Here is a 72089-nt window from a genome sequence, read left to right as displayed (position 1 = left end):
GTAGTTATCCTAGCCCAAGTATTTTTGTTATCCTAGCCCAAGTATGTGTAGTTATCATAGCCCTAGTATCTGTTATCTTAGCCAAAGTATATGTTGTTATCCTAGCCCAAGTCTCTGTTGTTATCCAAGCCCTAGTATCTGTTATCCTAACCCAAGTATCTGTAGTTATCCTAGTCCTAGTATCTGTAGTTATCCTAGTCCTAGTATCTGTAGTTATCCTAGTCCTAGTATCTGTTGTTATCCTATCCCAGGTATCTGTTGTTATACTAGCCCTAGTATCTGTTATCCTAGCCCAAGTATCTGTAGTTATCCTAGTCCTAGTATCTGTAGTTATCCTAACCCAGGTATCGGTTGTTATCCTAGCCCTAATATCTCTTATCCTAGCTCTAGAATCTGTAGTTATCCTAGCCCAAGTATCTGTAGTTATCCTAGCCCTAGTATATGTTGTTATCCGAACCCTAGTATCTGTAGTTATCCTAGCCCTAGTATCTGTTGTTGTCCGAACCCTAGTATCTGTAGTTATCCGAACCCTAGTATCTGTAGTTATCCTAGCCCTAGTATCTGTTATCCTAGCCCTAATATCTGTAGTTATCATAGCCCTAATATCTGTAGTTATCCTAGGCCTAGTATCTGTAGTTATCCTGGCCCTAATGTCTGTTGTTATCCTAGCCCAAGTATCTGTAGTTATCCTAGCCCTAGAATCTGTTATCCTAGCCCTAATATCTGTAGTTATCCTAGCCCTAGTATCTGTAGTTATCATAGCCCTAGTATCTGTTGTTATCCTAGCCCTAGTATCTGTTGTTATCCTAGCCCTAGTATCTGTTGTTATCCTGGCCCAACTATCTGTTGTTATCCTCGCCCAAGTGTCTGTTATCCGAGCCCAAGTGTCTGTTGTTATCCTAACCCTAGTATCTGTTATCCTAGTCCTAGTATCTGTTGTTATCTTAGCCCAATATCTGTAGTTATCCTAGCCCTAGTATCTGTTGTTATCCTAGCCCAAGTATCTGTTGTTATCTTAGCCCAAGTATCTGTAGTTATCCTAGCCCAAGTATCTGTTGTTATCCAAACCCTAGTATCTGCAGTTATCCTAGCCCTAGTATCTGTTATCCTAGCCCTAATATCTGTAGTTATCCTAGCCCTAGTATCTGTAGTTATCCTAGCCCAAGTATCTGTTGTTATCTTAGCCCAACTATCTGTTTTTATCCTAGCCCAAGCATCTGTTGTTATCCTAGCTCAACTATCTGTTGTTATACTAGCCCTAGTATCTGTTGTTATCCTAGCCCAACTATCTTATCCTAGCCCAAGTGTCTTATTATCCTAGCCCAACTATCTGTTATCCTAACCCAAGTATCTGTTATCCTAGCCCAACTAAATGTTGTTATCCTAGCCCAAGTATCTGTAGTTATCCTCGCCCTAGTATCTGTTATCCTAGCCCTAATATCTGTAGTTATCCTAGCCCTAGTATCTGTAGTTATCCTAGCCCTAGTATCTGTAGTTATCCTAGCCCAACTATCTGTAGTCATCCTAGCTCAAGTATCTGTAGTTATCCTCGCTAAAGTATCCGTTGTTATCCTGGCCCTAGTATCTGTTATCCTCGCCCTAGTATCTGTTATCCTAGCCTTAGTATCTGTTGTTATCCTAGCCCAAGTATCTGTTGTTATCCTAGCCTTAGTATCTGTTGTTATCCTAGCCCTAGTAACTTTTGTTATCCTAGCCCTAGTATCTGTAGTTATCCTCGCTAAAGTATTTGTTGTTATCCTGGCCCTAGTATCTGTTATCCTAGACCAAGTATCTCTTGTTATCCAAGCCCTAGTATCTGTTGTTATCCTAGCCCAAGTCTCTGTTGTTATCCTAGCCCTAGTACCTGTTGTTATCCTAGCCCTAGTACCTGTTGTTATCCTAGCCATAGTATCTGTTGTTATCCTAGCCCAAGTATCTGTTGTTATCCTAGCCCAAGTCTCTCTTGTTATCCTAGCCCTAGTACCTGTTGTTATCCTAGCCCTAGTATCTGTTATCCTAGCCCTAGTATCTGTTGTTATCCTAACCCAAGTATCTGTAGTTATCCTAGCCCAAGTGTTTTTTGTTATCCTAGCCCAAGTATCTGTAGTTATCCTAGCCCTAGTATCTGTTATCTTAGCCAAAGTACATGTTGTTATCCTAGCCCAAGACTCTGTTGTTATCCAAGCCCTAGTATCTGTTATCCTAACCCAAGTATCTGTAGTTATGCTAGTCCTAGTATCTGTAGTTATCCTAGTCCTAGTATCTGTAGTTATCCTAGTCCTAGTATCTGTTGTTATCCTAACCCAGGTATCTGTTGTTATCCTAGCCCTAGTATCTGTTATCCTAGCCCAAGTATCTGTAGTTATCCTAGTCCTAGTATCTGTAGTTATCCTAACCCAGGTATCTGTTGTTATCCTAGCCCTAATATCTGTTATCCTAGCTCTAGTATCTGTAGTTATCCTAGCCCAAGTATCTGTAGTTATCCTAGCCCTAGTATATGTTGTTATCCGAACCCTAGTATCTGTAGTTATCCTAGCCCTAGTATCTGTTGTTGTCCGAACCCTAGTATCTGTAGTTATCCGAAACCTAGTATCTGTAGTTATCCTAGCCCTAGTATCTGTTATTCTAGCCCTAATATCTGTAGTTATCATAGCCCTAATATCTGTAGTTATCCTAGGCCTAGTATCTGTAGTTATCCTAGCCCTAATGTCTGTTGTTATCCTAGCCCAAGTATCTGTAGTTATCCTAGCCCTAGTATCTGTTATCCTAGCCCTAATATCTGTAGTTATCCTAGCCCTAGTATCTGTAGTTATCATAGCCCTAGCATCTGTTGTTATCCTAGCCCTAGTATCTGTTGTTATCCTAGCCCTAGTATCTGTTGTTATCCTGGCCCAACTATCTGTTGTTATCCTAGCCCAAGTGTCTGTTATCCGAGCCCAAGTGTCTGTTGTTATCCTAACCCTAGTATCTGTTATCCTAGTCCTAGTATCTGTTGTTATCTTAGCCCAAGTATCTGTAGTTATCCTAGCCCTAGTATCTGTTGTTATCCTAGCCCAAGTATCTATTGTTATCTTAGCCCAAGTATCTGTAGTTATCCTAGCCCAAGTATATGTTGTTATCCGAACCCTAGTATCTGCAGTTATCCTAGCCATAGTATCTGTTATCCTAGCCCTAATATCTGTAGTTATCCTAGCCCTAGTATCTGTTGTTATCCTAGCCCAAGTATCTATTGTTATCTTAGCCCAAGTATCTGTAGTTATCCTAGCCCTAGTATCTGTTGTTATCCTAGCCCAAGTATCTATTGTTATCTTAGCCCAAGTATCTGTAGTTATCCTAGCCCAAGTATATGTTGTTATCCGAACCCTAGTATCTGCAGTTATCCTAGCCATAGTATCTGTTATCCTAGCCCTAATATCTGTAGTTATCCTAGCCCTAGTATCTGTAGTTATCCTAGCCCAAGTATCTGTTGTTATCCTAGCCCAACTATCTGTTTTTATCCGAGCCCAAGTATCTGTTGTTATCCTAGCTCAACTATCTGTAGTTATCCTCGCCCTAGTATCTGTTATCCTAGCCCTAATATCTGTAGTTATCCTAGCCCTAGTATCTGTAGTTATCCTAGCCCTAGTATCTGTAGTTATCCTAGCCCAACTATCTGTAGTTATCCTAGCTCAAGTATCTGTAGTTATCCTAGCCCTAGTATGTGTTTTCCTAGCCCTAATATCTGTAGTTATCCTAGCCCTAGTATCTGTTCTTATCCTATCCCTAGTATCTGTAGTTATCCTAGCCCTAGTATCTGTTGTTATCCTAATCCAAGTATCTGTTGTTATCCTATCCCAAGTATCTGTAGATATCCTAGCCCAAGTATCTGTTGTTATCCTAACCCTAGTATATGTTATCCTAGCCCTAGTATCTGTAGTTATTCTAGCCCTAGTATCTGTTATCCTAGCCCTAGTATCTGTTGTTATCCTAACCCAAGTATCTGTAGTTATCCTAGCCCAAGTATTTTTGTTATCCTAGCCCAAGTATGTGTAGTTATCATAGCCCTAGTATCTGTTATCTTAGCCAAAGTATATGTTGTTATCCTAGCCCAAGTCTCTGTTGTTATCCAAGCCCTAGTATCTGTTATCCTAACCCAAGTATCTGTAGTTATCCTAGTCCTAGTATCTGTAGTTATCCTAGTCCTAGTATCTGTAGTTATCCCAGTCCTAGTATCTGTTGTTATCCTATCCCAGGTATCTGTTGTTATACTAGCCCTAGTATCTGTTATCCTAGCCCAAGTATCTGTAGTTATCCTAGTCCTAGTATCTGTAGTTATCCTAACCCAGGTATCGGTTGTTATCCTAGCCCTAATATCTCTTATCCTAGCTCTAGAATCTGTAGTTATCCTAGCCCAAGTATCTGTAGTTATCCTAGCCCTAGTATATGTTGTTATCCGAACCCTAGTATCTGTAGTTATCCTAGCCCTAGTATCTGTTGTTGTCCGAACCCTAGTATCTGTAGTTATCCGAACCCTAGTATCTGTAGTTATCCTAGCCCTAGTATCTGTTATCCTAGCCCTAATATCTGTAGTTATCATAGCCCTAATATCTGTAGTTATCCTAGGCCTAGTATCTGTAGTTATCCTGGCCCTAATGTCTGTTGTTATCCTAGCCCAAGTATCTGTAGTTATCCTAGCCCTAGAATCTGTTATCCTAGCCCTAATATCTGTAGTTATCCTAGCCCTAGTATCTGTAGTTATCATAGCCCTAGTATCTGTTGTTATCCTAGCCCTAGTATCTGTTGTTATCCTAGCCCTAGTATCTGTTGTTATCCTGGCCCAACTATCTGTTGTTATCCTCGCCCAAGTGTCTGTTATCCGAGCCCAAGTGTCTGTTGTTATCCTAACCCTAGTATCTGTTATCCTAGTCCTAGTATCTGTTGTTATCTTAGCCCAATATCTGTAGTTATCCTAGCCCTAGTATCTGTTGTTATCCTAGCCCAAGTATCTGTTGTTATCTTAGCCCAAGTATCTGTAGTTATCCTAGCCCAAGTATCTGTTGTTATCCAAACCCTAGTATCTGCAGTTATCCTAGCCCTAGTATCTGTTATCCTAGCCCTAATATCTGTAGTTATCCTAGCCCTAGTATCTGTAGTTATCCTAGCCCAAGTATCTGTTGTTATCTTAGCCCAACTATCTGTTTTTATCCTAGCCCAAGCATCTGTTGTTATCCTAGCTCAACTATCTGTTGTTATACTAGCCCTAGTATCTGTTGTTATCCTAGCCCAACTATCTTATCCTAGCCCAAGTGTCTTATTATCCTAGCCCAACTATCTGTTATCCTAACCCAAGTATCTGTTATCCTAGCCCAACTAAATGTTGTTATCCTAGCCCAAGTATCTGTAGTTATCCTCGCCCTAGTATCTGTTATCCTAGCCCTAATATCTGTAGTTATCCTAGCCCTAGTATCTGTAGTTATCCTAGCCCTAGTATCTGTAGTTATCCTAGCCCAACTATCTGTAGTCATCCTAGCTCAAGTATCTGTAGTTATCCTCGCTAAAGTATCCGTTGTTATCCTGGCCCTAGTATCTGTTATCCTCGCCCTAGTATCTGTTATCCTAGCCTTAGTATCTGTTGTTATCCTAGCCCAAGTATCTGTTGTTATCCTAGCCTTAGTATCTGTTGTTATCCTAGCCCTAGTAACTTTTGTTATCCTAGCCCTAGTATCTGTAGTTATCCTCGCTAAAGTATTTGTTGTTATCCTGGCCCTAGTATCTGTTATCCTAGACCAAGTATCTCTTGTTATCCAAGCCCTAGTATCTGTTGTTATCCTAGCCCAAGTAACTGTTGTTATCCTAGCTCAAGTATCTGTAGTTATCCTAGCCCTGGTATCTGTTGTTATCCTAGCCCAAGTATTTGTTATCCTAACCCAAGTATCTGTAGTTATACTAGCCCTAGTATCTGTTGTTATCGTAGCCCAAGTGTCTGTTGTTATCCTAGCCCAAGTGTCTCTTGGTATCCTAGCCCTAGTATCTGTTGTTATCGTAGCCCAACTATCTGTAATCCTAGCCCTAGTATCTGTTATCCTATCCCTAGTATCTGTAGTTATCCTAGCGTAAGTGTCTGTTGTTATCCTAACCCAGGTATCTCTTATCCTAGCCCAAGTATCTGTAGTTATCCTAGCCCTAGTATCTGTTATCCTAGCCCAAGTATCTGTGGTTATCCTAGCCCAAGTATCTGTTATCCCAACCCAACTATCTGTAGTTATCCTAGCCCAACTATCTGTTATCCCAACCCAAGTATCTGTTGTTATCCTAGCCCAAGTATCTGTAGTTATCTTAGCCCAAGTATCTGTGGTTATCCTAGCCCAAGTATCTTTTATCCTAGCCCTAGTATCTGTTGTTATCCTAGCCCAAGTATCTGTTGTTATGCTAGCCCTAGTATCTGTTATCCTAGTTCAAGTATCTGTTGTTATCCTAGCCCTAGTATCTGTTGTTATCCTAGCCCAATTATCTATTGTTATCCTAGCCCTAGTATCTGTTGTTATCCTAGCCAAAGTATATGTTGTTATCCTAGCCCTAGTATCTCTTGTTATCCTAGCCCTAGTATCTGTTGTTATCCTAGCCCTAGTATCTGTTGTTATCCTAGCCCAAGTGTCTGTTGTTATCCTAGCCCAAGTGTCTCTTGGTATCCTAGCCCTAGTATCTGTTGTTATCGTAGCCCAACTATCTGTAATCCTAGCCCTAGTATCTGTTATCCTATCCCTAGTATCTGTAGTTATCCTAGCGTAAGTGTCTGTTGTTATCTTAACCCAGGTATCTCTTATCCTAGCCCAAGTATCTGTAGTTATCCTAGCCCTAGTATCTGTTATCCTAGCCCAAGTATCTGTGGTTATCCTAGCCCAAGTATCTGTTATCCCAACCCAACTATCTGTAGTTATCCTAGCCCAACTATCTGTTATCCCAACCCAAGTATCTGTTGTTATCCTAGCCCAAGTATCTGTAGTTATCTTAGCCCAAGTATCTGTGGTTATCCTAGCCCAAGTATCTTTTATCCTAGCCCTAGTATCTGTTGTTATCCTAGCCCAAGTATCTGTTGTTATGCTAGCCCTAGTATCTGTTATCCTAGTTCAAGTATCTGTTGTTATCCTAGCCCTAGTATCTGTTGTTATCCTAGCCCAATTATCTATTGTTATCCTAGCCCTAGTATCTGTTGTTATCCTAGCCAAAGTATATGTTGTTATCCTAGCCCTAGTATCTCTTGTTATCCTAGCCCTAGTATCTGTTGTTATCCTAGCCCTAGTATCTGTTGTTATCCTAGCCCAAGTGTCTGTTGTTATCCTAGCCCAAGCATCTGTTGTTATCCTAGCCCAAGTATCTGTTGTTATCCTAGCCCTAGTATCTGTAGTTATCCTAGCCCAAGTATCTGTTATCCTAGCCCAAGTATTTGTAGTTATCCTAGCCCTAGTATCTGTTGTTATCCTAGCCCAAGTATCTGTTGTTATCCTAGCCCAAGTATCTGTTATCCTAGTCCAAGTATCTGTAGTTATCTTAGCCCTGGTATCTGTTGTTATCCTAGCCCAAGAATCTGTTGTTATCCTAGCCCAAGTGTCTGTTGTTATCCTAGCCCAAGGATCTGTTGTTATCCTAGCCCAAGTATCTGTTGTTATCCTAGCCCTGGTATCTGTTGTTATCCTGGCCCAAGTATCTGTTGTTATCCTAGCCCAAGTGTCTGTTGTTATCCTAGACCAAGGATCTTTTGTTGTCCTAGCCCAAGTATCTGTAGTTATCCTAGCACTAGTATCTGTTGTTATCCTAGCCCAAGTATCTGTTGTTATCCTAGCCCTAGTATCTGTTGTTATTCTAGCCCTAGTATCTGTTGTTATCCTAGCTCAAGTATCTGTAGTTATCCTAGCCCTCGTATCTGTAGTTATCCTAGCCCAAGTATCTGTTGTTATCCTAGCCCAAGTATCTGTTGTTATCCTAGCCCAACTATCTGTTGTTATCCTAGCCCTAGTATCTGTTATCCTAGCCCTAGTATCTGTTGTTATCCTAGCCCTAGTATCTGTTGTTATCCTAGCCCTAGTATCTGTTGTTATCCTAGCCCTAGTATCTGTTGTTATCCTAGCCCAAGTCTCTGTTGTTATCCTAGCCCTAGTACCTGTTGTTATCCTAGCCATAGTATCTGTTGTTATCCTAGCCCAAGTATCTGTTGTTATCCTAGCCCAAGTCTCTCTTGTTATCCTAGCCCTAGTACCTGTTGTTATCCTAGCCCTAGTATCTGTTATCCTAGCCCTAGTATCTGTTGTTATCCTAACCCAAGTATCTGTAGTTATCCTAGCCCAAGTATTTTTTGTTATCCTAGCCCAAGTATCTGTAGTTATCCTAGCCCTAGTATCTGTTATCTTAGCCAAAGTATATGTTGTTATCCTAGCCCAAGTCTCTGTTGTTATCCAAGCCCTAGTATCTGTTATCCTAACCCAAGTATCTGTAGTTATGCTAGTCCTAGTATCTGTAGTTATCCTAGTCCTAGTATCTGTAGTTATCCTAGTCCTAGTATCTGTTGTTATCCTAACCCAGGTATCTGTTGTTATCCTAGCCCTAATATCTGTTATCCTAGCTCTAGTATCTGTGGTTATCCTAGCCCAAGTATCTGTAGTTATCCTAGCCCTAGTATATGTTGTTATCCGAACCCTAGTATCTGTAGTTATCCTAGCCCTAGTATCTGTTGTTGTCCGAACCCTAGTATCTGTAGTTATCCGAACCCTAGTATCTGTAGTTATCCTAGCCCTAGTATCTGTTATCCTAGCCCTAATATCTGTAGTTATCATAGCCCTAATATCTGTAGTTATCCTAGGCCTAGTATCTGTAGTTATCCTAGCCCTAATGTCTGTTCTTATCCTAGCCCAAGTATCTGTAGTTATCCTAGCCCTAGTATCTGTTATCCTAGCCCTAATATCTGTAGTTATCCTAGCCCTAGTATCTGTAGTTATCATAGCACTAGTATCTGTTGTTATCCTAGCCCTAGTATCTGTTGTTATCCTAGCCCTAGTATCTGTTGTTATCCTGGCCCAACTATCTGTTGTTATCCTAGTCCAAGTGTCTGTTATCCGAGCCCAAGTGTCTGTTGTTATCCTAACCCTAGTATCTGTTATCCTAGTCCTAGTATCTGTTGTTATCTTAGCCCAAGTATCTGTAGTTATCCTAGCCCTAGTATCTGTTGTTTTCCTAGCCCAAGTATCTGTTGTTATCCTAGCTCAACTATCTGTTGTTATCCTAGCCCTAGTATCTCTTGTTATCCTAGCCCAACTATCTTATCCTAGCCCAAGTGTCTTATTATCCTAGCCCAACTATCTGTTATCCTAACCCAAGTATCTGTTATCCTAGCCCAACTAAATGTTGTTATCCTAGCCCAAGTATCTGTAGTTATCCTCGCCCTAGTATCTGTTATCCTAGCACTAATATCTGTAGTTATCCTAGCCCTAGTATCTGTAGTTATCCTAGCCCTAGTATCTGTAGTTATCCTAGCCCAACTATCTGTAGTTATCATAGCTCAAGTATCTGTAGTTATCCTAGCCCTAGTATCTGTTTTCCTAGCCCTAATATCTGTAGTTATCCTAGCCCTAGTATCTGTTCTTATCCTATCCCTAGTATCTGTAGTTATCCTAGCCCTAGTATCTGTTGTTATCCTAATCCAAGTATCTGTTGTTATCCTTTCCCAAGTATCTGTAGTTATCCTAGCCCAAGTATCTGTTGTTATCCTAACCCTAGTATATGTTATCCTAGCCCTAGTATCTGTAGTTATCCTAGCCCTAGTATCTGTTATCCTAGCCCTAGTATCTGTTGTTATCCTAACCCAAGTATCTGTAGTTATCCTAGCCCAAGTATTTTTGTTATCCTAGCCCAAGTATGTGTAGTTATCATAGCCCTAGTATCTGTTATCTTAGCCAAAGTATATGTTGTTATCCTAGTCCTAGTATCTGTAGTTATCCTAGTCCTAGTATCTGTAGTTATCCTAGTCCTAGTATCTGTTGTTATCCTATCCCAGGTATCTGTTGTTATACTAGCCCTAGTATCTGTTATCCTAGCCCAAGTATCTGTAGTTATCCTAGTCCTAGTATCTGTAGTTATCTTAACCCAGGTATCTGTTGTTATCCTAGCCCTAATATCTGTTATCCTAGCTCTAGTATCTGTAGTTATCCTAGCCCAAGTATCTGTAGTTATCCTAGCCCTAGTATATGTTGTTATCCGAACCCTAGTTACTTTAGTTATCCTAGCCTAGTATCTGTTGTTATCCGAACCCTAGTATCTGTAGTTATCCGAACCCTAGTATCTGTAGTTATCCTAGCCCTAGTATCTGTTATCCTAGCCCTAATATCTGTAGTTATCATAGCCCTAATATCTGTAGTTATCCTAGCCCTAGTATCTGTAGTTATCCTAGCCCTAATGTTTGTTGTTATCCTAGCCCAAGTATCTGTAGTTATCCTAGCCCTAGTATCTGTTATCCTAGTCCTAATATCTGTAGTTATCCTAGCCCTAGTATTTGTAGTTATCATAGCCCTAGCATCTGTTGTTATCCTAGCCCGAGTATCTGTTGTTATCCCAGCCCTAGTATCTGTTGTTATCCTGGCCCAACTATCTGTTGTTATCCTAGCCCAAGTGTCTGTTATCCTAGCCCAAGTGTCTGTTGTTATCCTAACCCTAGTATCTGTTATCCTAGTCCTAGTATCTGTTGTTATCTTAGCCCAAGTATCTGTAGTTATCCTAGCCCTAGTATCTGTTGTTATCCTAGCCCAAGTATCTGTAGTTATCCTAGCCCAAGTATCTGTTGTTATCCGAACCCTAGTATCTGCAGTTATCCGAACCCTAGTATCTGTTATCCTAGCCCTAATATCTGTAGTTATCCTAGCCCTAGTATCTGTAGTTATCCTAGCCCAAGTATCTGTTGTTATCCTAGCCCAACTATCTGTTGTTACCCTAGCCCAAGCATCTGTTGTTATCCTAGCTCAACTATCTGTTGTTATCCTAGCCCTAGTATCTGTTGTTATCCTAGCCCAACTATCTTATCCTAGCCCTAGTGTCTTATTATCCTAGCCCAACTATCTGTTATCCTAACCCAAGTATCTGTTATCCTAGCCCAACTAAATGTTGTTATCCTAGCCCAAGTATCTGTAGTTATCCTAGCCCAACTATCTGTAGTTATCCTAGCTCAAGTATCTGTAGTTATCCTAGCCCTGGTATCTGTTATCCTAGCCCTAATATCTGTAGTTATCCTAGCCCTAGTATCTGTAGTTATCCTAGCCCAACTATCTGTAGTTATCCTAGCTCAAGTATCTGTAGTTATCCTAGCCCTAGTATCTGTTATCCTAGCCCTAATATCTGTAGTTATCCTAGCCCTAGTATCTGTTCTTATCCTATCCCTAGTATCTGTAGTTATCCTAGCCAAAGTATCTGTTGTTATCCTAGCTCAAGTATCTGTAGTTATCCTAATCCAAGTATCTGTTGTTATCCTAGCCCAAGTATCTGTATTTTATCCCAGCCCAAGTATCTGTAGGATACGAGACCACATTATCTGTGCGACGCGCCTTAATAAATAAATAACGAGCACAAAAAGTTGCCTGAGAGTCATTACACTTCCAATGCTGTGGAACCCGTCCAGTGGCCCAGACTGTTATCATGATGTAGGGCAGCCCGTGTACAAACGCCACTCTCCCTCACCATTTTGCTTGGGAGATAATCTCTGCCCAGAGCTTTTCCTGGTCGCCTTCAGTACTTCCTCAATAGATGTCACCTCAGCCAGCCACTTACAGGGGGTGATTACTTCCAATATTTGAGGCATGGCAGGGTCAATCCCCACTTCGCCCCATGATGGTTCTGGACTGAGGCATTTCTCAAATGTTCAGAAAACCAGCAAAACCTTTCTTTGTGGTCAGAGATTGGATAACCTTTCCTTTCCTTAACGATGGTAATTGATAGGTGTGGCACTGCAAGTTACTGTTTTGATGGCGTTAAAGAGCGATTTGTGATTGCAGGCCACCGAGGCAGACTCCATATCCTCAGCAATCCACCTCCCATCCTTGCGGCGCCTCACGGCTCTCCGAACCTCCGAGCGAAGGCTGCGGTAAGCCTCCTCATTCTCTGACGTGGGATGCTGTAGACGGTGGGAGCGGGCCTGTCCCTTTTGATCAGCCTACCGGAACACCTCCTCTGTCAGCCAGGGTCTCTGGGGAGGTCTGGACTGCATACCCAAAGGAGCTTCATGAGCCACAGTCATAAACCTTGGTCATTCCCCTCCGCATCAGGAGGGGGGACGATGCCAATCCCAGCCGCAAGCGATGATGAAGTTCTCGCTTGCAACTTTCATTAGCTAGCTGAGACCAGGCCACTGTGGATTTGAATTGGGTCCTGGGTGCACACCCACCACCGGAGTGGAAGAATGGCAGGCGCATCTGACAGATGGTCAGTGGGAAGTTCAGCTACCATGGTAGGTCCTGGTGTCACGGACATGGGCCCGCATCTGTCGCTCAGTCACTGTATTGTCCAGCAAATGTTCATGCTTGGACCTGGCATGCATCCATGATGTTGTGTGCATGCACCAATGCCAGAACAGCGTGTTGGCAATTACAATTTAGCAGCTTCCTGCCGTTGTTATTGAGCTGATCTGGCCCATGCCTACCAATCACTTCAGCCCAGGTGCCAGTATCATGACCAACTCGGGCATTGAAGTCACCCAACATGATGACTCTATCCCGAGGGACTGCTTTAGCTCATACCTGTGACAGGTCATAGAAGGCATCTGACTCATCAGCCTTGTCCGCATCCCTCCACTGATGTTCATCTTCGGTGGGGGCATAAGTAACCACGACCATCACCACCATTCATCGCCTCCGGTTGATGGGAAGGTGAGCTCGCAGAAGTCTGGGGCTTACAGCTTCCCACACCTCACCGCCACGCTCCCACGCCCCTTTCATTCTTTTGTTCAAAAGAAGAGCCACACCCTGTTGTTTGGCAGTCTGCTGCCCCGAGTAGAGGACTGTCCACCCCTCATGGTGGCAGGAGCCAGAGCCGGACCACCGGAACCTCCTGAATGCCACAGAGATCCAGGCGGTACCGGTCCAGCTCCCGACAGAGGAGTGGCAGCCTCTCATCTACACACACACACACGCCAGAACCAGTCTTATCGGACATCCCGGATACCACAGAGATCCAGGCGGTACCGGTCCAGCTCCCGACAGAGGAGTGGCAGCCTCTCCTCCGCAGTGAGCGTTCGAACATTCCACGTGGCCACACGAAGTGGCTTTCTGCAGATTCTGGAGGAACCCGGAGGGTAGAGATTCAGTCTCCTGGCTCTGACAAACAGAGTTTGGCCAGGAGACGTCACAGACGCCCGTCCCCCCAAGACACAGAGACACACACAGATACAAAGATCCCCCATATAGCCTTAACAGACTGTAGGTGCAAGTGCTGTTAACGAGCACCTATGAAGGCCGGAACGGTACACGAGGGGGTGGGTGGCCAGCACCACACCCGACCGCCTTTGTCTCCCCAGTGGCGATGTTTACACACCACACCAGGTACTCATTTGAGGCTGAGTCGACCTAGAGGAGGCCCGGGACCGGTTCAGATAATCGTCACCGGTGTTGGCCGTGAGCGGGAATCGAACCCGGTTCGCCGTGTTCATAGCGCAGCGTAGCGCTAACCACTACTACACTACCGCTACACACACACATATACACACATACACACATACACACACATATACATACACACACATATACATACACACACATATACATACACACACATATACATACACACACATATACATACACACATACATACACACACACATAAGAGATCCCCGGTATAGTCTCAACAGACTATAGGTGCAAGTGCTGTTAGCGAGCACCTATGAAGGCCGGAACGGTACACGAGGGGGTGGGTGGCCAGCTACACACACACACACAGAGACACCTACAACAACAACAACCGCCATTCGCCACTAAGTGGCGGTGACGTCACCACGACGCTTGTGCCAGGCTATGTGCACCCTGAGGCCACGTGAAGTGTCGAACGCCCGCTGGCAGGAGGTCACGGGGCAGACCCAGGTGCCACGGGTCGACTGACTGAGATGACTGGCTGATGCACCACCTGTGCCCCCTACTGTGCCAACCTGCTGTGCTTTAGCCACCCGGCGCTCCGCTCGCTGTTGTGAGCGTCGCTCCTCCGCCCTCCGTTGTTGTTGGAGGGCGACTGCCTCCAACTGCCCAGTAGCATCCTTCACGAGCCTCCTCCACAGAGGCCGATCTTGACACCGCTGGTACCAGTCATCGGCAAGTCCACTCAGCTCCACGTCCTCCTGTACCACACAACTCCATCTCTTCTCTAGCCCGTGCCGCGTCCGCTTAGCCCCCTCAATCCGGCCAAACAAAAGCTGTTTCGGCATGCGGTGGCTGGGCATGCGGGCTACATGACCCAGCCATCGCAGCCTTGCCTGCCGGAGGAGCTCACCGATGGGACCCTGCCCAGATCTTTCAAGGATTTGTGAGCTCCTCACACAATCCAGTCTGGTTAAACCCAGGATGGATCGTAGGCAGGCCAGCCTAAATGTTTCTAACCGGCGAAGATGTTCCATTAGGGGGGTCCACGTTTCGCAAGCGTAGAGAAGGGAGGGAATGACCGTGGCCGAAAAGACCTGAAGCTTAGTGCGGAGCGACAGACCAGGTAGCTTCCACACAGCGTTACGCAACCGATGAAAAGATATTGCCGCTCGACTGATTCGGAGTGAGACCTCTGCTGTTAAACTGGAGCCAGTCATAAGCACACTGCTCAGGTATGGGAAACTCTCCACTCTCTCCACAATTGCCCCATCACCGATTGGGAGTTGTGGGGGTGGAGTGTCCGATGGTACAAAATACCCAGGCAGGTGCTTAGTTTTGGCGGGGCTGATGGTAAGGCCCCACACACATACACACACACACATATACATACACACATACATACACACATACATACATACACACACGTGTACACACACATACATACACACATATACATACACACACATATACATACACACATACATACACACACGTGTACACACACACATATACATACACACACATATACATACACACATACATACACACACGTGTACACACACACATACACACACGTGTACACACACACGTGTACACACACACGTGTACACACACACACACGTGTACACACACACAGACACACACAGTCACGAGTGTGCCACTCGTATTGGTATAACTTTATTGGTCATCAACATCAAACGTGGAAGACAACCACCACCACCGCCACTACTACAACCACCACCACCGCTACTACTACCACCAATCACAGGCAGATACGAGGGGAGTGGTGGGGGAGGGGGGAGGCAATTACAGTCAGTAGGGGTGTGAGGGGAAGTGCGGGGCACACCAAACACATAACCGGCACGCTAACCAGATAACCCACACGTCAACCAGATAACCGGCACGCTAACCAGATAACCGGCACGCCAACCAGATAACCGGCACGCTAACCAGATAACCCACACGTCAACCAGATAACCGGCACGCTAACCAGATAACCGGCACGCCGACCAGATAACCGGCACGCTAACCAGATAACCGGCACGCTAACCAGATAACCGGCACGCTAACCAGATAACCGGCACGCCGACCAGATAACCCACACGCCAACCAGATAACCGGCACGCTAACCAGATAACCGGCACGCTAACCAGATAACCGGCACGCCGACCAGATAACCGGCACGCTAACCAGATAACCCGCACGCCAACCAGATAACCGGCACGCTAACCAGATAACCGGCACGCCAACCAGATAACCGGCACGCCGACCAGATAACCGGCACGCCAACCGGATAACCGGCACGCCAACCGGATAACCAGCACGCCAACCAGATAGCCAGCATGCTAAACAAATAACCGGCACGCTAACCAGATAACCCGCACGCCGACCGGATAACCGGCACGCTAACCTGATAGCCGGCACGCAAACCTGATAGCCAGCATGCTAAACAAATAACCGGCACGCAAACCGAAAAGCTGACGCACTAACCAGAACAATAACCAGATAGCCGGCATCTTCACCAGGTAGCCGGCGCACTAACCAGATAGCCAGCATACTAACCAAACAACTGGCACGCTAACCAGATAGCCAGCATACTAACCAAACGACTGGCACGCTAACCAGATAGCCAGCATACTAACCAAACAACTGGCACGCTAACCAGATAGCCGACACATTAACCGGATAACTGGCATGTTAACCAGATAACCGGCACGCGAACCAGATAGCCAGCACACAAACAAGATAGACGGAATGTTAACCAAATAGCCGGCATGCAAACCGGATAGCCAACGCGCCAACATACAAACCAGATAAACAGCACGCTAACCAGCTAGTGGACTAACCAGCTAGTGGACTAACCAGCTAGTGGACTAACCAGCTGGTGGACTAACCAGCTGGTGGGCTAACCAGCTAGTGGGCTAACCAGCTAGTGGGCTAACAAGATAGTGGACTAGCCAGATAGTGGACTAGCCAGATAGTGGTCTAACCAGCTAGTGGACTAACCAGCTAGTGGGCTAGCCAGCTAGTGGGCTAACCAGCTAGTAGGCTAACCAGCTATGGGGCTAACCAGCTAGTGGACTAACCAGCTAGTGGGCTAGCCAGCTAGTGGGCTAACCAGCTAGTAGGCTAACCAGCTAGGGGGCTAACCAGCTAGTGGGCTAACAAGATAGTGGACTAGCCAGCTAGTGGGCTAACCAGCTAGTGGACTAACCAGCTAGTGGACTAACCAGCTAGTGGACTAACCAGCTGGTGGACTAACCAGCTAGTGGGCTAACCAGCTAGTGGACTAACCAGCTAGTGGGCTAACCAGCTAGTGGGCTAACCAGCTAACCAGCTAGTGGGCTAACCAGCTAGTGGGCTAACCAGCTAGTGGACTAACCAGCTAGTGGACTAACCAGCTAGTGGGCTAACCAGCTAGTGGGCTAACCAGCTAGTGGACTAACCAGCTAGTGGGCTAGCCAGCTAGTGGACTAACCAGCTAGTGGGCTAACCAGCTAGTGGGCTAACCAGCTAGTGGACTAACCAGCTAGTGGGCTAACCAGCTAGTGGGCTAACCAGCTAACCAGCTAGTGGACTAACCAGCTAGTGGGCTAACCAGCTAGTGGGCTAACCAGATGGTGGACTAACCAGCTGGTGGACTAACCAGCTAGTGGACTAACCAGCTAGTGGGCTAGCCAGCTAGTGGACTAACCAGCTAGTGGACTCACCAGCTAGTGGGCTAACCAGCTAGTGGGCTAACCAGATAGTGGGCTAACCAGCTGGTGGGCTAGCCAGCTAGTGGACTAACCAGCTAGTGGGCTAACCAGCTAGTGAGCTAGCCAGCTAGTGGGCTAACCAGCTAGTGGACTAACCAGCTAGTGGTCTAACCAGCTAGTGGTCTAACCAGCTAGTGGACTAACCAGCTAGTGGACTAACCAGCTAGTGGGCTAGCCAGCTAGTGGACTAACCAGCTAGTGGACTAACCAGCTACTGGGTTAGCCAGCTAGTGGGCTAACCAGCTAGTGGGCTAACCAGCTAGTGGGCTATGGGGCTAGCGTGCTATAGGGCTATGTGACTAGCGTGCTATAGGGCTATGTGACTAGCGTGCTATAGGGCTATAGGACCGGCGTGCTATAGGGCTATAGGACCGGCGTGCTATAGGACCGGCGTGCCGTAGGTACCGGTGTGGCCGCCGCTAGCGCACGAGGGGGCTCTGCTTGAGGGAGATGATGATACTGCGCATCCGGGAGACGTCTTTGCTCTGCTTGGACGTCTTGGGGTTGAAGTCGCAGAGGCGAGCGACGCGCTCCCACTCTGAGCCAGGGCCCTCCTCCTCCTCTCGCTCGCGAACGCACGCCTCCTCCGCAGCCCTGCACACACACCGGCACCGACACGCACACACACACACAGGTACACACACACACGGGTACACACACACACACGCACACACACACACACACACGTACACACACGCACACACACGTACACACACGCACACACACGTACACACACACACAGGTATACACACACACACGTACACACACGTACACACACACACACACAGGTACACACACACACGGGTACACACACACACACGCACACACAGGTATACACACACACACACGTACACACACACACGGGTACACACACACACAGGTATATACACACACACACACACGCTCACACACACAGGTATATACACACACACACACAGGTACACACACACGTACACACACACAGGTACACACACACACACGCACACACACAGGTACACACACACACGCACACACACACAGGTACACACACACGCACAGGTATACACACACACACACGCACACACACACGCACGTACATACACACGGGTATACACACACACACGCACGCACAGGTATACACACACACACACGCACACACACACGGGTACACACACACGCACGCACACACGCGCGCACACACACACAGGTACACACACACACACAGACACACACACGGGTACACACACACGCGCGCGCACACACACACACACACACAGGTACACACACACGGGTACACACACACGCACACACACAGGTACACACACACACACGGGTACACACACACACACGGGTACACACACACGGGTACACACACACGGGTACACACACACACACACGCACCGCTTACACACAGCACAGGGTGGGAAGGGGGGGCGGGGGTCATAGCGTTCACAGGGGTTACAAAGGGGTCACAGGGGGTCGCACAGGGGTCACAGGTCACGGGGGGTGGGGGGGTTGGAATGCAGTGTGGGGGAGGTCACGGGGAGGTCACGGGGTCATGCACTGCCGGGCCAGGCCTGCCCAGGGACTAGGCCAGATACACCGCTACACAGAGGAGGAGAATCCGAAACCCCTCTCTAGGGGGATCTCTAGGGGGATCTAGGGGTATATCTAGGGGTATATCTAGGGGTATCTCTAGGGGTATCTCTAGGGGTGTCTAGGGGTGTCTAGGGGTGTCTAGAGGGGTCTTCCAGGGGCCTAAAAATCTCTAGGGGTCTCTAGGGGTCTCTAGGGATCTCTAGGCGGGTTTAGGAATCTCTCGGGGGGGTCTAGGGGGTGTCTAGGGGGGTCTAGGGATCTCTAGGGGGGTCCAGGGGGATCTCCACATCTCTAGGACGTTTCTACGGGGGATCTATGGGGGTCTGGAGGGGGGGGGGGAATTCATATTCTTGGTTCTTTGGGTAAAGTCACCACAACGTAGATAGGGAAACAATAAAATAATACAAATATAAAACAATAAAATTATTGTAAAACAAATTATTATTCTTGGTTCTTTGGGTAAAGTCACCACGTAGAAGGGAAACAATAAAATAATAAAAATATAAAACAATAAAATTATTGTAAAACAATAAAATTATTATTCTTGGTTCTTTCGGTAAAGTCACCACCACGTAGATAGGGAAACAATAAAATAATAAAAATATAAAACAATAAAATCATTGTAAAATAATACAATTATTATTCTTGGTTCTTTGGGTAAAGTCACCACCATCAGTTTATTGTTTTGTATTTTTATTATTTTATTGTTTCCCTATCTACGTGGTGGTGACTTTACCGAAAGAACCAAGAATAATAATTTTATTGTTTCACAATAATTTAACCGTTTTATATTTTTTATATTTTATTGTTTCCCTTCTACGTGGTGGTGACTTTACCCAAAGAACCAAAAATAACAATTCCATTGTTTTACAATAATATAATTGTATTGTTTCCCTGCCTACGCGGCGGTGACTTTACCACAAAGAACCAAGAACGTGAATCCCCTGCAGCCGCGGAAAGCTTCAAATCGAAATCTCTCCGTGCGTTTGCGCGTTTACACCGCAGGAGCAATCAGAGGAGCCGCGCATCTCCGTCGCTACGGATTAGGGTGTAGCAGCGGGGGAGGAGGGGGACAGCCACGAGGCACGGGGGGGGTAGGGTCGGAGCGTCACAACGGCAAACCGAACGACACACAAAGACGATGCAAAGTATAGGGGAGTGGGGGGGAGGGTAAGCGGATCACTTACAAACTAAAAATTGAAACAAAGTTAACTAGAAGCTAGTTGTGATTATTATTTTTTTTTAACACCAGGCCAAGGCCACTGAGCCACGCGGTAGCTTCTCTGTCCACGGTCAAGCGACTGGCCTGGCCATCACACGCAGTAGAATTGCAGCTCGCCTGGATTGCGTGCAGCAGCAGCAGAATCATCTAAAAAGCGTGTTTCGCCGGGGGTCTCCAGACATATCTAGGGGTCTCGATGCATCTTTACGGGATTCCCGGGGATCTCTAAAGGTCTCCAGAAGACTCTAGGGATCTCTACGGGGTTTCTAGGGATCTCTATGGGATTCTATAAGGGTCTCTAGGAATCTCAACAGCTCTACAGGTCTCTAGGAATCTCTACAGGTCTCGAGGGATATCTAAAGGTCTCCAGAAGACTCTAGGGATCTCTACGGGGTTTCTAGGGATCTCTATGGGATCTGTGGGATTCTCTAAGGGTCTCTAGGAATCTCAACAGCTCTAGGTATCTCTAGGAGTCTCTACAGGTCTCTAGGAATCTCTACGGGTCTCTAGGGATCTCTAAGGGTCTCTAGGAGTCTCTATGGTCTATAGGAGACTATGGGTCTCTAGGAGTCTCTAAGGGTCTCTAGGAGTCTCTATGGGTCTCTAGGAATCTCTATGGTCTATAGGAGACTCTAAGGGTCTCTAGGAATCTCTAAGGGTCTCTAGGAGTCTCTAAGGGTCTCTAGGAGTCTCTATGATCTATAGGAGACTCTAAGGGACTCTAGGAATCTCTAAGGGTCTCTAGGAATCTCTATGGTCTATAGGAGACTCTATGGGTCTCTAGGAATCTCTAAGGGTCTCTAGGAGTCTCTAAGGGTCTCTAGGAATCTCTATGGTCTATAGGAGACTCTATGGGTCTCTAGGAATCTCTAAGGGTCTCTAGGAATCCCTATGGTCTATAGGAGACTCTATGGGTCTATAGGAGACTCTATAGGTCTATAAGAGACTCTATGGGTCTCTAGGAATCTCTATGGTCTATATGAGACTCTATGGGTCTATAGGAGTCTCTATGGGTCTATAAGAGACTCTATGGGTCTCTAGAAATCTCTAAGGGTCTCTAGGAATCTCTAAGGGTCTCTAGGAATCTCTAAGGGTCTCTAGGAGTCTCTAAGGGTCTCTAGGAGTCCCTAAGGGTCTATAGGAATCTCTAAGGGTCTCTAGGAATCTCTAAGGGTCTCTAGGAGTCTCTAAGGGTCTCTAGGAGTCTCTAAGGGTCTATAGGAGACTCTAAGGGTCTATAGGAGACTCTAAGGGTCTCTAGGAGTCTCTAAGGGTCTCTAGGAATCTCTAAGGGTCTATAGGAGACTCTAAGGGTCTATAGGAGACTCTAAGGGTCTCTAGGAGTCTCTAAGGGTCTCTAGGAATCTCTATGGGTCTCTAGGGGGGGTCTCTAGGGGGGGTCTCTAAGGGGGGGGGTCTCTAGGGGGGGCCTCTAGGGGGGGTCTCTAGGGGGGGTCTGGTCTACACTAGGCACGTCTAGGTGGGTGGTGTACGAGCGTGATGGGGGTGGTGGTGGTGGGGGTGGTGGTAGCGGTGGTAGTGGTGGTAGCGGTGGTGGTGGCGGTGGTGGTAGTGGTGGTTGTGGTGATGGTGGTGATGGTGGTGGTGGTAGTGGTGGGGGTGTACGAGTGTGGTGGTGGTAGTGGTGGTGGTTGTGGTGGTTATGGTGGTGGTTGTGGTGGTAGTGGTGGTGGTTGTGGTGTACGAGTGTGGTGGTGGTTGTGGTGGTGGTTGTGGTGTACGAGTGTGGTGGTGGTTGTGGTGGTGGTAGTAGTGGTGGTGGTTGTGGTGGTGGTAGTGGTGGTGGTAGTGGTGGTGGTAGTGGTGGTGGTTGTGGTGGTGGTAGCGGTAGTGGTGGTTGTGGTGGTAGCGGTAGTGGTGGCAGTGGTGGTGGTTGTGGTGGTGATGGTGGTGGTAGTGGTGGGGGTGTACGAGTGTGGTGGTGGTAGTGGTGGTGGTTGTGGTGGTTGTGGTGGTGGTAGTGGTGGTGGTTGTGGTGGTGGTAGTGGTGGTTGTGGTGGTGTAGGACTTGAGCACCAACAGCGACACGAGACCACGACCACAGGCACAGGGGGTGAGTGAGGGGGGCAGCACTTAACTGTTCTACCTCGTAACAGGGCAGCTTTAGGCTAGTGCTGGGGGCGGTGGACACAGAGCACGGCACACACCATGGGTTACACAGCGGCGGCGGTGGTGGTGCCGGCAGCAGCAGCACTGCTACCACTACCACCACTACCACCACGGTCATCGCCACCACCACTACTACTACCACCACCATCACCACCACTACCACTACCACCACCATCACCACCACCACCATCACCACCACTACCACTACCACCACCACCATCACCACCACCATCACCACCACCATCACCACCACCATCACCACCACCATCACCACCACCATCACCACTATCATCACCATCACCACCACCACCACTACTACCACCACCACCACCACTACTACCACCACCACGGTCATCGCCACCACCACCACTACCACCACCACCACCATCACCACCACCACCACCACGGTCATCGCCACCACCACTACCACCACTACCATCACCACTACCACCACCACGGTCATCACCACCACCGCTACCATGATCATCACCACCACTATCACTACCACCACCACTACCACCACTACCACCATCACCACCATCACCATCACCACTACCACTACCACCACGGTCATCGCCACCACTATCACGGTCATCACCACCACGGCTACCACTACCACGGTCATCGCCACCACCACTACCACCACCACTACCACCACCACAACCACCACCACCACAACCACCACCACAACCACTACCACCATCACCACCATCACCACTACCACCATCACCACCACCACTACTACCACCACCATCACCACACGGTCATCGCCACCACCACCACTACCACCACCACTACCACTACCACCACCACCATCACCACTACTACCACCACGGTCATCGCCGCCACCACCACCACCACCACCATGGTCATCACCACCACCACGGTCATCACCACCACCACCACCACGGTCATCACCACCACCACGGTCACCACCACCATGGTCATCACCACCACCACCACCACCACGGTCACCACCACCACGGTCATCGTCACCACCACCACCACCACCACGGTCATCATCAGCATCTTCATCATCAGCAGCAGCGCAATCATCACCATCGCGATCAGTGGCACCATCATCATCGTCATCAGTAGCACGATCATCATCAATAGCACAACCACCACCACCATCATCATCATCATCATCAGAGCGCGGTGTGTTTGGGTGGTGGACCCGTTACTCAAGAGGTTGTTACCTACTTGAATTACCCCTGACACAGTGACACACACACAGTGACACACACACACAGTGACACACAGAGTGACACACAGAGTGACACACAGAGTGACACACACACACAGTGACAAACACACAGTGTCACACACAGTGACACACACACACAAACACACAGTGACACACACAGTGACACACACAGTGACACACACACACAGTGCCACACACAGTGCCACACACACACAAACACACAGTGACACACACAGTGACACAGTGACACACACAGTGACACACACACAGTGACACACACACAGTGACACACAAAGTGACACACACAGAGAGTGACACACACACATACAGTGACACAACAACCGCCATTCGACGTCACCACGACGCTTGTGCCAGGCTATGTGCACCTTGAGGCCACGTGAAGTGTCGAACGCCCGCGGGCAGGAGGTCACGGGGCAGACCCAGCAGGTGCCACGGGTCGACTGACTGAGATGACTGAGATGACTGGCTGATGCACCATCTGTGCCCCCTACTGTGCCAACCTGCTGTGCTTTAGCCACCCGGCGCTCCGCTCGTTGTTCTGAGCGTCGCTCCTCCGCCCTCCGTTGTTGTTGGAGGGCGACTACCTCCAACTGCCCAGTAGCGTCCTTCACGAGCCTCCTCCACAGAGGCCGATCTTGACACCGCTGGTACCGGTCATCGGCAAGTCCACTCAGCTCCACGTCCTCCTGTACCACATCACTCCATCTCTTCTCTAGCCCATGCCGCGCCCGTTTAGTCCCCTCAATCCGGCCGAATAAAAGCTGTTTCGGCATGCGGTGGCTGGGCATGCGGGCTACATGACCCAGCCATCGCAGCCTTGCCTGCCGGAGGAGCTCACCGATGGGACTTTGTCCAGATCTTTCAAGGATTTGTGAGCTCCTCACACAATCCAGCCTGCAGGTTAAACCAGGATGGATCGTAGGCAGGCCAGCCTAAATGTTTCTAACCGGCAAAGATATTCCATTAGGGGGGTTCACGTTTCGCAATCGTAGAGAACGAAGGGAATGACCGTGGCCGAGAAGACCTGAAGGTTAGTGCGGAGCGACGGACCAGGTAGCTTCCACAGAGCGTTATGCAACTGATGAAAGGATATTGCCGTCAGACCGATTCGGAGCGAGACCTCTGCTGTTAAACTGGAGCCGGTCATGAGCACACTGCCCAGGTATGGGAAACTCTCCACTCTCTCCACAACTGTCCCATCACCGATTGGGAGTTGTGGGGGTGGAGTGTCTGATGGTACAAAATACCCAAGCAGGGGCTTAGTTTTGGTGGGGCTGATGGTAAGGCCCCACCTCTTAGTGGCACGCTCCAGTCTCAGCAGCAGCGTCTCCAACTCCTCCTCTGAATGAGCAGCTATTACCAAATCATCAGCATACATAACGTGGTTGAGCAATAGGGAGCCATCCCTTGACCGCACCCGGACATCGATCAGCCTCCCATTATATCTGTACCATATGGAGATTCCCCCGGTACAGCTATTGAAGGCTTCACGAACTACGTGGTCGAAATATATGTCAAATAATGTGGGAGCCAGAGGACATCCCTGTCGCACCCCAAGGTGTACAAGGAATGGCTCTGACTCCTGGCCACGTAGTTTTACCCAGGCCCGCTCACCATCATGAAGGTCCTTAATGATCGTGAGCAGAGGGTCAGGGACTCCAAAAGCACAAAGAACAACCCAGAGCCCAGGCCTACTGATGGTATCATAGGCCTTGACCAGGTCAATAAAGCAGAGATGTAGGTCTTGTTGGAATTCCCTACACCTCTGCTGTAGCAGACGGACAGAAAATATGGCATCTGTGCAGGACCGCCCTTTCCTGAAACCGCATTGGGGCTCCACAAGCCTCTCCTCAGCGTGCCTGGCAAGGCGATGTTGAATAATCCTTGTCAGAACCTTTCCCTGACACACTCTGGAGTGAGATGCCCCTGTAGTTGTTACAGTCTGTGCGGTCCCCCTTCTGAAAGAGGGGGACCACCAGGGCATCCTTCCAATCCTGACGGAACCCGTCCAGTGGTCCAGACCGCTGTTATGATGTCATGTAGGGCAGTCTGTGCATAAACGCCACCCTCCCTCAGCATTTCGCTTGGGAGATCATCTCTGCCCGCTGCCTTTCCTGGTCTCGCCTTCAGTACTTTCTCAACAGACGTCACCTCGGCCGGCCATTCACAGGCTGGCTGAGGCACTACAGCCTCAGCAGGGCCATCCCCCACATTGCACGATGATCTTTTCTGGGCTGGAGGATGGGCTCGCATCCGCTGCTCCGTCACTACGTAGTCCAGCAGTTATTTTCGTTGGAACCCGGTGTGCATCCACAACGTTGGGTGGATGCGCCGATGCCGGAACAGCGTGTTGGTAATTACAAGCCCATGGGCTGCACAGAAGTCTGGCAGCCTCCTACCGTTGTTATCGAGCTGATCTGGCCCGTGCCCTCCAATCACTCCAGACCAAATGCCAGCATCATGACCAATTCGGGCATTGAAGTCACCCAACAAGATGACTCTATCCCGAAGGGCCACTTTAAGCGAGCACCTGTGACAGGAGGTCATAGAAGGCATCTGACTCATCGGCCTTGCCTGCATCCCTCCACGGATGTTCATCTTCGGTGGGGGCATAAGTAACCACGACCACCATTCACCGCCTCTGGTTGATGGGAAGGCGAGCCCAAAGTAGCCTGGGGCTTACAGCTTCCCACACCTCACCGCCACGCTCCCACGCCCCCTTCATTCTTTTGTTCAGAAGAAGAGCCACACCCTGTTGTTTGGCAGTCTGCTGCCCCGAGTAGAGGACTGTCCGCCCCTCATGGTGGCAGGAACCAGAGCCGGTCCACCGGACCTCCTGAATGCCACAGAGATCCAGGCGGCACCGGTCCAGCTCCCGACAGAGGAGTGGCAGCCTCTCCTCCGCAGTGAGCGCTCGAACATTCCACGTGGCCACCCGGATTGACACTCACAGACACTCGCACAAGCACGCAGACACTCACCCACAGATACTCACAGACTTGCACAAGCACGCACTCACCCACAGACACTCACCCACAGACACTCACCCACAGGCACTCACCCACAGGCACTCACCCACAGGCACTCACCCACAGACACTCACCCACAGACACTCACCCAAAGGCACTCACTCACCCACAGACACTCACCCAAAGGCAGACACTCACCCAAAGGCACTCACTCACCCACAGACACTCACCCAAAGGCACTCACTCACCCACAGACACTCACCCAAAGGCACTCACGCACAGACACGCGCGTGTGTGTCTATCTGTGTGTCTGTGTGTGTTTGTGTGTTTGTGTGTGTGTGTCTGTGTGTGTTTGTGTGTGTGTGTGTCTGTGTGTGTCTGTGTGTATGTGTCTGTGTGTTTGTGTGTGTGTGTCTGTGTGTGTGTGTCTGCGTGTGTCTGCGTGTGTGTCTGCGTGTGTGTCTGTGTGTGTGTCTGTGTGTGTTTGTGTGTGTGTGTCTGCGTGTGTCTGCGTGTGTGTCTGCGTGTGTGTCTGCGTGTGTGTCTGTGTGTGTCTGCGTGTGTGTCTGTGTGTTGGAGTGATTGGAGGGCATGGGCCAGATCAGCTCTATAACAACGGTAGGAGGCTGCTAGATTTTTGTGCAGCCCATGGGCTTGTAATTACCAACACGCTGTTCCGGCATCGGCGCATCCACACAACATCATGGATGCATGCCGGGTCCAAGCAAGAACATCTGCTGGACTACATAGTGACGGACCAGCGGATGCGAGCCCATGTCCTTGACACCAGGACCTACCGTGGAGCTGATCTGCCCTCTGACCATCGACTAGTCATCTGTAAGATGCACCTGCCATTCTTCCACTCCGGTGGTGGGTGTACACCCAGGACCCCATTCAAACCTAAAGTGGCCTGGTCTCAGCTAGCTGATGAAAGTTGCAAACGAGAATTTCATCATCGCTTGCGGCTGGGGTTGGCATCGTCCCCCACTCCTCCTGATGTCGAGGGTAAATGGGCGAGGTTTAGGACTGTGACTCATGCACCTGCAATGGCTGCTTTTTGGTACGTGGTCCAGACCTCCCCAGAGACCCTGGATGACAGAGGAGGTGTTCAGGGTAGTTGAGAAAAAGCGACAGGCCCCTGTCATCGGCTACAGAATCCCACGTCAGAGAATGAGGAGGCTTACCGCAGCCTTCGCTCAGAGGTTCGGAGAGCCGTGAGGCGCTGCAAGGGTGGGTGGTGGTCGCGGGTTGCTGAGGAGATGGAGTCTGCCTCAGTGGCCCGCGATCACAAATCTCTATTTAACTCCATCAAAAAAGTAACCTGCAGCGCCACACCTATTACCATCATTAGGGGAAAAAACGGTGATCCAATCTCCGACCCCCAGGAACAGGTTGGCAGATTTGCTGAGCATTCCTGTGAGGTCCTGGGGCAGGGGAAATCCCTCAGCCAGGAAAACATCGTGGCACAAAGTGAGGATGACCCTACTGAGGCTGCGGTGCCTCAAATATTGGAAGAAGTCACCCCCTGTGAGTGGCTGGCTGAAGTGCCATCTGTTGAGGAAGTAGTGAGGGTGATCCGGAGTCTGAGACCAGGAAAGGCAGCGGGCAGAGATGATCTCCCAAGCGAAATGCTGAGGGAGGGTGGAGTTTGTGCACAGACTGCCCTATATGGCATCATAACAACAGTCTGGACCACTGGACGGGTTCCGCAGGATTGGAAGGATGCCCTGGTGGTCCCCCTCTTTGAGAAGGGGGACCGCACAGACTGTAACAACTACAGGGCCATCTCACTCCTCAGTGTGCCAGGAAAGGTCCTGGCAAGGATTATTCAACATCGCCTTGCCAGGCATGCTGAGGAGAGGCTTGCGGAGCCCCAATGCGGTTTCAGGAAAGGGCGGTCCTGCACAGATGCCATATTTACTGTCCGTCTGCTACAGCAGAGGTGTAGGGAATTCCAGCAAGACCTACATCTCTGCTTTATTGACCTGGTCAAGGCCTATGATACCATCAATAGGCCTGGGCTCTGGGTTGTTCTTCGTGCTTTTGGAGTCCCTGACCCTCTGCTCACGATCATTAAGGACCTTTATGATGGCGAGCGGGCCCGGGTAAAACTACGTGGCCGGGAGTCCGAGCCTTTCCCTGTACACCTTGGGGTGCGACAGGGATGTCCTCTGGCTCCCACATTATTTAACATGTATTTCGACCACGTAGTTCGTGAAGCCTTCAATAGCTGTACCGGGGGAATCTCCATCTGGTAGAGATACAGTGGGAGGCTGATCGATGTCCAGGTGCGGTCAAGGGATGGCTCCCTATTGCTCAACCACGTTATGTATGCTGATGATTTGGTAATAGCTGCTCATTCAGAGGAGTTGGAGACGCTGCTGCTGAGACTGGAGCGTGCCACTAAGAGATGGGGCCTTACCATCAGCCCCACCAAAACTAAGCACCTGCCTGGGTATTTTGTACCATCGGACACTCCACCCCCACAACTCCCAATCGATTATGGGGCAGTTATGGAGAGAGTGGAGAGTTTCCCATACCTGGGAAGTGTGCTCATGACCGGCTCCAGCTTAACAGCAGAGGTCTCACTCCGAATCAGTCGAGCGGCAATATCTTTTAATCGGTTGCGTAACGCTGTGTGGAAGCTACCTGGTCTGTCGCTCCGCACTAAGCTTCAGGTCTTCTCGGCCACGGTCATTCCCTCCCTTCTCTACGCTTGTGAAACGTGGACCCCCCCTAATGGAACATCTTCGCCGGTTAGAAACATTTAGGCTAGCCTGCCTACGATCCATCCTGGGTTTAACCAGACTGGATTGTGTGAGGAGCTCACAAATCCTTGAAAGATCTGGGCAAGGTCCCATCGGCGAGCTCCTCCGCCGGGCAAGGCTGCGATGGCTGGGTCATGTAGCCCGCATGCCCAGCCACCGCATGCCGAAACAGCTTTTGTTCGGCCGGATCGAGGGGGCTAAGCGGGCGCGGCACGGGCTAGAGAAGAGATGGAGTGATGTGGTACAGGAGGACGTGGAGCTGAGTGGACTTGCCGATGACTGGTACCAGCGGTGTCAAGATCGGCCTCTGTGGAGGAGGCTCGTGAAGGACACTACTGGGCAGTTGGAGGCAGTCGCCCTCCAACAACAACGGAGGGCGGAGGAGCGACGCTCACAACAACGAGCGGAGCGCCGGGTGGCTAAAGCACAGCAGGTTGGCACAGTAGGGGGCACAGGTGGTGCATCAGCCAGTCATCTCAGTCGACCCGTGGCACCTGGGTCTGCCCCGTGACCTCCTGCCAGCGGGCGTTCGACACTTCACGTGGCCTCAAGGTGCACATAGCCTGGCACAAGCATCGTGGTGACGTTACCGCCACTTAGTGGCGAATGGCGGTTGTTGTTGTTGTTGTGTCTGTGTGTGTCTGTGTGTGTGTTAGTGTGTGTCTGTGTGTGAGTGTGTGTGAGTGTGTGTGAGTGTGTGTATGTGTGGGCGAATGTGTGTGTGAATATGTGTAAATGTGTGTGTCTGTGTGTGAGTGTGTGTGTCTGTGTGTGTGTCTGTGTGTGTGTCTGTGTGTGAGTGTGAGTGTGTGTGAGTGTGTGTGTGTCTGTGTGTGAGTGTGTGTGTCTGTGCGTGAGTGTGTGTGAATGTGTGTGTCTGTGCGTGAGTGTGTGTGTCTGTGCGTGAGTGTGTGTGTCTGTGTGTGAATGTGTGTGTGTCTGTGCGTGAGTGTGTGTGAATGTGTGTGTCTGTGCGTGTGTGTGTGTCTGTGAGTGTGTGTGTGTGAATGTGTGTGTGAGTGAATGTGTGTGAGTGTGCGTCTGTCTGTGAATGTGTGTGAGTGTGAGTGTGTCTGTCTGCGTGTTCAGGCTGGGAGCACACACATGTAGCCAATGACGTGAGCGTTTGGCTGCTCAAAGAACGCCTCGTCAGCCACGCTACGCACACGCGTGGCACACGCGTGGCACACGCGTGGCACAGGGGTTGGCACAAGGGTTGGCACAGGGGTTGGCACAGGGGTTGGCACACATGCGGTACCACAAGTTGGCACGCGTGGTGCAAGGATTTGGCACGCGATGCCGACACGCGTGTGGGCACGCCATAGATCCGTGTCAGCGGTGGAGGAGAGGGAGGGAGAGAGAGGCAGAGATCACAGGCGGAGAGGGAGGGAAAGTTGCGAGTTAGCGGAGGTGAGAGGGTGAGTGACAGGGTGAGTGACAGGGTGAGTGACAGGGTGAGTGACAGGGTGAGTGACAGGGTGAGTGACAGGGTGACAGGGTGAGTGACAGGGTGAGTGACAGGGTGAGTGACAGGGTGTCAGGGTGAGTGACAGGGTGAGTGACAGGGTGACAGGGTGAGTGACAGGGTGAGTGACAGGGTGACAGGGTGAGTGACAGGGTGACAGGGTGAGTGACAGGGTGAGTGACAGGGTGACAGGGTGAGTGACAGGGTGAGTGACAGGGTGACAGGGTGAATGACAGGGTGAGTGAGTGGGTGAGTGACAGGGTGAGTGACAGGGTGAGTGACAGGGTGACAGGGTGAGTGACAGGGTGAGTGACAGGGTGACAGGGTGAGTGACAGGGTGAGTGACAGGGTGACAGGGTGACAGGGTGAGTGACAGGGTGAGTGACAGGGTGACAGGGTGAGTGACAGGGTGAGTGACAGGGTGAGTGACAGGGTGAGTGACGGAGTGAGTGACGGGGTGAGTGACAGGGTGAGTGACAGGGTGAGTGACAGGGTGAGTGACAGGGTGAGTGATAGAGTGACAGGGTGAGTGACAGGGTGAGTGACAGGGTGAGTGTAGGGTGAGTGACAGGGTGAGTGTAGGGTGAGTGTAGGGTGAGTGACAGGTTGAGTGTAGGGTGAGTGACAGGGTGAGTGACAGGGTGAGTGTAGGGTGAGTGACAGGGTGAGTGTAGGGTAAGTGCATGGTGAGTGACAGGGTGAGTGACAGGGTGAGTGACAGGGTGAGTGTCAGGGTGAGTGACAGGGTGAGTGACAGGGTGAGTGACAGGGTGAGTGTCAGGGTGAGTGTAGGGTGAGTGTAGGGTGAGTGACAGGGTGAGTGACAGGGTGAGTGACAGGGTGAGTGACAGGGAGTGTAGGGTGAGTGACAGGGTGAGTGTAGGGTGAGTGACAGGGTGAGTGACAGGGTGAGTGACAGGGTGACAGGGTGAGTGTAGGGTGAGTGTAGGGTGAGTGACAGGGTGAGTGTAGGGTGAGTGACAGGGTGAGTGACAGGGTGAGTGACAGGGTGAGTGTCAGGGTGAGTGACAGGGTGAGTGTAGGGTGAGTGTAGGGTGAGTGACAGGGTGAGTGACAGGGTGAGTGACAGGGTGAGTGACAGGGTGAGTGAGAGGGAGAGTGACAGGGTGAGTGACAGGGTGAGTGACAGGGTGACAGGGTGAGTGACAGGGTGAGTGACAGGGTGAGTGACAGGGTGAGTGACAGGGTGAGTGACACGGTGAGTGACAGGGTGAGTGACAGGGTGAGTGACAGGGTGAGTGACAGGGTGACAGGGTGAGTGTAGGGTGAGTGACAGGGTGAGTGTAGGGTGAGTGACAGGGTGAGTGACAGGGTGAGTGTAGGGTGAGTGTAGGGTGAGTGACAGGGTGAGTGTAGGGTGAGTGGTAGGGTGAGTGACAGGGTGAGTGTAGGGTGAGTGTAGGGTGAGTGTAGGGTGAGTGACAGGGTGAGTGTAGGGTGAGTGTAGGGTGAGTGTAGGGTGAGTGACAGGGTGAGTGTCAGGGTGAGTGACAGGGTGAGTGTAGGGTGAGTGTAGGGTGAGTGTCAGGGTGAGTGACAGGGTGAGTGACAGGGTGAGTGACAGGGTGAGTGTAGGGTGAGTGTAGGGTGAGTGACAGGGTGAGTGACAGGGTGAGTGACAGGGTGAGTGACAGGGTGAGTGACAGGGTGAGTGTAGGGTGAGTGTAGGGTGAGTGACAGGGTGAGTGACAGGGTGAGTGACAGGGTGAGTGTAGGGTGAGCGACAGGGTGAGTGACAGGGTGAGTGACAGGGTGAGTGTAGGGTGAGTGACAGGGTGAGTGACAGGGTGAGTGTAGGGTGAGTGTAGGGTGAGTGACAGGGTGAGTGACGGGGTGAGTGTAGGGTGAGTGTAGGGTGAGTGTAGGGTGAGTGACAGGGTGAGTGTAGGGTGAGTGTAGGGTGAGTGACAGGGTGAGTGACAGGGTGAGTGACAGGGTGAGTGTAGGGTGAGTGTAGGGTGAGTGTAGCGTGAGTGACAGGGTGAGTGACAGGGTGAGTGACAGGGTGAGTGACAGGGTGAGTGACAGGGCGAGTGTAGGGTGGGTGTAGGGTGAGTGACAGGGTGAGTGACAGGGTGAGTGACAGGGTGAGTGACAGGGTGAGTGTAGGGTGAGTGACAGGGTGAGTGACAGGGTGAGTGACAGGGTGAGTGTAGGGTGAGTGTAGGGTGAGTGTAGGGTGAGTGACAGGGTGAGAGACAGGGTGAGTGTAGGGTGAGTGTAGGGTGAGTGACAGGGTGAGTGACAGGGTGAGAGACAGGGTGAGTGTAGGGTGAGTGACAGGGTGAGTGACAGGGTGAGAGACAGGGTGAGTGTAGGGTGAGTGTAGGGTGAGTGTAGGGTGAGTGTAGGGTGAGTGAGTGAGTGCAGAGTGGGTGAGTGACTGGGTGGTGAGTGGGTGGGTGAGTGGGTGGGTGAGTGGGTGGGTGAGTGGGTGGGTGAGTGAGTGGGTGGGTGAGTAGGTGGGTGGGTGGGTGGGTGAGTGGGTGGGTGAGAGGGTGGGTGGGTGAGTGGGTGGGTGGGTGAGTGGGTGGGTGGGTGAGTGGTAGTTGTTTCGGTTGTTCTGGTGGTGGTGGTGGTACTGGTCGTGGTGGTGTTGGTACCGATGGTTGTGGTAGTGGTGGTGGTTGTGGTGGTGGTGATGGTTGTGGTGATGGTGGTTGTGGTGGTGGTGATGGTTGTGGTGATGATAGTGGTGGTTGTGGTGATGCTGGTGGTTGTGGTAGTGGTGGTTGTGGTGATGGTGGTTGTGGTAGTGGTGGTTGTGGTGGTTGTGTTGGTGGTGGTGGTTGTGGTGATGGTAGTGGTGGTTGTGGTGATGCTGGTGATGCTGGTGGTAGTGGTGGTTGTGGTGATGGTGGTTGTGGTGGTTGTGGTGATGGTGGTTGTGTTGGTGGTTGTGGTGTTGGTGGTGGTTGTGTTGGTTGTGGTAGTGGTTGTGTTGGTTGTGGTGGTTGTGTTGGAGGTTGTGGTGATGCTGGTGGTGATGGTAGTGGTTGTGGTGATGCTGGTAGTGGTTGTGGTGGTGGTGTTGGTGATGGTTGTGTTGGTGATGGTTGTGTTGGTGGTTGTGGTGGTGGTGGTAGTGGTGGTGGTGGTGGTGATGTTTGTGGTGTTGTTGGTGGTAGTGGTGATGGTAGTGGTGGCGGTGATGGTGGTTGTGGTTGTTGTGTTGGTGGTGGTGGTTGTGGTTGTTGTGTTGGTGGTGGTGGTTGTGGTGATGCTGGTGGTTGTGATGGTGATGGTAGTGGTGGTTGTGGTGGTGTTGCTGGTTGTGCTAGTGGTGATGGTTGTTGTGTTGGTGGTGGTTGTGGTGTTGGTGGTTGTTGTGGTGTTGTTGGTGGTGATGGTAGTTGTGATGCTGGTGATGGTAGTGGTTGTGTTGGTGGTGGTGGTTGTGGTAGTGATGGTAGTGGTGATGGTGATAGTGGTGGTGATGGTAGTGGTAGTGATGGTTGTGGTGGTGATGGTAGTTGTGATGCTGGTGATGGTTGTTGTTGTGTTGTTGGTGGTGGTGATGGTGATAGTGGTGGTGATGGTAGTGATGGTTGTGGTGGTGATGGTAGTTGTGATGCTGGTGATGGTTGTTGTTGTGTTGGTGGTTGTGGTAGTGGTGATAGTGGTGGTGATGGTAGTGGTAGTGATAGTTGTGGTGGTTGTGGTGGTGATGGTAGTTGTGATGCTGGTGATGGTTGTTGTGTTGTTGGTGGTGGTTGTGGTAGTGATGGTAGTGGTGATGGTGATAGTGGTGGTGATGGTAGTGATGGTTGTTGTGGTGTTGGTGGTTGTGGTAGTGATGGTAGTGGTTGTGTTGGTGGTAGTTGTGATGGTAGTGGTTGTGATGGTAGTGGTTGTGGTGGTTGTGGTTGTGATGGTAGTGGTTGTGGTGTTGCTGGTTGTGATGGTAGTGGTTGTGATGGTAGTGGTTGTGATGGTAGTGGTTGTGATGGTAGTGGTTGTGATGGTAGTGGTTGTGGTAGTGATGGTTGTTGTTGTGTTGTTGGTGGTGGCTGTGGTAGTAGTGGTGATGGTTGTTGTTGTGTTGGTGGTGGTGGCTGTGGTAGTAGTGGTGATGGTTGTTGTTGTGTTGTTGGTGGTGGCTGTGGTAGTAGTGGTGATGGTTGTTGTGTTGGTGGTGGTGGCTGTGGTAGTAGTGGTGATGGTTGTTGTTGTGTTGGTGGTGGTGGCTGTGGTAGTAGTGGTGATGGTAGTGGTTGTGTTGGTGGTGGTGGCTGTGGTAGTAGTGGTGATGGTTGTTGTTGTGTTGGTGGTGGTGGCTGTGGTAGTAGTGGTGATGGTTGTTGTTGTGTTGGTGGTGGTGGCTGTGGTAGTAGTGGTGATGGTTGTTGTTGTGTTGGTGGTGGTGGCTGTGGTAGTAGTGGTGATAGTGGTTGTGGTTGTGGTTGTTGGTGGTGGTGGCTGCGGCTGTACCGGTTGTTGCGTCGAGTCTTCTCCAGCTGCTCCCCCTGGCGACCCCTCCACTCGTCCAGCTCCCGCTTGGCGCGCTCCCTCCACTCGGACTCGGCCTTGCGGGAGGCCGCGTCTGGAGCCCACCAACACACAAACACAACAACACCAACACACACAATCACAACCACACCAACATACAACCTCACACAATCACACACAATCACAACCACACCAACACACACAACCTCACACAACCACACAACCACAGATGTGTGGTCCCACTCCTTCACCCCGTGTCTCACTCCATCACCCCGTGTCTCACTCCATCACTCCATCACCCCGTGTCTCACTCCATCACTCCATCACCCCGTGTCTCACTCCATCACCCCGTGTCTCACTCCATCACTCCATCACCCCGTGTCTCACTCCATCACTCCATCACCCCGTGTCTCACTCCATCACCCCGTGTCTCACTCCATCACTCCATCACCCCGTGTCTCACTCCATCACTCCATCACCCCGTGTCTCACTCCATCACTCCATCACCCCGTGTCTCACTCCATCACTCCATCACCCCGTGTCTCACTCCATCACTCCATCACCCCGTGTCTCACTCCATCACTCCATCACCCCGTGTCTCACTCCATCACTCCATCACCCCGTGTCTCACTCCATCACTCCATCACCCCGTGTCTCACTCCATCACTCCATCACCCCGTGTCTCACTCCATCACTCCATCACCCCGTGTCTCACTCCATCACTCCATCACCCCGTGTCTCACTCCATCACTCCATCACCCCGTGTCTCACTCCATCACTCCATCACCCCGTGTCTCACTCCATCACTCCATCACCCCGTGTCTCACTCCATCACTCCATCACCCCGTGTCTCACTCCATCACTCCATCACCCCGTGTCTCACTCCATCACTCCATCACCCCGTGTCTCACTCCATCACTCCATCACCCCGTGTCTCACTCCATCACTCCATCACCCCGTGTCTCACTCCATCACTCCATCACCCCGTGTCTCACTCCATCACTCCATCACCCCGTGTCTCACTCCATCACTCCATCACCCCGTGTCTCACTCCATCACTCCATCACCCCGTGTCTCACTCCATCACTCCATCACCCCGTGTCTCACTCCATCACTCCATCACCCCGTGTCTCACTCCATCACTCCATCACCCCGTGTCTCACTCCATCACTCCATCACCCCGTGTCTCACTCCATCACTCCATCACCCCGTGTCTCACTCCATCACTCCATCACCCCGTGTCTCACTCCATCACTCCATCACCCCGTGTCTCACTCCATCACTCCATCACCCCGTGTCTCACTCCATCACTCCATCACCCCGTGTCTCACTCCATCACTCCATCACCCCGTGTCTCACTCCATCACTCCATCACCCCGTGTCTCACTCCATCACTCCATCACCCCGTGTCTCACTCCATCACTCCATCACCCCGTGTCTCACTCCATCACTCCATCACCCCGTGTCTCACTCCATCACTCCATCACCCCGTGTCTCACTCCATCACTCCATCACCCCGTGTCTCACTCCATCACTCCATCACCCCGTGTCTCACTCCATCACTCCATCACCCCGTGTCTCACTCCATCACTCCATCACCCCGTGTCTCACTCCATCACTCCATCACCCCGTGTCTCACTCCATCACTCCATCACCCCGTGTCTCACTCCATCACTCCATCACCCCGTGTCTCACTCCATCACTCCATCACCCCGTGTCTCACTCCATCACTCCATCACCCCGTGTCTCACTCCATCACTCCATCACCCCGTGTCTCACTCCATCACTCCATCACCCCGTGTCTCACTCCATCACTCCATCACCCCGTGTCTCACTCCATCACTCCATCACCCCGTGTCTCACTCCATCACTCCATCACCCCGTGTCTCACTCCATCACTCCATCACCCCGTGTCTCACTCCATCACTCCATCACCCCGTGTCTCACTCCATCACTCCATCACCCCGTGTCTCACTCCATCACTCCATCACCCCGTGTCTCACTCCATCACTCCATCACCCCGTGTCTCACTCCATCACTCCATCACCCCGTGTCTCACTCCATCACTCCATCACCCCGTGTCTCACTCCATCACTCCATCACCCCGTGTCTCACTCCATCACTCCATCACCCCGTGTCTCACTCCATCACTCCATCACCCCGTGTCTCACTCCATCACTCCATCACCCCGTGTCTCACTCCATCACTCCATCACCCCGTGTCTCACTCCATCACTCCATCACCCCATGTCTCACTCCATCACTCCATCACCCCGTGTCTCACTCCATCACTCCATCACCCCGTGTCTCACTCCATCACTCCATCACCCCGTGTCTCACTCCATCACTCCATCACCCCGTGTCTCACTCCATCACTCCATCACCCCGTGTCTCACTCCATCACTCCATCACCCCGTGTCTCACTCCATCACTCCATCACCCCGTGTCTCACTCCATCACTCCATCACCCCGTGTCTCACTCCATCACTCCATCACCCCGTGTCTCACTCCATCACTCCATCACCCCGTGTCTCACTCCATCACTCCATCACCCCGTGTCTCACTCCATCACCCCGTGTCTCACTCCATCACTCCATCACCCCGTGTCTCACTCCATCACTCCATCACCCCGTGTCTCACTCCATCACTCCATCACCCCGTGTCTCACTCCATCACTCCATCACCCCGTGTCTCACTCCATCACTCCATCACCCCGTGTCTCACTCCATCACTCCATCACCCCGTGTCTCACTCCATCACTCCATCACCCCGTGTCTCACTCCATCACTCCATCACCCCGTGTCTCACTCCATCACTCCATCACCCCGTGTCTCACTCCATCACTCCATCACCCCGTGTCTCACTCCATCACTCCATCACCCCGTGTCTCACTCCATCACTCCATCACCCCGTGTCTCACTCCATCACTCCATCACCCCGTGTCTCACTCCATCACTCCATCACCCCGTGTCTCACTCCATCACTCCATCACCCCGTGTCTCACTCCATCACTCCATCACCCCGTGTCTCACTCCATCACTCCATCACCCCGTGTCTCACTCCATCACTCCATCACCCCGTGTCTCACTCCATCACTCCATCACCCCGTGTCTCACTCCATCACTCCATCACCCCGTGTCTCACTCCATCACTCCATCACCCCGTGTCTCACTCCACCCCTGGCGACCCTCCACTCGGCCTCGGCCTTGCGGGAGGCCGCGTCTGGAGCCCACCAACATACAAACACAACAACAACAACACACACAACACACAACCACACCAACACACACACAACCACACACAACCACAGATGTGTGGACCCACTCCTTCACCCCGTGTCTCACTCCATCACCCCCACCGTGTCTCCTCCCCCCACCATGTCTCCCCCCACCATGTCTCCCCCCCCCCACCATGTCTCCCCCCCCCACCGTGCGTACCCAGCTGATCCAACCTCTCCCTCTGTTCGTGTCTCCAGCGCCTCAGAGACTCCGGCTCCGGTGCCGGAGGGAGGTCGGAACCACGGCCGCCACCTCCAATGGATGGGCCATTAGCGTCCTGTGGGAGACACTCACCACACTCACTACACCACTCACTCACCACACTCACTACACCACTCACTCACTCACTTACCACTCACTCACCACACTCACCACTCACTCACTCACCACTCACTCACCACACACCACTCACTCACTCACTACACCACTCACTCACTACACCACTCACTACTCACTCACTCACCACACTCACTCACTACTCACCACACTCACTCACTACTCACCACACTCACTCACTACTCACCACTCACTCACTCACTACTCACCACTCACTACTCACCACTCACTCACTCACTACTCACCACTCACTCACTCACTCACCACTCACTCACCACTCACTCACTCACCACTCACTCACTCACCACACTACTCACCACGCACTCACCACTCACTCACCACTCACTCACTCACCACGGCCACCACCTCCAGCTGTGGATGGGCCATTAGCGTCCTGTGGGAGACACTCACCACACTCACTCACCACACTCACCACTCACTCACTCACTCACCACTCACTCACTCACCACACTCACTACTCACTACACCACTCACTCACTACACCACTCACCACTCACTCACCACGGCCACCTCCTCCAGCTGTGGATGGGCCATTAGCGTCCTGTGGGAGACACTCACCACACTCACTACACTCACTACACCACTCACTCACCACTCACTCACCACTCACTACACTCACTCACCACACTCACCACTCACTCACTCACCACACTCACTACTCACTCACCACTCACTCACCACACTACTCACTCACCACTCACTCACTCACCACTCACTCACCACACTCACCACTCACTGCACCACACTCACTCACCACACTTACCACTCACTACACCACTCACTCACCACTCACTCATCACGACCACCTCCACCACCACCTCCAGCTGTGGATGGGCCATTAGCGTCCTGTGGGAGACACTCACCACACTCACCACTCACTCACTCACTCACCACACTCACCACTCACTCACTCACTCACCACTCACTCACCACACTCACCACACTCACTCACCACTCACTCACTCACTACACCACTCACTCACCACTCACTCACCACGACCACCACCTCCACCACCTCCAGCTGTGGATGGGCCATTAGCGTCCTGTGGGAGACACTCACCACACTCACTCACCACGCACTCACTCACCACACTCACCACTCACTCACTCACCACTCACTCACCACACTCACTCACCACTCACTCACTCACCACTCACTCACCACACTCACTCACCACACTCACCACACTCACTACACTCACCACACTCACTACACTCACTCACTCACCACTCACTCACCACACTACTCACTCACCACACTCACTCACTCGCTACACCACTCACTACACCACTCACCACACTCACTACTCACCACTCATTCACTACACCACTCACTCACTACACCACTCACTCACCACGGCCACCACCTCCAGCTGTGGATGGGCCATTAGCGTCCTGTGGGAGACACTCACGACACTCACTCACCACTCACTCACCACACTCACCACTCACTCACCACTCACTCACTCACCACTCACTCACTCACTCACCACTCACCACACTCACTACACCACTCACTTACCACACACTCACACTCACCACACTCACTCACTCACCACACTCACTACTCACTACACCACTCACTCACCACACTCACTCACCACACTTACTCACCACTCACTCACCACGGCCACCACCTCCAGCTGTGGATGGGCCATTAGCGTCCTGTGGGAGACACTCACCACACTCACTCACCACTCACTCACTCACCACTCACTCACCACACTACTCACTCACCACACTCACTCACTCGCTACACCACTCACTACACCACTCACTCACTACACCACTCACTCACCACGACCACCTCCAGCTGTGGATGGGCCATTAGCGTCCTGTGGGAGACACTCACCACACTCACCACACTCACCACTCACTCACTCACCACTCACTCACCACACTCACCACACTCACTCACCACTCACTCACCACACTCACCACTCACTCACCCCTCACTCACTCACTCACCACTCACTCACTCACCACTCACTCACCACACTCACCACTCACTCACCACTCACTCACCACACTCACCACACTCACTCACCACTCACTCACTCACCACACTCACCACTCACTCACCCCTCACTCACTCACTCACCACTCACTCACCACACTCACCACACCACACCACTCACTCACTACACCACTCACTCACCACGGCCACCACCTCCAGCTGTGGATGGGCCATTAGCGTCCTGTGGGAGACACTCACCACACTCACTACACCACTCACTCACTCACCACTCACTCACTCACCACACTCACTACTCACTCACTCACCACTCACTCACCCCTCACTCACTCACCACACTCACTACTCACTCACTCACTCACCACACTCACTACTCACTCACTACACCACTCACTCACTACACCACTCACTACTCACTCACTCACCACACTCACTCACTACTCACCACTCACTCACTCACTACTCACCACTCACTCACTCACTACTCACTCACTACACCACTCACTCACCCCTCACTCACTCACTTACCACACTCACTACTCACTACACCACACTCACTCACCAATCACTCACTACACCACTCACTCACCATGACCACCTCCAGCTGTGGATGGGCCATTAGCATCCTGTGGGAGACACTCACCACACTCACTCACCACTCACTCACCACACTCACTACTCACTCACCACTCACTCACTCACTACACCACTCACTCACTACACCACTCACTCACCACTCACTCACTCACCACACTCACTACTCACTACACCACACTCACTCACCACTCACTCACCACTCACTCACCACTCATTCACCACTCACTCACCACTCACTCACCACGACCACTACCACCAGCTGTGGATGGGCCATTAGCGTCCTGTGGGAGACACTCACCACACTCACTCACCACACTCACTACTCACTCATTCACTACACTCACTCACCACACTCACTCACCACACTCACTACACCACTCACTCACTACGCCACTCACTCACTACGCCACTCACTCATTCACTACACCACTCACTCACATTACACCACTCACTCACCACACTCACTCACCACTCACTCACCCCTCACTCACTCACTTACCACACTCACTACACCACACTCACTACACCACTCACTCACTACACCACTCACTCACTCACCACACTCACTACTCACTCACTCACTACACCACTCACTACACCACTCACTACACCACTCACTACACCACTCACTCACCACTCACTACACCACTCACTACTCACTCACCACTCACTCACTACTCACTCACCACGGCCACCACCTCCACCACCTCCAGCTGTGGATGGGCCATTAGCGTCCTGTGGGAGACACTCACCACACTCACTCACCACACTCACCACCCACTACACCACTCACTACACCACGACCACCACCACACTCACTCACTCGCTACACCACTCACTACACCACTCACCACACTCACTACTCACCACTCATTCACTACACCACTCACTCACTACACCACTCACTCACCACTCACCACACTCACTCACCACTCTCACTCACTCACTACGCCACTCACTCATTCACTACACCACTCACTCACTCACTACACCACTCACTCACCAAGACCACCTCCACCACCACCACCAGCTGTGGATGGGCCATTAGCGTCCTGTGGGAGACACTCACCACACTCACTACACTCACTCACCACTCACTCACCACTCACTAGACTCACCCACTACACTACTCACTCACCACTCACTCACCACACTCACTCACTCACTACACCACTCACTCACTCACTACACTCACTACACCACTCACTCACTCGCTACACCACTCACTCACCACGACCACCACCTCCACCACCAGCTGTGGATGGGCCATTAGCGTCCTGTGGGAGACACTCATCACACTCACTCACCACACTCACCACTCACTCACTCACCACACTCACTACACCACTCACTCACCACGACCACCACGACCACCTCCAGCTGTGGATGGGCCATTAGCGTCCTGTGGGAGACACTCACCACACTCACTCACCACTCACTCACTCACACTCACTACTCACTCACTACTCACTCACTCAACACACTCACTACTCACTACACCACACTCATTCACCACTCACTCACCACTCACTCACCACTCACTCACCACTCACTCACCACGACCACCACCACCACCACCAGCTGTGGATGGGCCATTAGCATCCTGTGGGAGACACTCACCACACTCACTCACCACACTTACTCATTCACTACACTCACTACTCACTCATTCACTACACTCACTCACTCACCACACTCACTCACCACACTCACTACACCACTCACTCACTCACTAAGCCACTCACTCACTCACTACACCACTCACTCACTACACCACTCACTCATTCACTACACCACTCACTCACTCACTACACCACTCACCACTCACTACACCACTCTCACTACACCACTCACTCACTCACTACACCACTCACTCACCACGACCACCACCTCCACCACCAGCTGTGGATGGGCTATTAGCGTCCTGTGGGAGACACTCACCACACTCACTACACCACTCACTCACTCCTCACTCACTACTCACTCATTCACTACACTCACTCACCACACTCACTCACCACACTCACTACACCACTCACTCACTCACTACGCCACTCACTCATTCACTACACCACTCACTCACTCCTCACTCACTCACTACACCACTCACTCACTACTCACTCACTCGCTACACCACTCACTCATTCACTACACCACTCACTACACTACTCACTCACTCACCACTCACTCACTCACCACTCACTCACCACTCACTACACCACTCACTCACTCACTACACCACTCACTCACCACGGCCACCACCTCCACCACCAGCTGTGGATGGGCCATTAGCGTCCTGTGGGAGACACTCACCACTCACTCACCACTCACTTACCACTCACTCACTACACTCACTCACTCACCACTAACTCACCACTCACTCATTCACTACACCACTCACTCACTACTCACTCACCAGTCACTCACTACACCACTCACTACTCACTCACTCACTACTCACTCACTCACCATTCACTCACCACACTCACCAACCACACTCACTCACAATGTAGTGGTGATGGTAGTGGTGTTGATGGTAGTGGTGGTGATGGTAGTAGTGATGGTAGTGTTGGTGTTGATGGTAGTGGTGGTGATGGTAGTGGTGGTAGTGATGGTAGTGGTGGTGATGGTAGTGGTGGTGATGGTAGTGGTGGTGATGGTAGTGGTGGTGATGATAGTGGTGGTGATGGTAGTAGTGATGGTAGTAGTGGTGGTAGTGGTAGTGATGGTAGTGGTGGTGATGGTAGTGGTGGTGATGGTAGTGGTGGTGATGGTAGTGGTGGTGATGGTAGTAGTGATGGTAGTGGTGGTGAAGGTAGTGGTGGTGATGGTAGTAGTGATGGTAGTGGTGGTGGTAGTAGTGGTGATGGTAGTGGTGGTGATGGTAGTAGTGATGGTAGTGGTGGTGATGGTAGTGGTGGTGAAGGTAGTGGTGGTGATGGTAGTGGTGGTGATGGTAGTGGTGGTGATGGTAGTAGTGATGGTAGTGTTGGTGGTAGTAGTGGTGATGGTAGTGGTGGTGATGGTAGTGGTGGTGATGGTAGTGGTGGTGATGGTAGTGGTGGTGATGGTAGTAGTGATGGTAGTGGTGGTGAAGGTAGTGGTGGTGATGGTAGTAGTGGTGAGTAGTAGTAGTGGTGATGGTAGTGGTGGTGATGGTAGTAGTGATGGTAGTAGTGGTGATGGTAGTGGTGGTGATGGTAGTAGTGGTGGTGGTGGTAGTAGTGGTGAGTAGTAGTAGTGGTGATGGTAGTAATAGTAGTAATGGTGAGTAGTAGCAGTTGTGGTGGTAGCGGTGGTAGTGGTGGTGGTGGTGGTGATAGTATTGTTGAGTAGTGGTGGTGAGTAGTGGTGGTGGTAATGTGATAGTAGTGGAGTAGTAGTGGTGGTGGTGAGAAGCGGTGAGTAGTGGTGATGGTGGTGACGGTAGTGGTGACGGTGGTGATGTGATAGTAGTGGTGAGTAGTAGTGGTGGTGTTAGTAGTCGTAGTGATGGTAGTAGTGATGGTAAGCAGTAGTAGTAGTGGTGGTGATGTGATATTAGTGGTGAGTAGTGGTGGTGTTAGTAGTGGTGATGATAGTGGTGATGTGATAGTGGTGGTGAGTAGTGGTGGTGAGTAGTAGTGGTAGTGATGGTAGTAGTGATGGTAAGCAGTAGTAGTGGTGGTGGTGATGTGATATTAGTGGTGAGTAGTAATGGTGGTGTTAGTAGTGGTGATGATAGTGGTGATGTGATAGTGGTGGTGAGTAGTGGTGGTGAGTAGTAGTGGTAGTGATGGTAGTAGTGATGGTAAGCAGTAGTAGTGGTGGTGGTGATGTGATATTAGTGGTGAGTAGTAATGGTGGTGTTAGTAGTGGTGATGATAGTGGTGATGTGATAGTGGTGGTGAGTAGTGGTGGTGAGTAGTAGTGGTAGTGATGGTAGTAGTGATGGTAAGCAGTAGTAGTGGTGGTGGTGATGTGATATTAGTGGTGAGTAGTAATGGTGGTGTTAGTAGTGGTAGTGGTGATGGTAGTGGTGACGGTGGTGATGTTGATAGTAGTGGTGAGTAGTAGTGGTGGTGTTAGTAGTGGTGATGATGGCGGTGATGGTAGTGGTGACGTTGATAGTAGTGGTGAGTAGTAGTGGTAGTGATGGTAGTAGTGATGGTAAGCAGTAGTGGTGGTGATGATATTAGTGGTGAGTAGTAATGGTGGTGTTAGTAGTGGTAGTGGTGATGATGGTGGTGACGGTAGTGGTGACGGTGGTGATGTGATAGTAGTGGTGAGTAGTGGTGGTGGTGTTAGTAGTCGTAGTGATGGCAGTAGTGATGGTAAGCAGTAGTAGTGGTGGTGGTGGTGATGTGATATTAGTGGTGAGTAGTAATGGCGGTGATGGTAGTGGTGAGGGTGGTGATGTGATAGTAGTGGTGAGTAGTGGTGGTGTTAGTAGTGGTGATGATAGTGGTGATGTGATAGTGGTGGTGAGTAGTGGTGGTGAGTAGTAGTGATGGTAGTAGTGATGTTAAGCAGTAGTAGTGGTGGTGGTGATGTGATATTAGTGGTGAGTAGTAATGGTGGTGTTAGTAGTGGCAGTGGTGATGATAGTGGTGATGGTAGTGGTGACGGTGGTGATGTGATAGTAGTGGTGAGTAGTGGTGGTGTTAGTAGTCGTAGTGATGGTAGTAGTGATGGTAAGAAGTAGTGGTGGTGGTGGTGGTGATGTGATATTAGTGGTGAGTAGTAGTGGTGGTGAGTAGTAGTGGTAGTGATGGTAGTAGTGATGGTAAGTAGTAGTAGTAGTGGTGATGTGATATTAGTGGTGAGTAGAAGTGGTGGTGTTAGTAGTGGTGAGGTCTCTGTACCTTGTACATGTCTCCGTTGAGGTCACCACTCATCCCCAAGTCAAAGTCGTCTGTGTGGGAACACGGAGTGAGGGTGGTGATGATGATGGGTTCAGCCAGATAAAATGACTACTCAGTTCCACGCTCTCTCCACACTCACCACCACTACCACCATCACTACCATCATATCACTACCACCAACACCACTACTACCATCACTACCACCACCACCACTACTACTACCATCATATCACTACCACCACCACTACCACCATCACTACCATCATATCACTACCACCAACACCACTACTAAAATCACCACCACCACCACTACTACTACTACCATCATATCACTATTAACACCACCACCACTACCACCATCATATCACTACCACCAACACCACTACTACCATCACTACCACCACCACCACTACTACTACCATCATATCACTATTAACACCACCACCACTACCACCATCACTACCTACACCACCATCACTACCTACACCACCATCACTACCACCATCACTACCTACACCACCACCACTACCACCATCACTACCTACACCACCATCACTACCACCATCACTACCTACACCACCACCACTACCACCATCACTACCTACACCACCATCACTACCTACACCACCACTACTACCACCATCACTACCTACACCACCACCACTACCACCATCACTACCTACACCACCACCACTACGACTACCATCACTACCTACACCACCACTACGACTACCATCACTACTGTAATGACAATAGAGTCAACCTACAGCACGAGTGGACTGGTGGCCACAATGATCGAAAATAGGGGCGTGGCCACCAGACATGGGCGTGGCCACCGGTCATGGGCGTGGCCACCGGTCATGAGCGTGGCCAGGTGACGTAATGGGACAGTGAAGTCAACCTGTAGAGCATGGTCTCGGGCCAGCGAGAAGGTTGGGGGAATAGGGGCGTGGCCACCGGACATGGGCGTGGCCACCGGACATGGGCGTGGCCACCGGAAATGGGCGTGGCCACCGGACATGGGCGTGGCCACCGGACATGGGCGTGGCCAGGTGATGTAATGGGACAGTGGAGTCAACCTGTAGAGCGTGGTCTAGGGCCAGCGAGAAGGTTGGGGGAATAGGGGCGTGGCCACCGGACATGGGCGTGGCCACCGGACATGGGCGTGGCCTCCGGACATGGGCGTGGCCACCGGACATGGGCGTGGCCACCGGACATGGGCGTGGCCACCGGACATGGGCGTGGCCACGCATCGTACACAGGGGCGTCCCTGTTACGACCACAAACACCTAAGTCAAAAAATATCGTTAAGTCGAAGATGGCCTCAGCCTTAAAGAATGGCGATAATCGAGCAAAAACAGAGCTAATTTACAGCACCGTACTGTACAAACTATATACTGCATGTATTAATTAATTAATTACAACACTGCATTGCACGGTAAAATGTTAAGCAAATAAACAAGGTCAATTCTTAGCCTACCTATGCGAACCGCAATTCCAATAGTGGGGAAAAAAAACAACCTGTCAACATGCACCGAACGTGTCGCCGAAGCTACGTAACCGTACCCGCTCGCCGCCGCTGGGTCTGCCTGCCGCGCGAAATTTGAAACATTTCAACCATTTTGACCGCATCGCCGTCGAAATATCGCAAGCCGGACCCCGCCGTTAAGTCGGGGAGGGGGAAGGGGGGGGGGGACTATCCATACGCAAGGGAGGCTCGTGGCCATTTGCGGCGGGGTCTTCGCCCGTTCGCGGCAGGAGGGAGGGAGGGAGGGCAACGAGCCTCCTTCATAAAGAATCCTTCCCCAGGACAAGAGCGAATGGGCGTCAGAAGCGGGGAAATCATCGTGCCGGGGCATGGCCGCAGGGAGAAGCCGACGAGGACGAGGACGAGGAGGAGGACGTCTGACGAGGAGACCCTCCCCTCCCCGCCCCCGCCCAAACCGGCGGGGCGGGGGGGGGGGACCCGGGTGAACGACCCCGCGGGTGAACGAAGGAAACTGCCGCGGCAACGAGGAGGGCCGAAATCGCCACCGCGCACATCCAAGAGGTCGCACCGCCTCCGGGCTCCGTCATCGCCCCCGCAAAGCCTTCGCCGGTAGCGAGCAAGCGGCGAGTTCCGACTCCCCAAGCCGGGAGGGCCGAGTCGGACATTCGGCGGAGAAGGGGGGGGGGGGAGTCTGGCTTGCCGCGGGCACTACTCACCGCTAATATCACATCACCACCACTAACACCACCATTACTACTCACCACTACTACTCACCACTAATATCACATCACCACCACCACTAACACCACCACTACTACTCACCACTACTACTCACCACTAATATCACATCACCACCACCACCACTACTACTAACACCACCACTACTACTACTACTCACCACTACCATCAACATCACCACCGTCACCACTACCATCACCACCACCACCACTACTACTAACACCACCACTACTACTACTCACCACTACCATCAACATCACCACCATCACTACTACTCACAACATCACTACTAACACCACCACCACTACTACTCACCACTAATATCACATCACCACCACTACTACCACTACTGCTTACCATCACTACTAACACCACCACCACTACTACTCACCACTAATATCACATCACCACCACTACTACCACTACTGCTTACCATCACTACTAACACCACCACTACTACTCACCACTAATATCACATCACCACCAACCACTACTACTACTACTTACCATCACTACTAACACCACCACTACTACTCACCACTACTATCAACATCACCACCAACCACTACTACCACTACCGCTTACCATCACTACTAACACCACCATTACTACTCACCACTAATATCACATCACCACCACCACCACCACTACTACTACTACTTACCATCACTACTAACACCACCACTACTACTCACCACTAATATCACATCACCACCACCACCACTACTACTACTCACCACTACCATCAACATCACCACCGTCACTACTACCATCACCACTATCATCACCACTACTAACACCACCATTACTACTCACCACTAATATCACATCACCACCACCACCACTACTACTACTACTAACAACATCACTACTAACACCACCACTACTACTCACCACTAATATCACATCACCACCACCACTACTACTACTACTAACAACATCACTACTAACACCACCACTACTACCCACCACTAATATCACATCACCACCACTACTACTGCTTACCATCACTACTAACACCACCACTACTACTACTCACCACTAATATCACATCACCACCACCACCACCACTACTGCTTACCATCACTACTAACACCACCACTACTACTCACCACTACCATCAACATCACCACCGTCACCACTACCATCACCGCCATCATCACCACTACTAACACCACCACTACTACTCACCACTACTATCAACATCACCACCGTCACCACTACCATCACCACTATCATCACCACTACCACTACTAACACCACCATTACTACTCACCACTACTATCAACATCACCACCAACCACTACTACTACTGCTTACCATCACTACTAACACCACCACTACTACTCACCACTACCATCAACATCACCACCGTCACCACTACCATCACCGCCATCATCACCACTACTAACACCACCACTACTACTCACCACTACTATCAACATCACCACCAACCACTGCTACTAGTCACCATCACTATGACTACTGACCATCACCGCTACTCACCACCACCACCACTACTACTTACCATCACTACTACCACCACCACTACTACTCACCACTACTAACACCACCACTACTCACCACTACTATCAACATCACCACCGTCACCACTACCATCACCAATATCATCACCACTACTAACACCACCACTATTACTCACCACTACCATCAACATCACCACCGTCACCACTACCATCACCGCCATCATCACCACTACTAACACAACCATTACGACTCACCACTAATATCACATCACCACCACCACTACTACTACTGCTTACCATCACTACTAACACCACTACTACTACTCTCAACATCACCACCGTCACCACTACCATCACCGCCATCATCACCACTACTAACACCACCACTACTACTCACCACCACTACCATCACAACATCACCACCGTCACCGCTACCATCACCGCCATCATCACCACCACTCCTAACACCACCACCACTGGCGGAGCAGAGGGGTCCGAGAGCTTCGAGCCGACACCGGCCGCTATCATTTCAGAGTTGATGATAGCATGCGGCCGCCAGGTAGCCGCCGCGTAGCACCGTTCACGAGCCAGCAATGTCGCGGCCAACGGAGGGGGGGCGCGGCACGGGGACCGTGGGCCGGGTTCCGACCTGCGTTAACGATCGGGGGGGGGTGTTCGCGATGATGGGGGGGGGGGGGGGGCCCGACCCCGACCCCGACCCCCTCCCGCCGAGCCTGTTTGGAAGCGACTTTTTGAAGAGGATGCCGGGCAGGCAAGCGTTGGTTTCCCCCTCGGGACACCACGAGCGGTTACGCGCGGCCGACCCGGGTCAGCAGCCGTTTCCGGAAGGGCGCTGAATGGGCGGGTGGGAACGACGGCTACGGTTCAAGGCGGCGCTGTGATAGGCGACCCAGCGGCAGGGCCTGCCGCGGGCGGCAGCGGGTGGAGGAAAACGCCTCGTCGGGCGGAACGCGGGCGGGGAAAAACCTTCGCCGAGAAGAACACGGAATTGTCCCGAGGTGCAACGGTGCAAATCGAAGCCGTTACTGCTGCACTTCCTGAACGTTTTCGGTCAAGTTGAAATTCTAAAATCGGCCCCACTTCCCTGTTGCATCGCCGCATTGATACGGGGGGGGGGGACGCAGCCCCCATTCGCCAAAACGCGTGTATCGTACGAGTCCAGCTGAGGAGGAGCAGCAAGTGAAACGGGCGGTGGGACGAGATGTTAGCTGCAGAGATAGTGTCACCGCCAAGCAGCCCGGGGTTCTGTGTCGTTTTCCGAAATCTAAACAAGGTATCGGTGGGCTGATGCGCGCACGGACGATTGCGTTGGACGCGCTGTTAGGCCTCGTCCAACGAACCGCCGCTGGAATCACCGTCGGGATTTTCGGCAAACTGCCCCTTGGATGAATCGTCAAAACCAAAAACTGCATTTCGTACACCTCACGGGGCCTTTGCCAGTTCAGCCGTCTCCCGATGGGTTTACATTCGGCGCCTGCCACGTTTCAGAGACTCGTGGAGCTGGTTCTTGCAGTCATGCGTTCGAGGAGCATTTGCAAATGGTTGCGTCCAGTGTTGACCAGGGCATGCTCTGCTAATTTGAAACTGAAGCCGGCCAAATGTCACCTATTGTAAACCCAGGTACGGTACTTGGGGCACATTGTGAGCGCGTCCGGGGCAGCTACAGGCACCCCCCAAAAAAAGGGCGTGTGCGCGGGATTGGCCGACCCAAAAGTCCGAAGTTTCGTCGGATTTGCCTCCCATTACAGGCGGTTTTTGCCCCACGATTCGCGACCATTGTAAAAAAAAACCCCTTACAAAGTGTCGCGGGCCGGTGTACGGCAGTCCTGACGTCAGCAGGCCAGGATACACACGAGAAGGGGATCTAGGGCAAAGGTCACAGAAGGGGCACACCAGGAGCCTGCTGGTAGCTTCCGGAAGGGGGGGCGCGGCCGGGGGCGGAGCCAGGCGACGCTGACGGTACAAGAGAGGCCCCCCCTGTAGGAGACCTCGGGGGCTGTCGTTGGAGTGGGATCTCCGTCGTGCTGCCCAAGCCCTTCGTCACCGCTCTTCTGGTTCTCGTCTCCGTCCTTACCGTCTCGGGGCGTCAACAAAGAAGTGCCCCCAAAGTTTCCGCCGTCTCAGAGTTAGTCACTGCACATGCGCGAAACCGCCGAGAGCCAAAAGTTCGAATGGGGGGGGCGAGGCGGTGGCCTTTGTCGCGCTAGGCGACCGTCAAAACGCACCACCACCACCACCACCCCCCTCCGTCAAAACGCACCTCTCCTTGCCCCTTCATCTTAGCGTCAAACGCCAGCGATCTGGGCATAGGGCCTGCCCTATATCTCGGGTCAAGAACGGGCGCTTCACTTCGAGAGGAAACGCGCAAGCCCACAAAGACAGCGCACTGGGCCTCACGCGCCTGTTGCAAATGGATGCCGTCGGCCTTGGCAGGGCCGCTAACCACGAGGGATGGGGAATCGCTCGGCGGCGACGGCCCGGTCCGTTCCCGCATCCCCCCGAGGGGGTTTAGCTCACGTCTGAGGCGCGCGAGACGAAGCTGAAGCTGCTGCTGCCGCACCTGGGACGTTGCAAGCCCCGGTCGACTTCGCAACGCCATTTCCACTGGCCAGGAATGTCAGCCGATGTGAATCATTACGAGACCTCCTTTGCCGGTAACTAGATGTAGAAATAGGTTTTTTTGCCCTTTTAACTGGCACGAAAAACTGACACCTTGATTCAAGAAGGCATCGTGTCTGCAATAACCACAACACAACGCAGTCAAAATGCAAACAAAAAAGAAAAAAAGACAACTCTGATAATGATATTGGCACTGTCCTTGAATTTGATTGGTCCACACCCGAGACGGCTTTTCTTAGAGCCTAGTCTAAACTTGGTGTTGGACCAGAAGATGCCAAAAGGCGTACAACTCAAAAACAGCGCACTATCAGAGTATTGAGGGCTCGGGGTGAGCATTTACATTATGAGACCTCCTTTGCCAGAAACAAGATATAGAAATAGGTTTTTTGCCCTTTTAACTGGCACAAAAACTGACACCTTGATTCAAGAAGGCATCGTGTCTGCAATAACCACAACACAACGCAGTCAAAATGCAAAAAAAAAAAGACAACTCTGATAATGATATTGGCACTGTCCTTGAATTTGATTGGTCCACACCCGAGACGGCTTTTCTTAGAGCCTAGTCTAAACTTGGTGTTGGACCAGAAGACGCCAAAAGGCGTACAACTAAAAAACAGCGCACTATCAGAGTATTGAGGGCTCGGGGTGAGCATTTACATTATGAGACCTCCTTTGCCAGAAACAAGATATAGAAATAGGTTTTTTTGCCCTTTTAACTGGCACAAAAACTGACACCTTGATTCAAGAAGGCATCGTGTCTGCAATAACCACAACACAACGCAGTCAAAATGCAAACAAAAAAAAAGACAACTCTGATAATGATATTGGCACTGTCCTTGAATTTGATTGGTCCACACCCGAGATGGGTTTTCTTAGAGCCTAGTCTAAACTTGGTGTTGGACCAGAAGACGCCAAAAGGCGTACAACTCAAAAACAGCGCACTATCAGAGTATTGAGGGCTCGGGGTGAGCATTTACATTATGAGACCTCCTTTGCCAGAAACAAGATATAGGAATAGGTTTTACCCTTTTAACTGGCACAAAAACTGACACCTTTATTCAAGAAGGCATCGTGTCTGCAATAACCGCAACACAACGCAGTCAAAATGCAAACAAAAAAAAAAGACAACTCTGATAATGATATTGGCACTGTCCTTGAATTTGATTGGTCCACACCCGAGACGGCTTTTCTTAGAGCCTAGTCTAAACTTGGTGTTGGACCAGAAGACGCCAAAAGGCGTACAACTCAAAAACAGCGCACTATCAGAGTATTGAGGGCTCGGGGTGAGCATTTACATTATGAGACCTCCTTTGCCAGAAACAAGATATAGAAATAGGTTTTTTTGCTCTTTTAACTGGCACAAAAACTGGCACCTTGATTCAAGAAGGCATCATGTCTGCAATAACCACAACACAACGCAGTCAAAATGCAAACAAACAAAAAAAGACAACTCTGATAATGATATTGGCACTGTCCTTGAATTTGATTGGTCCACACCCGAGACGGCTTTTCTTAGAGCCTAGTCTAAACTTGGTGTTGGACCAGAAGACGCCAAAAGGCGTACAACTCAAAAACAGCGCACTATCAGAGTATTGAGGGCTCGGGGTGAGCATTTACATTATGAGACCTCCTTTGCCAGAAACAAGATATAGGAATAGGTTTTACCCTTTTAACTGGCACGAAAAACTGACACCTTTATTCAAGGCATCATGTCTGCAATAACCACAACACAAGCAGTCAAAATGCAAAAAAAAAGGCAACTCTGATAATGATATTGGCACTGTCCTTGAATTTGATTGGTCCACACCCGAGACGGCTTTTCTTAGAGCCCTTTAGTCTCCACTGGTGTTGGACCAGAAGACGCCAAAAGGCGTCACACAACTCACGGAAAGGGACCCAGAATATCCAACGGGTGTGGACCAATCAAATTCAAGGACAGTTCATGTTACTACCAGAGTTGTCTTTTTTTGCTGATGCCTTGAATAAAGGTGTCAGTTTTTGTGCCAGTTAAAAGGGTAAAAACCTATTTCTATATGATGTGAATCACTTGAGTTGTACGGAGTGCGCACGCCGTTGCAGAGGTCACAGCCCCCATAGCAGTCCGTCACAGCGTCCCGGATGAAGTGGTCGGTGCGTGTTGGATATTCTGGGTCCCTTTCCGTGTTCGCAAAAGTCTCTCCGTAGAGGCTCGGCTGGGTTAAGAGCTGATTCCAAGCTGTCGCGACTGCAGTAATTCATATTCTTAGCTCTTCTCGGTTAAAGTCACGTTGAAGGGAAACAACAACAGAATAATAAAATATATATAACAATAAAAATTATCACGACGTTTCGACCATAACACAAACGGTCGCCATCAGGTGGTTTTTTATTTTTTTCTTCACACCTGATGACGACCGTTTGTGTTACGGTCGAAACGTCGCGAGAATTTTTATTGTGTGTTATATATATATTTTTTATTATTTTATTGTTTCCCTTCAACGTGGTGACTTTACCGAAAGAGCTTAGAATGTGAATCACTGCAGTCACGAAAGCTTTAAATCAAAATAGATGGACTCGTCCTTCCAAACAAACTGCCAAAATCGCTGCCCGTGGTGCTGACGTGTTTTTTTTTTTTAAAATAAACACAAACACCGTTTAAAAAATAAATAAATGCGGACCGCCGCCCGTTTGCGTTCTGGTCGAAACGTCGCGAGGATTTAAAAAAAAAAAATTGTTTTTATATATATTTTATCGTTTCCCTTCAACGCGACTTTACCGAAAGAGCCGAGCATATGGGTTCGGAGCCTCGGAGCCTCGGAGCCTCGGATAAACGACGGGGCGAAACCCCCCCCTGCCGCCGGCCGGGTTACGCTCGGGGTCGGGGGTCTGGAAGCCGCCTCACGGCGGCTCTGCCCGGCAGGTGCCACCGAGCACGCCACCCCCCCGCGGCGAGGTCCGGTCGAAATCGCAAGAGGGGTGCATCGGCCACAGCGCGTGGCGGGTGCGGGCGGGCCGCACGTCTCATCAACGTAGGCCCCGTGCGGCCGGGGGGTCCGGGGCGTCCGACGTGCCGGGCCGAAGCCTCCCCGAGGTGGCCGTGCGACCCCGCTAACGCACTGGGCCGCCCGCAGGACGCTGCCGCTCCAGATCTCTCGACTGGGGTCCTTGACCCCAGTCGAGAGAGCTTCCACGGCTACGTCGATCGGCCACGTCGATCGGCCACTCGCTCATCGCGTCAGGTTGTCGTTGTTCGGTAGGTCACGCGGGCAGGGTTCTCTGCGAGGCCGATGCGGGGAGTCAGTCTGCAGTGTGAGTGGACTGGTGGCCACGGGAGGTAATGACAGGGGAGTGAGCCTGCAGTGTGAGTGGACTGGTGGCCACGGGAGGTAATGACAGGGGAGTCAGCCTACGGTGTGAGTGGAATGGTGGCCACGGGAGGTAATGACAGGGGAGTCAGTCTGCAGTGTGAGTGGACTGGTGGCCACGGGAGGTAATGACAGGGGAGTCAGCCTGCAGTGTGAGTGGACTGGTGGCCACGGGAGGTAGTGACAGAGGAGTCAGCCTGCAGTGTGAGTGGACTGGTGGCCACGGGAGGTAGTGACAGAGGAGTCAGCCTACGGTGTGAGTGGACTGGTGGCCAAGGGAGGTAATGACAGGGGAGTCAGTTGTGAGTGAAGGGACTGGTGACCACGGGAGGTAATGACAGAGGAGTCAGCCTGTAGTGTGAGTGGACTGGTGACCACGGGAGGTAATGACAGGAGAGTCAACCTACGGTGTGTGTGGACTGGTGGCCACGGGAGGTAATGACAGAGGAGTCAGCCTGCAGTGTGAGTGGACTGGTGGCCAAGGGAGGTAGTGACAGGGGAGTCAGTCCGCAGTGTGAGTGGACTGGTGGCCACGGGAGGTAATGACAGGGGAATCAACCTACGGTGTGAGTGGACTGGTGGCCACGGGAGGTAATGACAGGGGAGTCAGCCTGGAGTGTGAGTGGACTGGTGGCCACGGGAGGTAATGACAGAGGAGTCAGCCTGCAGTGTGAGTGGACTGGTGGCCACGGGAGGTAATGACAGGGGAGTCAGCCTGCAGTGTGAGTGGACTGGTGGCCACGGGAGGTAATGACAGAGGAGTCAGCCTGCAGTACGAGTGGACTGGTGGCCGAGGGAGGTGATGACAGGGGAGTCAGCCTGCAGTGTGAGTGGACTAGTGGCCACGGGAGGTAATGACAGGTGGAGTCAGCCTGCAGTGTGAGTGGACTGGTGGCCACGGGAGGTAATGACAGGGGAGTCAACCTACGGTGTGAGTGGACTGGTGGCCACGGGAGGTAATGACAGGGGAGTCAGTCTGCAGTCTGAGTGGACTGGTGGTCACGGGAGGTAATGACAGAGGAGTCAGCCTGCAGTGTGAGCGGACTGGTGGCCAAGGGAGGTAATGACAGGGGAATCAACCTACGGTGTGAGTGGACTGGTGGCCACGGGAGGTAATGACAGGGGAGTCAGTCTGCAGTGTGAGTGGACTGGTGGCCACGGGAGATAATGACAGGGGAGTCAGTTGTGAGTGTGAGTGGACTGGTGGCCAAGGGAGGTAGTGACAGGTGAGTCAGCCTGCAGTGTGAGTGGACTGGTGGCCAAGGGAGGTAATGACAGGGGGAGTCAGCCTGCAGTGTGAGGTGACCGGTGGCCACGGGAGGTAATGACAGGGGAATCAACCTACGGTGTGAGTGGACTGGTGGCCACGGGAGGTGATGACAGGGGAGTCAGCCTGCAGTGTGAGTGGACTGGTGGCCACGGGAGGTAATGACAGGGGAATCAACCTACGGTGTGAGTGGACTAGTGGCCACGGGAGGTAATGACAGATGAGTCAGCCTGCAGTGTGAGTGGACTGGTGGTCAAGGGAGGTAATGACAGGGGAGTCAGCCTACAGTGTGAGTGGACTGGTGGCCAAGGGAGGTAATGACAGAGGAGTCAGCCTGCAGTGTGAGTGGACTGGTGGCCACGGGAGGTAACGACAGAGGAGTCAGCCTGCAGTGTGAGTGGACTGGTGGCCACGGGAGGTAATGACAGGGAAGTCAGCCTGCAGTGTGAGTGGACTGGTGGCCACGGGAGGTAATGACAGGGGAGTCAGCCTGCAGTGTGAGTGGACTGGTGGCCACGGGAGGTAATGACAGAGGAGTCAGCCTGCAGTGTGAGTGGACTGGTGGTCACGGGAGGTAATGACAGGGGAGTCAGCCTGGAGTGTGAGTGGACTGGTGGCCACGGGAGGTAATGACAGGGGAGTCAGTCTGCAGTGTGAGTGGACTGGTGCCCACGGGAGGTAATGACAGAGGAGTCAGCCTGCAGTGTGAGTGGACTGGTGGCCACGGGAGGTAATGACAGGGGAGTCAGCCTACAGTGTGAGTGGACTGGTGGCCACGGGAGGTAATGACAGAGGAGTCAGCCTGTAGTGTGAGTTGACTGGTAGCCACGGGAGGTAACGACAGGGAAGTCAGCCTGCAGTGTGAGTGGACTGGTGACCACGGGAGGTAGTGACAGAGGAGTCAGCCTGCAGTGTGAGTGGACTGGTGGCCACGGGAGGTAATGACAGGGGAGTCAGCCTGCAGTGTGAGTGGACTGGTGGCCACGGGAGGTAATGACAGGGGAGTCAGTCTGCAGTGTGAGCGGACTGGTGGCCACGGGAGGTAATGACAGGGGGAGTCAGCCTGGAGTGTGAGAGGACTGGTGGCCACGGGAGGTAATGACAGAGGAGTCAGCCTGCAGTGTGAGTGGACTGGTGGCCACGGGAGGTAACGACAGGGAAGTCAGCCTGCAGTGTGAGTGGACTGGTGACCACGGGAGGTAATGACAGAGGAGTCAGCCTGCAGTACGAGTGGACTGGTGGCCACGGGAAGTAATGACAGAGGAGTCAGCCTGCAGTGCGAGTGGACTGGTGGCCAAAGGAGGAAATGACAGGCAAATCAGCCTGCAGTGTGAGTGGACTGGTGGCCAAAGGAGGTAGTGACAGGGGAGTCAGTCTGCAGTGTGAGTGGACTGGTGGCCGTGGGAATGATCGAGAATCGGAGCGTGGCCAGGTGACGGAAGAGGATGGTGGAGTCTGCCGGTAGAGCGAGCGTCTAGAACTAGCGAGAAGGTTCCGGAATGAGGGCGTTGCCTCGGGCCGTATACAAGGGAGACGCACGGAAGACTCAGCGAGGGTCTCCGCCTGTTCGAGTGGGAGCACGTGGCTCCTGATAAATAAAAAAATATATAGTATCTCAAGACAAGTCAAGTCGTCATTACACTAACACCACCACCACTACTACCATCACCACGACTACCACCACATCACTACTAACACCACCACCACTACCATCACCACCACCACGACTACCATCACAACACCACTAACACCATCACCACGACTGCCATCACATCACTACTAACACCATCACCACGACTACCATCACATCACTACTAACACCACCACCACGACTATCATCACATCACCACTAACACCATCACCACGACTACCAACACATCACTACTAACACCACCACGACTACCAACACATCACTACTAACACCACCACCACGACTACCAACACATCACTACTAACACCATCACCACGACTACCATCACATCACCACCACCACGACTACCATCACACCACTACTAACACCATCACCACGACTACCATCACACCACTACTAACACCATCACCACGACTACCATCACACCACTACTAACACCATCACCACTACTACCATCACACCGCTACTAACACCATCACCACGACTACCATCACATCACCACTAACACCATCACCACGACTACCATCACATCACTACTAACACCATCACCACGACAACCATCACATCACCACTAACACCATCACCACGACTACCATCACACCACTACTAACACCATCACCACGACTACCATCACATCACCACTAACACCATCACCACGACTACCATCACATCACCACTAACACCATCACCACGACTACCATCACATCACCACTAACACCATCACCACGACTACCATCACATCACCACTAACACCATCACCACGACTACCATCACATCACCACTAACACCATCACCACGACTACCATCACATCACTACTAACACCACCACACGCCTACAATCACATCACCACTAACACCACCACCACGACTACCATCACACCACCACTAACACCATCACCACCACTACCATCACATCACTACTAACACCATCACCACGACTACCATCACACCACTACTAACACCATCACCACGACTACCATCACACCACTACTAACACCATCACCACTACTACCATCACATCACTACTAACACCATCACCACGACTTCCAACACATCACCACTAACACCATCACCACCACTACCACGCCCACCACTCCCCCCCACTCACCACTCTCATCACTCACCACTCCTCACCGTCACTCACCACTCCCCCCACCACCTATCACTCACCACCACCACTCACCCACTCACCACCACCACTCACCCACCCCACCACTCACCCACCACCACTCACCACCACTCACCCACCCCACCACTCACCCACCCCACCACTCACCCACCCCACCACTCACCCACCCCACCACTCACCCACCACCACTCACCACCACCACTCCCCCACACCACCACTCACCCACCCCACCACTCACCCACCCCACCACTCACCCACCCCACCACTCACCCACCCCACCACTCACCCACCCCACCACTCACCCACCCCACCACTCACCCACCACACCACTCACCCACCACACCACTCACCCACACCACCACTCACCCACCCCACCACTCACCCACCCCACCACTCACCCACCCCACCACTCACCCACCCCACCACTCACCCACCCCACCACTCACCCACCCCACCACTCACCCACCCCACCACTCACCCACCACACCACTCACCCACCACACCACTCACCCACCACCACTCACCACCACCACTCCCCCACACCACCACTCACCCACCCCACCACTCACCACCACCACCACTCACCCACTCCACCCCACCACTCACCCACCCCACCACTCACACCACTCACCCACCCCACCACACCACTCATCCACCCCACCACCTCACCCACACCACCACTCACCACCACAACTCACCCACCCCACCACCACTCACCCATCCCACCGCACCACTCACCCACACCACCACTCACCACCCACACCACTACTCACCCACTCCACCACACCACTCACCACCACCACTCCCACACTCACCCGCCCCACCACACCACTCACCCACCACACCACTCACCACCACCACCACCACCACCACCAATCACCCACCCCATTCACCACCACCATTCACCCACACCACCACTCACCACCACCACACCACTCCACACCACCACTCACCACACCACCACTCCACCACACCACTCACCCACCACACCACTCACCCACCCCAACACTCACCCACCACACCACTCACCCACCCAAACACTCACCCACCCCACCACTCACCCACCCACCCCACCACTCACCACCACACACCCACTCCACCACCGCACTCACCCACCCCACCACTCACCCACCCCACCACTCACCCACCCCACCACTCACCCACCCCACCACTCACCACCACACCACCCACCCCTCACCCACCCCACTCACCCACTCCACCCCACCACCACCACTCACCACTCCCACACTCACCACCACCCCACCACCACCCCACCCCTCACCCACCACCCCACTCACCCACCCCACTACCACACTCACCACCACCACTCACCACCACCACTCACCACCACAACACCACTCACCACCGATGCTGTGCGGAACGTCTCCCGAGTCGAGGATCCCGAATCCCTCTCCATCCATCGCCCCCACGTCTCCCTCCATCACCGCTCCACCCCCCATCACCATCCCCATCATCCCCGCCGCTCCGCCACCACCACCACCACTCCCACACTCACCACTCCCCACCACACAACTCACCACCACCACTCCCACACTCACCACCACCACTCCCACACTCACCACCACCACTCACCCACCCCACCACCACTCACCCACCCCACCACTCACCACCACTCACCCCACCACTCACCACACCACTCACCCACCCCACCACTCACCACACACCACCATCACTCACCCCACCACTCACCCACCCCACCACTCACCCCACCACTCACCACACCACTCACCACCGATGCTGTGCGGAACGTCTCCCGAGTCGAGGATCCCGAATCCCTCTCCATCCATCGCCCCCACGTCTCCCTCCATCACCGCTCCACCCCCCATCACCATCCCCATCATCCCCACCGCACCGCCACCACCACCGCCGCCACTCCCACACTCACCACACCACTCACCCACCCCACCACTCACCACCACACACCACTCACCCACCCCACCACTCACCACACCACTCACCCACCCCACCACTCACCACCACACCACTCACCCCACCACTCACCACCACCACTCACCCACCCCACCACTCCCACCCCACTCACCACCACACACCCACCACCCACACCACTCACCCACCACCCCACCCACCACACCACTCACCCACCACACCACTCACCCACTCCACCACTCACCCACCTCACCACTCACACCACTCACCCAATCCACCCCACCACTCACCCACCCCACTCACCCACACCACTCACCACTCCCACACTCACCACCACCACTCCACTCACCCACCCCACCCCACTCACCCACACCACTCACCACCACCACTCACCCACTCCATCCCACCACCACCACTCACCCCACCACTCCCACACTCACCACCACCACTCACCCCACCACCACACCACTCACCACCACCACTCACCCACTCCACCCCACCACCACCACTCACCCCACCACTCCCACACTCACCACCACTCACCCCACCACCACACCACTCACCACACCACTCACCACCGATGCTGTGCGGAACGTCTCCCGAGTCGAGGATCCCGAATCCCTCTCCATCCATCGCCCCCACGTCTCCCTCCATCACCGCTCCACCCCCCATCACCATCCCCACCATCCCCGCCGCTCCGCCACCACCACCACCACCACCACTCCCACACTCACCACACCATCCACCCCACCACTCACCCACTAAACCACCACTCACCCACCACACCACTCACCACCACCACACCACTCACCCACCCCACCACTCCCACCCCACTCACCACCACCCACCACTCACCCACCACCCCACCACACCCACCCCACCACTCACCCACCCCACACACCACTCACCCACCCCACTCACCACCACCACACCACTCACCCAATCCACCCCACCACTCACCCACCCCACCCCACTCACCCACACAACTCACCACACCACTCACCCACTCCACCCCACCACCACCACTCCCACACTCACCACTCCCACACTCACCACCACCACTCCACTCACCCACCCCACCACTCCCCACCACTCACCCACCCCACCACTCACCACCACCACTCACCCACCACTCACCACCACCACTCACCCACCCCACCCCACTCACCACCACACACCCACCACCCACACCACTCACCACCACCACACTCACCACACCACTCACCCACTCCACCACTCACCCACCTCACCACTCACACCACTCACCCAATCCACCCCACCACTCACCCACCCCACTCACCCACACCACTCACCACACCACTCACCCACCCCACCACTCACCACCACACACCACTCACCCACCCCACCACTCACCCACCCCATCACTCACCCACCACTCACCCACCCCACTACTCACTACCACCACCATCACTCACCCCACCACCACCACCATCACTCACCCCACCACTCACCACCACCACCACTCACCACCGATGCTGTGCGGAACGTCTCCCGAGTCGAGGATCCCGAATCCCTCTCCATCCATCGCCCCCACGTCTCCCTCCATCACCGCTCCACCCCCCATCACCATCCCCATCATCCCCACCGCTCCGCCACCACCACCGCCGCCGTCTGCCGCAGCAGCAACAGCCGCCGCCATCATCACGCCCTCGGCCATGCCCTCGATGCCGGCCATCTCGCTCTCCTGCTGGGCTAGGAAGGCGGCCGCGGGGTCCTCATCGCCTCCACCACCACCGCCTCCGAGGGTGGCGGGGGACGCCATCGCAGCGTGGTCCACTCCTGCAGCGAACGCCGCCGAAGGAGCCGCGTCGCTAGCGAAGGCGGCGTCGAAGGCGTCCGACATGGCCGGAGATTGGTGGTGGTGGTGTGGGTGGTGGTGGTGTGGGTGGTGGTGGATGTGTGGTGGTGGTGGTGTGGGTGGTGGTTGGTGTGGTGATGGTGGTGTGGGTGGTGGTGGTGTGGTGATGTGGTGGTGATGGTGGTGTGGTGGTGGTCAGGTGTTGGTGGTTGTGTGATGGTGGTGGCGGTGTGGTGGTGGTGGCTGTGTGGTGAGGTGATGGTGGATGTGTGGTAGAGACGAGGTGTTGGTGAGAGACGAGGTGGTGGTGAAGGTGGTGGTGAGAGACGAGGTGGTGGTGAGAGACGAGGTGGTGGTGAGAGACGAGGTGGTGGTGAGAGACGAGGTGGTGGTGAGAGACGAGGTGGTGGTGAGAGACGAGGTGTTGGTGAGAGACGAGGTGTTGGTGAGAGACGAGGTGGTGGTGAGAGACGAGGTGGTGGTGAGAGACGAGGTGGTGGTGAGAGAGACGAGGTGGTGGTGAGAGAGACGACCGAGAGACGCAGAAGACGACGAAGCTGACGCTGCTAATGCTGATGATGATGGCTAAGGGCGGGGATCTGCGCGCGTTTCGGTGGCGATCTTCCGGAAGTTGCCGCGCGCCCACCACCCCATAGACTCCTTCAGTAGTTGATTCTTCCGGAATCGGAAGATATCTTCCGGAAGTAGCCGCGCACGCCCATCAACTCTCTTCCGGAAGACCTCTTCCGGAAGCGGCAGACTTCTTCCGGAAGATGCGCGCGTGGCCAACCCCCCCCTCCCCCCGTAGACTCCTTAAAGGGTTCTGCTACTTCCGGAAGTTGCACCTGAGCCCACGGGTTTCCCTCTTCCGGAAGACGTCTTCCGAAATCGGAAGACATCTTCCGGAAGCAGGAAGCCGGAACTCCGCAGTGAGTCGAGAAGCCCCCCCACACCCCACCATCTTCCTTATTCCGGAAGACATCTTCCGATTTCGGTAGACGCCCTTCTTATTCAGGAAGACGTCTTCCTGAATCGGCAGATGGGTGTGTGTAACTCGACCCATTGCGGAGTTCTGTCTTCCGGAAGATCTCTACCGAGATCGGTAGACATCTTCCGTCTTCCGGAATTAGAAGTTGGGGGTCTTCTCGGTCCGCTGCGGATTTCCGGCTTTCTTCTTCCGGTAGACGACTTCCGGTTTGGTAAACAATTTTACTTAATAATGATTATTAAACCTATTCTTGGTTCATATTCTTGGTTCTTTCGGTAAAGTCACGTAGAAGGGAAATAAAGTAATAAAAATAAAGCACGTTTTATTTTCATTATTATTTAATAATATTAATCGTATGTTTTATATGTTTTTATTATTTTATTTCCATTCTACGTGGTGGTGACTTTGCCGAAAGAACCAAGAAGATGAATCCCTGCAGTCACGAAAGCTTTAAATCGAAATAAAATTCATCATCATCATCACTGATTTTTTTTTCTTGCTGTGGTTTTGCACACCTGATGATGATTGCTTGTGTTGCAGTCGAAATGTCGTGAGAATTTTATTGTTTTATATTTTTATTATTTTATTGTTTATATTTTTATTATTTTATTGACTTTACCCAAAGAACCAAGAATAATAATTTTATTGTTTTACAATAATTTTATTGTTGATTATTTTTATTATTTTATTGTTTCCCTATCTCCGTGGTGACTTTACCCAAAGAACCAAGAATAATTTATTGTTTGACAATAATTTTACCGTTTAATATTTTTATTATTTTATTGTTTCCCTTCTACGTGGTGGTGACGTTACCCAAAGAACCAAGAATAATTTTATTGTTTTATATTTTTATCATTTTACTGTTTCTCTTCTACGTGGTGATGACTTTACCAAAAGAACCAAGAATAATAATTTTATTGTTTTACAATAATTTTATTGTTTTATATATTTTTATCATTTTATTGTTTCCCTATCTACGTGGTGGTGACTTTACCCAAAGAACCAAGAATAATAATTTTATTGCTTTATATTTTTATCATTTTATTGTTTCCCTATCTACGCGGTGATGACTTTACCAAAATAACCAAGAATAATAATTTTATTGTTTTACAATAATTTTATTGTTCTATATTTCTATCATTTTATTGTTTCCCTATCTACGCGGTGGTGACTTTACCGAAAGAACCAAGAATATGAATTCCCCTGCAGTCACGAAAGCTTCAAATCAAGAGATTCCAATTGTTTGCCAAACCGGAAGTCTTATAATCAGCAATTCTTTTAGGGACGAGATTAAGCTCGGTCATGGGACCTTCTGACGTCCTCTGGCCTAACACCGTTTTGAGACGAGGCTCAGAAAAAAAAAGCTGCCTCTGGTTGTGGACCAATCGGTTTCAAGGACTATGCGTGAACTACCCATTGGTCTTTGTTTCGGTAAAGTCACGTGCGTTAGAAATGCCACGAAATTGCGTTAAAACAAAAATCAATCACGACGTTTCGATCGCAACACAAGCTGTCTTCAAATCGCTTTAAACTATTGTCACATTGTAGTAGTGCGTATTTAATGTGGCGCTGCACTCTGATGTTGTAGGAGAAAACATTTATTTAAAAAAAGTCTATTTAATTAAGCTAGAACGTATTCTTGGTTCTTTCGGTAACGTCACCACGTAGAAGGGAAACAATAAAATAATAAAAATATATAAAACAAATTATTGTAAGACAATAAAATTATTATTCTTGGTTCTTTCGGTAAAGTCACCACGTAGAAGGGAAATAATAAAATAATAAAAATATAAAACAATAAAATTATTATTCTTGGTTCTTTGGGTAAAGTCACCACCACGTAGATAGGGAAACAATAAAATAATAAAAATATAAAACAATAAAATTATTATTCTTAGTTCTTTCGGTAAAGTCACCACCACGTAGAAGGGAAACAGTAAAATAATAAAAATATAAAACAATAAAATTATTGTAAAGCAATCAAATTATTATTCTTGGTTCTTTTGGTAAAGTCACCACCACGTAGATAGGGAAACAATAAAATAATAAAAATATAAAACAATACAATTATTGTAAAACAATGAAATTATTATTCTTGGTTCTTTCGGTAACGTCAGAGACCCATACTCACAAAGACCCACAGAGAGACCCATAGTCATAGAGACCCATAGAGACCCATACTCAGAGACCCATACTCAGATACCCATAGAGAGCCATACTCACAAAGACCCACAGAGAGACCCATACTCACAGAGACCCACAGAGACCCATACTCATAGAGACCCATAATCATAGAGACCCACAGAGACCCATAGTCATAGAGACTCATACTCACAGAAACCCACAGAGACCCATACTCAGAGACCCATAGAGACCCATACTCAGAGACCCATAGAGACCCATACTCAGAGACCCATACTCAGAGACCCATACTCAGAGACCCATACTCAGAGACCCATAGAGACCCATACTCAGAGACCCATAGAGACCCATACTCAGAGACCCACAGAGTCCCATAGAGACCCATACTAAGACCCATACTCAGAAAAGCTGTAAATATTTAATTTCCTGAATCTTCTGATTCTGGAAGACGTCTTCCAGAAGTTCTCTTCTGGAAGACAAGCGGCGAAAGCGAACAAGAAAACCAGCGGAAGATGCTTCCGGAAGATGTCTTCCGGAAGAGGCTGCGTCCTCTCGCCCCGCAATGCGCATGCGCGGGAGTCACGCGGCCGCAGTCGGCGCGCGCGGAAGTCCACGTGACTACCCCCGCCCCTCGCCGCCCCCTCTCCCTGCCCCACCGCTTAATCCCCCCTCAATCCCCCTACCGCTTCCGTCGCTAGGCAACGGCTGCCATCTTAGAAAGGTTCGGAGGCCCCGCCCAACGCCGCCCTGTCAATCATCTCCCGGCTGCCCATGACGTCACCCACCGTGTTGCGAAGCGTTTGGTGACATCGGCAAACCGCTCGAGAGTGGTGGATGACGTCATCCACCATTTCATGCTGTCAGCTACGTCACCGCTCGAAAAGGTGATGACGTCCCCCAACGTGCTGTTATGCTGCCGATGACGTCACCGCTTGGAGCGGCGGATGACGTCACCTACCACGAAGAGGGCCCCCGCGGCCCACAACAAAGGAGGCGAGTGACGTCGCTGGTTCTACGTCATCGCTGCCTTTGCGAGACACTGAAGGGGGGGGGGGAAGGTCCCTGCCGCCATCTTGGGTGGGGGTGACCCCGCTGAACCATATCGCGATAATTGTTAACAATATCGTGATATCGTCGAAGACTACCTCGCCTGGCCTACAGGAGGTCGTGGGTTCGATCCTAACAATGGAGAGATGTTGACTACCTCGCCTGGTCTACAGGAGGTCGTGGGTTCGATCTTTAGAATGGGGAGATGTTGACTACCTCGCCTGGTATACAGGAGGTCGTGGACCCTGACAATGGAGAAATGTTGACTACCTCGCCTGGTCTACAGGAGGTCGTGGACCCTGACAATGGGGAGATGTTGACTACCTCGCCTGGTATACAGGAGGTTGTGGGTTCGATCCTGACAATGGGGAGATGTTGACTACCTCACCTGGTATACAGGAGGTCGTGGGTTCCATCCTGACAATGGGGGGATGTTGACTACCTCGCCTGGACTACAGGAGGTTGTGGGTTCCATCCTGACAATGGGGGGATGTTGACTACCTCGCCTGGTCTACAGGAGGTTGTGGGTTCGATCCTGACAATGGGGAGATGTTGACTACCTCACTTGGTATACAGGAGGTCGTGGGTTCCATCCTGACAATAGGGAGATGTTGACTACCTCGCCTGGTCTACAGGAGGTCGTGGACCCTGACAATGGAGAGATGTTGACTACCTCGCCTAGTATACAGGAGGTCGTGGGCTTCATCCTGACAATGGGGAGATGTTGACTACCTCGCCTGGTCTAAAGGAGGTCGTGGGTTGGACCCTGACAATGGAGAGATGTTGACTACTTCGCCTGGTCTACAGGAGGACGTGAGTTCGATCCTGACAATGGAGAGATGTTGACTACCTCGCCTGGTCTACAGGAGGTCGTGGGTTCGATCCTGACAATGGGGAGATGTTGACTACCTCGCCTGGCCTACAGGAGGTCGTGGACCCTGACAATGGGGAGATGTTGACTACCTCGCCTGGTATACAGGAGGTCGTGGACCCTGACAATGGGGAGATGTTGACTACCTCGCCTGGCATACAGGAGGTCGTGGGTTCGATCCTGACAATGGGGAGATGTTGACTACCTCGCCTCGTCTACAGGAGGTCGTGGGTTCGATCTTTAGAATGGGGAGATGTTGACTACCTCGCCTGGTATACAGGAGGTCGTGGGTTCCATCCTGACAATGGAGAGATGTTGACTACCTCGCCTGGCCTACAGGAGGTCGTGAACCCTGACAATGGGGAGATGTTGACTACCTCGCCTGGTCTACAAGAGGTCGTGGGTTGGACCCTGACAATGGAGAGATGTTGACTACCTCGCCTGGTCTACAGGAGGTCGTGGACTCTGACAATGGGGAGATGTTGACTACCTCGCCTGGTCTACAGGAGGTCGTGGACCCTGACAATGGAGAGATGTTGACTACCTCGCCTGGTCTACAGGAGGTCGTGGGTTCGATCCTGACAATGGGGAGATGTTGACTACCTCGCCTGGTATACAGGAGGTCGTGGGTTGGACCCTGACAATGGAGAGATGTTGACTACCTCGCCAGGTATACAGGAGGTCGTGAACCCTGACAATGGGGAGATGTTGACTACCTCGCCTGGCCTACAGGAGGTCGTGGATCCTGACAATGGGGAGATGTTGACTACCTCGCCTGGCCTACAGGAGGTCGTGGATCCTGACAATGGAGAGATGTTGACTACCTCGCCTGGTCTACAGGAGGTCGTGGGTTCGATCCTGACAATGGGGAGATGTTGACTACCTCGACTGGCCTACAGGAGGTCGTGGGTTCGATCCTGACAATGGGGAGATGTTGACTACCTCGTCTGGTCTGCAGGAGGTCATGGGTTGGACCCTGACAATGGAGAGATGTTGACTACCTCGCCTGGTCTACAGGAGGTCGTGGGTTCGATCCTGACAATGGGTAGATGTTGACTACCTCGCCTAGTCTACAGGAGGTCGTGGGCTCCATCCTGACAATGGGGAGATGTTGACTACCTCGCCTGGTATACAGGAGGTCGTGGGTTGGACCCTGACAATGGAGAGATGTTGACTACCTCGCCTGGTATACAGGAGGTCGTGGGTTCCATCCTGACAATGGGGAGATGTTGACTCCCTCGCCTGGTATTTAGGAGGTCGTGGGTTCGATCGTGACAATGGGGAGATGTTGACTACCTCGCCTGGTCTACAGGAGGTCGTGGACCTTGACAATGGAGAGATGTTGACTACCTCGCCTGGTATACAGGAGGTCGTGGACCCTGACATTGGGGTGATGTTGACTACCTCGCCTGGACTACAGGAGGTCGTGGGTTCGATCCTGACAATGGGGAGATGTTGACTACCTCGCCTGGCCTCGCCTGGTCAACAGGAGGTCGTGGACCCTGACATTGGGGTGATGTTGACTACCTCGCCTGGCCTACAGGAGGTCGTGGGTTCGATCCTGACAATGGAGAGATGTTGACTACCTCGCCTGGTCTACAGGAGGTCGTGGGCTCCATCCTGACAATGGGGAGATGTTGACTACCTCGCCTGGTATACAGGAGGTCGTGGGTTCCATCCTGACAATGGGGAGATGTTGACTACCTCGCCTGGTCTACAGGAGGTCGTGGGTTCCATCTTGACAATGGGGAGATGTTGACTACCTCGTCTGGTCTACAGGAGGACGTGGGTTCGATCCTGACAATGGGGAGATGTTGACTCCCTCGCCTGGTATTTAGGAGGTCGTGGGTTCGATCCTGACAATGGGGAGATGTTGACTACCTCGCCTGGTAAACAGGAGGTCGTGGACCCTGACATTGGGGTGATGTTGACTACCTCGCCTGTTATACAGGAGGTCGTGGGTTCGATCCTGACAATGGAGAGATGTTGACTACCTCACCTGGTATACAGGAGGTCGTGGGTTCCAGCCTGACAATAGGGAGATGTTGACTACCTCGCCTGGCCTACAGGAGGTCGTGGGTTCAATCCTGACAATGGGGAGATGTTGACTACCTCGCCTGGTATACAGGAGGTCGTGGACCCTGACATTGGGGTGATGTTGACTACCTGGCCTGGCCTACAGGAGGTCGTGGGTTCGATCCTGACAATGGAGAGATGTTGACTACCTCGCCTGGTATACAGGAGGTCGTGGGCTCCAACCTGACAATGGGGAGATGTTGACTACCTCGTCTGGTCTACAGGAGGTCGTGGGTTGGACCCTGACAATGGAGAGATGTTGACTACCTCGCCTGGTCTACAGGAGGTCGTGGGTTCCATCCTGACAATGGGGAGATGTTGACTCCCTCGCCTGGTATTTAGGAGGTCGTGGGTTCGATCGTGACAATGGGGAGATGTTGACTACCTCGCCTGGTATACAGGAGGTCGTGGACCTTGACAATGGAGAGATGTTGACTACCTCGCCTGGTATACAGGAGGTCGTGGACCCTGACATTGGGGTGATGTTGACTACCTCGCCTGGACTACAGGAGGTCGTGGGTTCGATCCTGACAATGGGGAGATGTTGACTACCTCGCCTGGCCTCGCCTGGTCAACAGGAGGTCGTGGACCCTGACATTGGGGTGATGTTGACTACCTCGCCTGGCCTACAGGAGGTCGTGGGTTCGATCCTGACAATGGAGAGATGTTGACTACCTCGCCTGGTATACAGGAGGTCGTGGGCTCCATCCTGACAATGGAGAGATGTTGACTACCTCGCCTGGTATACAGGAGGTCGTGGGTTCCATCCTGACACTGGGGAGATGTTGACTACCTCGCCTGGTCTACAGGAGGTCGTGGGTTCCATCTTGACAATGGGGAGATGTTGACTACCTCGTCTGGTCTACAGGAGGACGTGGGTTCGATCCTGACAATGGGGAGATGTTGACTCCCTCGCCTGGTATTTAGGAGGTCGTGGGTTCGATCGTGACAATGGGGAGATGTTGACTACCTCGCCTGGCCTACAGGAGGTCGTGGGTTCGATCCTGACAATGGAGAGATGTTGACTACCTCGCATGGTGTACAGGAGGTCGTGGGCTCCATCCTGACAATGGGGAGATGTTGACTACCTCGCCTGGTATACAGGAGGTCGTGGGTTCCATCCTGACAATGGGGAGATGTTGACTACCTCGCCTGGTCTACAGGAGGTCGTGGGTTCCATCTTGACAATGGGGAGATGTTGACTACCTCGTCTGGTCTACAGGAGGACGTGGGTTCGATCCTGACAATGGGGAGATGTTGACTCCCTCGCCTGGTATT

The 72089-nt window shown here is 51.8% G+C and overlaps 1 protein-coding gene across 8 annotated transcripts; it reads right to left on the bottom strand.

Annotated features, from left to right (window-relative positions):
* Nucleotides 1–15232: 15232 nt before the first annotated feature.
* Nucleotides 15233–61456, bottom strand: LOC116937994 (clathrin light chain A-like). Of its 8 annotated transcripts, none has more exons than XM_076058965.1 (8): nt 61324–61456; nt 46216–46265; nt 40970–40997; nt 38602–38694; nt 35148–35259; nt 30335–30388; nt 22235–22270; nt 15233–17929 (listed from the first exon to the last, which is right to left on the bottom strand). In XM_076058965.1, the coding sequence occupies exons 1-8, from the start codon at nt 61433–61435 to the stop codon at nt 17755–17757; spliced, it is 660 nt and encodes a 219-aa protein (XP_075915080.1). In that variant the 5' UTR covers nt 61436–61456; the 3' UTR covers nt 15233–17754. The 8 variants fall into 8 exon arrangements, with proteins under 8 accessions (XP_075915080.1, XP_075915078.1, XP_075915081.1 ...); XM_076058963.1 differs by lacking the exon at nt 40970–40997 and adding an exon at nt 40607–40634; XM_076058966.1 differs by lacking the exon at nt 40970–40997 and adding an exon at nt 39618–39645.
* Between the last annotated feature and the right edge of the window lie 10633 nt (nt 61457–72089).

The sequence above is a fragment of the Petromyzon marinus genome, assembly GCF_048934315.1.
Source record: "Petromyzon marinus isolate PM22_M1 ecotype Great Lakes invasive population chromosome 83 unlocalized genomic scaffold, UKy_Petmar_22M1.pri1.0 chr83_unloc.2, whole genome shotgun sequence".
NCBI lineage: Eukaryota > Metazoa > Chordata > Hyperoartia > Petromyzontiformes > Petromyzontidae > Petromyzon > Petromyzon marinus.
Note: the sequence above shows the minus strand (reverse complement) of the source record. Positions and strands in the feature narration are given on the sequence as shown.

What these genes read in the sequence shown, in the direction of transcription:
- LOC116937994 (XM_076058965.1), bottom strand. Translation starts at nt 61,435, where the DNA reads ATGATGGGGATGGTGATGGGGGGTGGAGCGGTGATGGAGGGAGACGTG. An exon ending in TCAACGGAGACATGTACAAG is followed by an intron (nt 40,998 to 46,215) that starts GTACAGAGACCT and finishes TGTCTCCCACAG; the next exon opens with GACGCTAATGGCCCATCCAC. An exon ending in GGAGAGGTTGGATCAGCTGG is followed by an intron (nt 35,260 to 38,601) that starts GTACGCACGGTG and finishes GGTGGGCTCCAG; the next exon opens with ACGCGGCCTCCCGCAAGGCC.